We start from the raw sequence: 72,089 nt of genomic DNA on the forward strand, positions 1-72,089 counted from the left end.
GGCCTCTGTTTCACCACCACGCTGCAATTGTATCCTGAGATCCTGACAGTGACAATTCACCGTATATCGCTGGTTCGAAAGTTAAATCCGTCATTATCTATTTATCGACCCCGAAAAGTAAAACATATTGTTCAGGGGTCATTAATTAATTAAGTCACACGTTTAGGGAGTGGGAGGGGTCAAGAAAATGTGACTTGTTGTGAAAAGGGGAGGGGGAGTCACAAATTTTGTGACGTCACTTTAACTTCACTTGTAACCCAACATTTTTCTGTTGTTTTTTTATTCGCTGTACAGTTAAATAATAGTTTTTTGCCTTATTGCAATGATAAACCGGTTAAATTCATGAAATTTTTATTCCTAACCGGTTTCGTGTCAAAATATTTCTAATATTTCTTTTATTGAAAATATTTTTTTTATAAAGACAAGGACATTCAGACTCAGACAGGATTTAGACAAGGATACTCGTAAGAAACACAAAAACACTTGGTACTTGGTAGTACCAAGTGTTTTTGTGTTTCTTACGAGTATCCTTGTCTAACTCGATACCTAATTTCAGGCGATAGAAGGAAGAGGGGAACTATTCTTAAAAGCGATCAAATTAAACTCTAAATACGACAAGACCTCATTAACTACTCGCTGGTGGGCCATCAGTTTACTGCTTTTCGATCCGACCACTCACTGGTTGAGCGCCACTTGAAGGGATGAATAACTTTATTTAAATGCAATCATGAATGGTACGAGTATTAGAATATACTCCTATTTGACCTACTTAATTAATTACTTTCTTCAGGCAAAGGTTGGTCAATGTGGGACCACCTAGTTAGAACTGATCCTAATCATATCGCAAATAGCAGCACTGGAGATATTGCGGCTAACTCTTACCATAACTACAGAAGAGATGTTCAGATGCTGAAGGAATTAGGTTCCAAATATTACAGGTAAGAAAACTTGCTTGAATACTTCAACATGCCACTTAAGTGGTCAGCACTTGAAGTATTCAGTGGGCCACTTAAGTAAGGCCACTTTTGCGAATAACTGACATGCCGATATCATCCGGCGAACTTGTAATCAGTGGACTCCTAGAGGTTTTCGAGAGTTCTCTAAATTCAGTCTTGACTTATGAATAATGTTTTAATAGACTCTAATAATAAGAGCTTTTGGTCCATCAAGGAGCACATGAAGGGAAACCTTTCTATATCGCTAAAGAGAAAACTCGTGGACGTGTGTATTCTCCCTAGCCTTATGTATCTAAACTCAGGGTTTGTCAGTGGGCCATGGAACGTAGTATTTTGAGCGTGATATTAACCGATCGCATTAAAATACAATACAGCGCTCTTAAACGCGAATCACTGATGTAGTTGAAACTTACTTACCAAGCTTAAATTAAACAAGACACGTCTGCCTTATGCTGGATGCTCTGTGGGCCAAAACAGCCACCTCTTGGGTTCCACAAATTGTAAGGCGTCACGGTAGACCTCTTCGGAGATGGCGGGATGAGCCTGACGCCTTGGACAAAGACTGGTGGGAGACTCCAGGGGATAGGAATACGTGGAAGAATAGGAGGGAGGCCTTTTGCCCAGCAGTGGGACAAATAGGCTAAAAAAAACAATAATGTTTATCTTTATAGATTATCAATATCGTGGCCACGAATCCTGCCCTATGGTCGAGGGGACTACGTGGAACCGAGAGGAATCGCTTATTATAATGACTTGATCAACGAGCTCCTTACAAATGGGATCACTCCCTTCGTGACCATGTACCACTGGGATCTCCCTCAACACCTGAACGAGCAAGGAGGATGGTTAAATGAGGAAATTATTGATTGGTTTGGTGATTACGCCAGAGTCCTTTATCAGAATTTCGGAGATCGTGTCAAGCATTGGCTGACTATAAACGAACCTTACATCCATTGCCTCTTTGGCTATGGCACCGGCATCCATGCTCCTCGCCTCAAGTCCCCTGGAATCTTCTTCTACGAGTGCGGAAGGAATATTCTTCTGGCGCATGCCAGGGCATATCAGATCTACAACGAAGAATTTAGGAGCACACAGAATGGACAAGTTGCAATAGTGATAAGCTCAGATTGGGCGTACCCAGCTTCCGATTTGCTAGATGATCTTGAAGCTACTGAGGACTACTTTGCATTTCATGTAAAAATAATATATTTATTCACTAATTAACAAAGACTATAAACATGTATCGTATCGTACACACGGGACATGGAATAAATTTACCTTTTTGTCAATTATCTTTTGAAATCATCAAAAGCGGATGTGCGTTTTTGGGCAAAAGTGATATTTTTATGCTTCTAGTCAAATTTAATCATAATGTTCTACGAGTAAACTACCTACTATGTCTACATAGCCGAATTTCAATTGTAGGTAGTGTATGTTTTGTATGTATACTATGGTGTTTTCACTTAACGTCGTAAATCGTCACTAAAGTGACAGATGTGACTTACACATAACTTTTTTAAGTCGAGCTTTAAATTGGTTAAAGTTAAAATAAAAATCCCCACAGACGATTTGTTTCCCTTTTTCTGACAACTTATTTCTTTCAGCTTCGCCAATTCTCTGATCCCATTTTCTCCAAAACTGGTAACTATCCGCAAAGACTGATAGACCGTGTCCAAGCAGCCAGCACTGCAGAAGGTCTGTCAACTTCTCGTCTTCGCCCCTTCACCCAAGAACAGATCGATCTGATCCGAGGAAGCTCTGATTTTATGGCACTTAATAGCTACACTAGTAGATATGTGTATCGGAACAGTTCATTGGAAGGCGCTTATGAAATACCTTCGAATGATAATGATGCGTTCTTGGGCACTCATATGGATGAGTCGTGGCCCCCTAGTGCCAGTCCTTGGACGAGGGTAAGTCAATTTAACTACACAATAAATAATAGTAGGGACTTTCTCGTCTAATGTTGACGTTGATACTCAAAGTTGGTCATTAAAAGTGACAGATAATAAACGAATACGTATTTGTGCTACACTGAATAATGAGAAGATCGACTTTGATAAATAACTGGTCAAAAAGCGGCCAAGTGCGAGTCGGACTCGCGCATGAAGGGTTCCGTACAATTTAAGACGTATTAAAAAAAAATCTTCTAGATCTTGTTCAACATTTTACCACTTTGGACACACATTTTACCACTTCGGAAGTGTCTCTCGCGCAAACTATTCAGTTTAGAAAAAAATGATAGTAGGAACCTAAATATCATTTTTGAAGACCTATCCCCACACGTATATGTTTGATGAAAAAATTTTTTTTTAAATTTTATGAAGTATTAAAAAAAAAACTACTCACTAGATCTCGTTCAAACCAATTTTCAGTGGAAGTTTGCATGGTAATGTATATCATATATTTTTTTTAGATTTTTCATTCTGTTATTTTAGAAGTTACAGGGGGGGGGGGGACACACTTTTTTTCACTTTGGAAGGTTCTCTCGCGCAAACTATTCAGTTTAGAAAAAAATGATATTTGAAACCTTAATATCATTTTTGAAGACCTATCCATAGATACCCCACACGTATGGGTATGATGAAAAAAAAATTTTTTTTTAATTTCATGACGTATTAAAAAAAAACTACTTACTAGATCTCGTTCAAACCAATTTTCGCTGGAAGTTTACATGGCAATGTATATCATATATTTTTTTTAGATTTTTCATTCTGTTATTTTAGAAGTTACGGGGGGGGGGGGGGGACACATTTTACCACTTTGGAAGTGTCTCTCGCGCAAACTATTCATTTTAGAAAAAAATGATATTAGAAACCTCAATATCATTTTTGAAGACCTATCCATAGATACCCCACACGTATGGGTTTGATGAAAAAAGATTTTTTGAGTTTCAGTTCTAAGTATGGGGAACCCCCAAAATTTATTGTTTTTTTTCTATTTTTGTGTGAAAATCTTAATGCGGTTCATAGAATACATCCACTTACTAAGTTTGAACAGTACAGCTCTTATAGTTTCGGAAAAAAGTGGCTGTGACAGAATCGGACAGACAGACGGACATGACGAATCTATAAGGGTTCCGTTTTTTGCCATTTGGCTACGGAACCCTAAAAAGTAGTCTCCTTTGCACTACACGTTCTAAAATTATTTGAATTTGTAGTCGGAAATCTGCCGCTGGACACCTGTATATGTAGCTAAGACCTACAGCTCAATTTATAGGTACCTTTAGCTAAGCTTCATATATAAGGGTCAATTCATAACTTTAAGAATGACTGAGGACACCGGGGTGCGGGCCGTGGCGGCCGACAAAGTCTGACTATAGAAAAAGAAGTGTCGGACTTCTCTGTCCGAACCTGGACCGTTCTAGCACGATTCAGCCTTTACTGTCGCGATTAGAACGGCCACTCATTTTATTACTGCTGTCATTAATCAAAATTGGTCATGTTTCAGGAACACGCACCGGGTCTATATAACCTATTAGTCTACATTAAAAACATCTACAACAATTCTCCTATATATATAACGGAAACCGGTTTTTCGACAGTAGGCTCGGATCTTAATGATGATGGCAGAGTTCAATACCACAGGAACTACTTGAATTCTGTATTGGATGCGTTAGATGAAGGTATGCCATCTTTCTGAGCTTCTAGCGTCTTTCCGATATTTTGTCACGGTTCACCAATACCCAGTACCTCTAACCTTAATGATGATCTTCTTCTTTCCATCCTGTTACCCCCTGCTGGGGTGTAGGGCTCGAACCATATTCTTCCACTGACTCCGGTCCAGGGCAGCTTGGGTAACCTTCTCCTAAGCCATCTCCAATACAATCAACTCTTGCTCCACGGAACGGCGCCAAGTAAATTTAGGATGACCATGTTTACCTTCTCCGGGCAACTTCCAGGTCAGGGCCAGTTTGGAATTATGGCAGGGTCCAATACCACAGGAACTAGATAATTGAATTCTGTTTTGGATGCGTTAGATGAAGGTATGTTTCCTAGCGTTGTTCCGGCATTCTGTCACGGTTCGCCAAAGACAGGGTCCGTACCCCTAGTGTAACTTTGATCGAAATCATAACGTGACGAACGCGTTTGCGTTAAGTCTCATTTTGTATAGGATTTTGAGGTTCCAAAACGTCCCGCTTGGCGCGCTCTTTCGAAATCCAATACAAAATGAGACTAAATGCAAACGCGTACGTCACGTTTGGAAATCGAATTTATTTACACTAGGGGTACTGTTCGGCAACCTAATGCTTAGAATTTGCGTAGACATTCGTTTTGACAGGAATGAAAAGACCCCGAATTTCTGTCTGTCATTTCGATACATATTTTATAAATATACCTGTTTCATATTTCGACAATCAATTTTTCAAGATGGTTCTTAATTCGACGATATTTTGGTTTTTTTCTCGCGCTCTTTATGTACCTATAGTTCCCCGATTACTCAGAGATGGTACGAGTTTATAAACGGGATTAATGTGAATAAATATACCTATACGTATTTATGAACTCGACTGTATTTTTTTTCAGGTGTTGATGTCCGTGGATACTTTGCTTGGAGTTTGCTTGACAACTTCGAGTGGACGATGGGTTATACGTAAGTAATAGACTCACGTCTCACGTGCAATAAAGCGGATCACTTACATAGTTTGTGTAATATGATACGATTTCAATGGTTCAAACGCTTTTTTCACCTCTTTAAAAAAATCCAATTCTATAACTATTTAAGGGTCTCCATCAAGCTCGGCTTTCCATATAAACGAAGTTACGCTCATATTTTAAAAAGACTAGCTAGATTGCTCGGAAACTTGGTACTTACAATAGGATAAGGTATAACTATTAGTTTAAACTAATTACAGGACTACGAGTAGATATACCTCATTATATGTGCAAAGTTTCATTAAGTACAATCCAACACGTAGTTTTAAAATGAGATCGAAACTGCGTTTGTATGGGAAGGTGAAATTCGGCCGAGCTTGCCGGGGACTCTTACGATGCATTGTAACACGCTAACAGTAGCAAGTCACATTTGAAAATCGGATTTAACTTGGATTTTATCAAGCGAGAATACGTAAACAATAGACAATTTTTGAGTTTCACTAACGATTGTTAGAGTAGTCGGGTCAAGCTTTCTCTGCACAGGAATTGCAGAGATTTCCCATGAAAATATGACGTTTATAATAGCATGGGCTCTATATTATTTACTTTTTTTTCATTTAGACTAAAATTTGGTCTTTACCAAGTCGACATGGAAGACGTAAAGCGGACCAGAACGCCACGGAAATCAGCGCTCGTGTACAAGGAGATCATCAATAGTCGTGTGATAGACTATGAGTACAACCCGGACCCGTATGCTGACGGCGCTGTTGCCACAAGTGTATCCATTCTTTTAATATCTGTGGCAATTTTTAATATTACGCTTTAATAATACGAATAATCTTATTAGAATTTTTTATAGATAAATTATAATTTTAGAAGTATTTGAATTTGAACTTTTATCCTCAGCTCCATATTTCGTCCATTCTTTGATCCAGTCTCTTGGTATATTTTAGACTCTGCGCGCGCGTCCCATAACATGCCTCCGTTCAGAGTACCCCTTAGATTAATTATATTGTCAAAAGCCTCCCAAATGTCCGAGACACCATTGTTCGGTGTACGGGAATAACATACAACCAAGTTGACATGGAAGACCCGGAATGGACTAGAACTCCATGGAAATCAACGCTCATGCACAAGGAGATCATCAACATTCGTGAGATGTCTATCTCATATGAGTATTTTGTAATTGTATTTATTTATTTGCTGAATATGGGTTTACAAAGGTGTGCAATATTATATTTTAGTTCAACCATACCCTGATTTCTTCTCTAAAGCAAGTAAAATTTGAAGTATAGTCGCAATATAACATAAAATAAGATATAAATATTAAAAATAACATGTCTCTACTGTGTGCTGACAGCGCTGTTACTACTACTGTATCTCTTCTTATTGTGATATAATTATGTGGCAGTATTTTAATATTTGGCTTTAATAATAAAAATAGATTATTTAATAAATATTTATCGACTGCCTTCACCCAATCGTCTGGAACATTTTAGTTTCCATCAACTTTCAAATAGTCCTTACACTAGAGTGTAAGCCGCTAGAGCGGGTACTGCCTCTGCGTGTGGTCCGTGATGATTGGTATACTCCTTACATTTACCCAAGTGACAGTAAGTAGTGGATTGGCACAAAACAAAAGCTTCAACGCGCTCGCGCCCTATAGTATAAGTACTTACTTGAAGCGCACTCCCTCGACATTACGTATTATTGCGTTTTAAATAGTTGTAGGTAAATTGTTCAAGGGCCTCTACAACTTGGCTATGGCTCCGTGCTCGCTTCCAAGTGTCTGGGACACCATTGTTCCATCTATAGTAACGACGTCGACAATGGAAGACCCAGGGTGGTAAAGAACCTCACGTAAACCGCTTTTGGAAAAATAATCCCAAACTGCAATGCGGGTCACAAAAATGAGGGGACTATTACTATAAGTCAACTTTTAAATTAAGTTTGCTAAATTAAGTAAGCTCGATCCCGAGTCTTTCCTTACAGGTAAAACCTAGCTGGTTCTAACCTGATACAAACAAAAGTTTTGAAAAGTAACATAGACAAATATAACCTGTATCTACGTAAAAACTAGCCAAGTCAAATCCTGAACTTTATTTATATGCCAAGTTAACTAGACCTTGGCACCCGTATAAGTCTCAATTCTTTTGCCAGCGAAGTCAACGACAACGACGACGCATATTTTTAATTTTGAACTTGGCTCTTTTTCACTCTTTCACTCTTGCTGCGACAGTGTAAGTGTGAATGAGAAATTTGACTACCCCGGTTGTCAGTGTGCTTTGCAGATATTATAAGTTATGATTCGGGTCCAGGTTTCAATTTGTGTCCCGAACCGGATCTAGATACAGTTCAGATATGGTCCAGATAGAGGTTTGGGTCCAGGAGGCCTACCGCGAAAACCAAAATTCGCCAATTGCGGGGATTTTTCTCTTTTACTCTCTCTAAGACGTCATTAGAGTTACAGAGAAAAATGCACGCAATTGACGAACTTCGATTTTCGCGGTAGGCCCCCAGATCTGACATCGTCTCCCGCTCTTAACAAAGTCGAATTTAACTTTCTGTTGATTTTATTTTGATATCAATAACTCGTTAGATATGTAGGTATCCACTCACATGATTCAGGTGGCTAGAGGTTCCAACATTGCGCACCTCTAAAATGATCATGGCAGCTCCGGGTACCAAACGGAGTGTATGCGGTTTTTGATTTTTTATCTGTGAATGGCTGCACAGATACGGTATAAACTATTTTCAAAACACAGACTACCAACGTGACAATATTTAAAAAATGTTTCAACCACAAGGACATAACTAAAGTATTTTTTATCTACATTACTTTGCAAGGTGTTTGAGAAGTGCGGATGTGAAAAGTAGTTGTGTGTTTTTAAATACCGTAAGTGGTCAAATTAACATATTTCTATTAGTATTATATATTAAAATACTCATTGTGTAATAATAATAATAAAATTCTTTATTGCACACTACATGAAAAACAGATACAGAAATTGATAAAATATACACATTGGTAGGTAACAACAGGCCTGTAAGGCTGTGTATTCGTTTATTAGATTAAAACTATATTTTATTCCTACTTAATATTGTTAAAAAAAATCTCCCTTCAACACAATAGCTCAGTAGTTTTTGGACGTGTTTCGTAATTTAAATCCCCACATTTCTAAGATTACCAAATATTTTTTAGCTAATGAATAATAATTTAATAGTTTTTTAGTATTAAAATACATTAATAAACCATAAAATGTACTAAATCATAATTTATTACACAGGATTAGCGATCAAAACATGTGACGGTGAGCTGTAAGTACAACCTGGTGCCTGTGGCAACCAAGATCATTTCAGATAGTTTAAGTTGAAAACGTACAATAACAGTATTAATATGCATTTTAATTAAAGATAATAATAATAAGTGTATCAGATTATGATATGACTATATTTTAGTACTCAAGTGTCGAAATTCGCCAAAAAAAATCATGAACATAACGTATTGTTTCACGGCAAGTTGAGTAATTCAAAAGTTTATTTTCGGAAATTGAATTACTTATACTCAGCATTTTGAAAGGAAAACTATTAGTGTTTAATATCGTTTGAAAGCTAATTAAGTCTCCTTTAAATTGAGTACAAAAAAAGATATGTAGTAGATTTAGATTTTTTATAAAAAATAACTTTCTACTAAAAACTGTAATTATTTAATTGGGTCAACTTTATGTATTTTTAATTATTATTTTTATTAAAACAGCACATAAGTATGGAATAAAATAAATTTCTTAGTTTTTTTATCTTTATAACATAGAAAGAATCGTTGCAAATGCTTTAGCAGAAACAAAGTTATCGATTTTTGAAAATAACATGTCACGGTGCCGTCTTATCTGCAAAATGTCAGAGCAATTCAGGGCACCTTTTGTTAAAATCGGAATCATGTTAGTGGGTATTGTATTGTACATGGGCGTAAAAATAAATGTGACAGTCCATATCAAAAGGGACCTTATGGCGATCGGCCCTTACGTCGCGTAGCGCGCGCCAATACTAATGCGGCACCGTTAATTACTGCGCAAGCGCCGACCGTCATAACGTCCCTTTTGATGTGGACTGTCTCAAATAAGTCCAATAAAAATGCACTAAACTTTAATAAATAACTAATACAACTTCCGCCTTAATACTAAAACTTAACATTATACAACAAAATAACAAAATGTGACAGTCCACATAGAAAGCCATTATTAGGCGACGTAAGCGCCGACCGCCATAAGGTCCCTTTTTATATAGACTATCACAAATATTCCAATAGGTTGAGTTTTTATTTACCTATCTATCATTTCCTAATAGGATAAACAGATGCGAATAGTATTTATAGTTCTTGTTTCTAATAGGCACGGCAACTTATCCATAATATGTTGGCATATGATTAACTTATCCAAATGATTTATTATGCAAATAATCCGAACTCATTTGCTTATTTTTAGGTAGTAAATTAAAATAAAGCCCATTATAAATTATAATTTATTTTACGGGTTTTTCCTACATGGGCTGATTTTTAATTAATTGTTGAATTTTTTATTTCGTTAGCTTTGGATTGGATAAAATTTCTTATTTGAGGAGCTACTATTGACATATATATATCTATAAGGGCGGGCCTTACGGGCACTATATTCTGTTTTTTTATTCCGTAGACTAAAATGACATTTCATGTGGTACTAAGAAATGCCATGGCTTACATATGAAACGTCATTTTAGTCTACGGAATAAAAAAACAGACCTTAGTTAAGTCACTCACGAGCGAACCGTGCAGTCTAACGCAAGTCCCGTAAGGCCCGTCCCAGATATATGTCAACAATGGGAGCTACTCATTCTGGGCAAGATAAATAAATTGTCCCAAAACAAATGTACCTATGTAATGTTTCACAATCAATACTACATATTATTAATTTAACTAAATCATTTATATACCAACAGCAATAATTATGCGCTGCTATATGGATCAAGGGTCACAGTCGTACTAGTCGTAGTCAAAACTGACAATTATAGAAATAAGCCAGGCGCTTGCTGCGTACGCGCTGCTAGCGTACGGATTTGGGGGCCTACCGCGAAAACCGAAATTCGCAAATTGCGGGGATCTTTCTCTTTTACGCTTATTAAGACGTAATTAGAGTGAGAGAGAAAAATGCCCGCAATTGACGAACTTCGATTTTCCCGGTAGGGGCCTGAGTCGTAGTTGTAGTGTAGTCGATCGATGCGACTTGGAGTGATTAAATATGTGGATTCCTAAAAATGTCATACTCAACATTCTTTTTGACGTCTTTATAGTTGAATTAAAACATTAACAATAGCAAAAACAATTGAAAGTAGCCAGGCGCTTGATGCATAAGCATTGCTCGCGTAAGGATCGGGATCGTAGTCGTAATCAATCGTACGGCTTCGTACGATCTCTTTGTACACTAGCGCCGATTTTCGGGGGGTTCTGGTCCGCTCTGGGTCCCCAAAGTCCACCTCGTACAGGCCGAAGCGTTGTCTGAAAAAAATACGTTAATATTAATTTAAAACTAAGTCACATAAAGGGTTTCAAAACGGAATGGGACATAACAAGCATGAAACTCGTATGTACCTTCGTTCCAAAAGTATGTTCCGAATTAGACCCCTTATTTAAGATTAAACTGACTGCTTATCGGTAAGTAGAAGAAATAGTTTGTTTGTTATAATTTTAATTCCAAAACAAGACTCGTACTATTAACATAATCTTGTATGTACTGTCAGTACTTACGTGTAACCAAGAGCCCATTCGAAATTGTCCATCAAACTCCAAGCAAAGTAACCCTGAACGTCACATCCTGAAATGGTTAAAATATTTAATTTTATCAGTTATTGTGGGATGCTATGCTACCTGCGTAGACACACTGGCACCGTCCCACCTACAACGGAAATAAAAGCGGGCGCAGCGGCGGAAAGCGCCGAAATTTTGAATTGTAATAAATATAAGAGCCTCGGTAGAGAGTACCATTTTGTACCATTTGGCGTTGAAACTCTAGGTCCTAGGGTCCCAGCGCGCACAAGTTTTTTTGGAGAAATCGCGAAACGTCTGGCTGACGTAACTGGTGACCGAAGAGCTGGCGGCTTCCACGCACAACGTATCAGTATTGCGATACAACGAGGAAATGCCGCCAGCATCCTTGGTACAATGCCTCAAGGGCCTATTTTAGATATAAGCTAGTTTTTTTTTTTTTTTTTTTTAATAGGACATTATTACACAAATTGACTAAGTCCCACAGTAAGCTCAATTAGGCTTGTGTTGAGGGTACTTAGACAACGATAAATATAATATATAAATATTTATAAATACTTAAATACATAGAAAACACCCATGACTCAGGAACAAATATCCATGGTCATCACACGAATAAATGCCCTTACCAGGATTTGAACCCGGGACCATTTGCTTCGTAGGCGGGGTCACTACCCACTAGGCCAAACTGGTCGTCAATTTTAGTTATAGTAATCATCTGTATATATCCATTATGTATATTGTTATTGTAAATAAATATACATGTCATTTTATCAGTAAACGAGAGAGATCTTAACTGATTAGGCATTTTTCGTTTTGAATTTATTTATTTAGTGCCTTGATTAGTTACCTAAGTTACATTTTAATATTTTGTTTCTATTCTTTTTTATTCCACATTGTTGGTGTAATGTTGTTAGTTCTGCTTAGTTTTGGTTCGTGTCTTATTTCCTGCACGTGTGCGCATCGAATCGAAGAGTATGTGTGTTACGAGTATATTGTTTATACCACATATACCTAATTGTGAGTTCCTGCAATTGGCTCTGTATCTCTATTTAAGATTCTATTTTTATCTAAGCTGTTGGATCTAAATATTTGTGGGAGTATGATAATATCCAGAATATAATATCAGTTGAATTTTTTACAATTATGAGAATGATTTAATATATAAATCACGTTTAAGAAGTACCTTCAGCTATGGCGTCGAGTACTGCGTTCAGGTAGCTCCTGTAGTAAGACACCCTGTTGTAGTCGTTGAGACCAGCTGTGGTGGACACTCCGTTTTCTGTTATGTAGACAAGAGGGTTGTTGTATGTATCCTTGATGTGAACTAGGAGATGGTATAATCCAGGGCCGTATTCCTGAAAAATAAAATCATATTCGAGTTTATAGACCTTGTACGCCTTAAATATTTTTATGAAGAAATCACCAGGGTGCTCAAGGATCACATTAATACATAAAATATGTAAATATACAGTCATGAGTGTAAAGACTAACCAAACCGTTTAATCATACCTATAGCTATCTCACTAGTTTAACACATTCACTGTCAAATGGTACAGACACCTGGGTGGGTGTTAGCTTATTGGGCTCAAAGTGAATTCAACTTACCCTGATCCAAGGTGCCTGTGATGCTGGCCAAAACTCGTTCTGAAACGAAGCCGCATAAGTATCATCTTCATGTGACGGTATCTCAAACATTCCAATAACAGAGCTGTTCCTGTATATAATTCTTGTGGAATAATGGTTAAGTCCTAAGAAATCCGCAGTGCCTTTGATATACTCTATTTGTTCTTCAGAGAAACCACGAAGTCTTGAAGAGTTATAGCCTTGAGAAAGACTGGCTGCTGCCACGCGATCTATCATTACTTGAGGGTAGTTTCCAGTCTCCGAGAAAATTGGATTCATGTATTGGCCTAACTGCAAGAAAAACATTAATACGTACATATTAGATACACACAGATCAGAGATAATTAATCTTATATTACAAGTGGTTTACTTAAAATTACCAGTAAGTAAAAGTAGATCAAAGAACGAAGTACTGTCTGTGATTGTAACGTATAAATATTATTATAGGACTTTATAGGACTTTATTACACAAATTGACTAAGTCCCACAGTAAGCTCAATAAGGCTTGTGTTGAGGGTACTTAGACAACGATATATATAATATATTAATATTTATAAATACTTAAATACATAGAAAACACCCATGACTCAGGAACAAATATCCATGCTTATCACATGAATAAATGCCCTTACCAGGATTTGAACCCGGGACCATCAGCTTCGTAGGCAGGGTCACTACCCACTAAGGCCAAACCGGTCGTCAAAAAGGCCAAACGTATAAGTATTACCCTGTATTTTTACACTTACATGGAATTCGAAGTAATCCCTAGTAGCCTCAATATCTTCTTCCGAATCTGATGCAGGAAACACATACTCAGAGCTAATGACAATACCCAGCTTGCCTCCTTGCACGCTTCTGAACTCATTGTCGTAAATATGGTACGCTCTCGCGTTTGCAAGTAAAATATGTCTTCCACATTCATAGTAACCAATACCAGGGGAATGAATTCGAGGAGCATGCATGCTATAACCGTATGCTAAATTGCAATGGACATAAGGTTCGTTTATAGTCAGCCAATGCTTAACGCGATCTCCAAAATTCTGATACAAAATTCGAGCGTAGTCCCCGAACCAATCCACTATCTCCTCATTCAGCCAACCACCAAGCTCTTGCAGATTTTGAGGTAAGTCCCAGTGATACATGGTTGCGAAAGGGGTGATACCATTTGCTATTAGCTCATCGATGAATTCGTTGTAATGGTTGACGCCGCGTTGGTTTACGTAGTTTGCGCGACCGTAGGGAAGAATCCTCGGCCATGATATGGAAAATCTGTAATGACAAAATATGTATTATAAAAGTGTCTAGAGTTCAGAACCTCATATTTATTCAAATTCCAATTTTGATACGAGCTCTTATCGTTGACTGTATTTATATCGCTGACCTACTCGTATATTTAACTACCTACTCGTTACGATTCGGACGAACCCTGTAAAAATATGCTCAAATTAATAAATAGGTAGATGCACCTGTAGTGCGTAACTCCTAATTCTTTCAGCATTTCGATATCCCTTCTATACATATAATATGAATTGGCAGCAATATCTCCATTACTGCTATCAGCTACATGATCTGGATCGGTGCGGGCCAAGTAATCCCATATTGACCAGCCTTTACCTGTAAAAATACCATTCCACATTTTCATGTTCTTGAAAATGGACACCTGGTAAATTAAAATGAAACAGCGTATATTTGTCGATGTGCGAGATATAGGCAAGATGTTTTTCTTTACCAAAAACCATGATCTAGTTCGTAGTAAATATTGTATTATTTTTGGTACTTATAAGTCTTAAAACTATAGCAATATAATTGGTAACTGGTATAAATTTCGAAAGACTAATAAATAAATTAAAAAATATGTCATAGTCATTAACTAAGGTTATTTTTATAGTATTTTATGCAACAGTTTTATAAGAAGGGTCAAAAAAGGCGAGTGGCGTGAGTTACAATGTGAGCCGGAGCCGAAGGCGTAGGCGAACATTGTAAAGGAATACGCCACGAGAATTTTTTGACCTACTTATACAACGTTGCATACAATATTTTTCCTACGAGTCAACAAAAATAAATCTTAATTTAGGTAAACAAATTACAGCAAAAGTATATAGCCAAGACGGGCGAGCATACCTTGTTACGCGCCCGGCCCGCCCCGGGCCGCGGCCGGCCGGTCGGCGACACCTCCTCGTAACTCATGAGGCCCTGGTACTTGCTACTTGCTAAATTAATTTTTTGGACAGTTTTTTCTCAATTTTGGCCACCGTAGCCTACGGAGACTAACAAGCAACGCTAAGCGGTCTTCGTAGTCTATGGGTGTTGCTATATTACGGGTGTCACATGCGTGTTTCTGACTTATGAAGTAATTATTTTTACTATGCAACCAAATGAATATTTTGTAAGTTGGCAGCAATGCACTTAGTTTAAAACTGTATTCGTTTTGGTTTTGTTAGGTTGGTAGCCATTAATCGCAGTAACATTATAGCTTATAAAAGCACAAGAGCTTTTATGAGGAATAGACAATATAGACTTTTCTTGAAATCTTTTATGTATGTTCTTATATTCGTGTTAATGAATGCATAAATGACAGATAACAGTAGAGGAGTAGGAAAAATCTATTATACTTACCGTCGACGTCCCATGCTCCTTCTATCTGATAGGACGCGGTGGCAGCGCCAAAGAAGAACTCTGAAGAAAACGATCTTCCTGTTGTGTTTCTGGCGGCAGCACTAACTGCGGCGAGGCAACTGGAAGCAAAATTAAAACCTATTTATACAAACAGGCTGCTATATTTTTTAATCGTAGGTAGTTTTCATAAATGCATGATAATGGAATAATACGTTGTACGCAAAGAAGTTTTAGTCGCCTACAAAATCTAGTGCTTATCTAATATGACCAAAAATTCTGGGCACCATTTGGATCTGGATGGCCGAGTACTTATCACATGTTTAACTAAACAACATAACAACCCTGCCATCTTGATAAAAAGAGCGTCCCTTCGTAACAGGAGTTAGTTGAATTTCCCCAAATCAACCCGAATCAGATCTCTGTCACTGCACAATTATGAATTTCGAATTTTTAAACTGCATGGTTACTAGTTTAAACAATTTTGACAGCTATATTGGAGAGCTTAAGTAAACGTAAAGGTATAAACCTACCTATTATGCTCCAAAAAGATTAGTTTATAAAACAATTCAAAGAACAAAGTCCAGCAAATTACTTAATTAATATGATGAATGTTACAAATGCAAAAAAGTATATGATTGGTCATTGCTTTCATCAACGCTCACGTCCGCAGCTTCAGCTTTTTAGTCAGTTCAGTTTTTTTAATTATATGGCTTCAGTCCAGGAAAATTTAGCTAGCTGTAGGGAAACTGCATTAATACCTTAAGTTAGCTCATTTTACTAAAAGGAATTTTCTTTTATTTTTAAAAAGAAACAATATTGCATCCAAATATTCAGATATTTCTTCCTGAGTTATGGATGTTTTCTATGTACTTAAAAAATTATCTAGTATCCATCGTCACCGAGACCTACTCACAACACAAGCCTTATTGAGCTTACTGTGGGAATATGTTGATTTGTGTAAGATTTTCCTATGATATTGATAAAAAATATATATGCGGCGAATATTGAACTGAATGGTTGTTTATATGTATTATTGCATTTATATGTGGGAGTTTGAATTACATACCATGCTAAAAATACGATTAGTGGCCTCATTTTTTTTTAAATATTTATTTGATCCACTTTATAATCTAAGTACACCAGGAAACAATTGCACAATAGCACGCTTCGCGACTGATTACTTATTTATAAAATATGTATATATTGAGTAAAGGTGAAACATTATATCATTTATCTTAAGATAATGTTTTATGGATTATATTGCATTTATTCATTTTAATTCCTTATTGATTGATTGTCATAAATGATCATAACTGCTTTATCAGTCCAATCTCTTTGATGTACCTAATCAGATAAAGACCTCCTGCCAAGTTCAGTATACAGCGTGTATTTTTGATATAACCACAAACTTAAACTAGACGTAAATTTTTGTGTTATAAAACAATTCTAAAAGTTTTTATATTTAGTCTTGTTTAGTATTTAGTGTTGTTTTTGAATTGATTTCGAGCAGAAATGTATTTCGTACATTATGGTCACTTATGATAGTTTTGTTCACATGTGAGTTCGCATCTAGGGCTTGCAATCCGGATATCCGGATAACCATTTTTCCGGATATCCGTGCAATTTATTATCCGGATTTAGACTAAGTTGGCATCCGGATAAAACGAATATTTCGAATACCATTTATGACAAGAAATTCATTACATTTTTTATGAAAACTATTTTAAAAACGTTGAAAGTTATAATGTAAACGACATTGTCGGTTGATTTCTTTATTTGGATACATTTGGAAAATGAGTTGTTATGGGTCCGAAGGAGAACCCCGGTTGATATTGAACTACCGAACGTAATGCAGTAGTTTATTTAGCAGATATATAAGAAGGTTTTAGCATTCTGCATTTGAATAAACCTGTAATAAAAACAAGAACAACAGAAAGAGACTGTCTCAACGGTTAGAAGACATATTCGATTCTCTAAATATCAACAAAACCACGGTCGGTACCATATGTCAATAAGACGCCAAGTTCTTAATTGATGAATACCTAAGACTAGAATTATATTTCATGGTTGTAAAATTTACAAGAAATAACGCCAAATATCTTGTGATCATCTGGAAACACTTAAGAAATGAATGTCACAGCGCAGGCTGCTAATATTAAACAGCCCTCTGTTGTATTTCCATAACCTATAAATGGTTACAAATATAGTTTGTGTCACCCGTTCGAAAAACCTAGATGGTTCAGCAAGCAATTAAAGGTTGTGTATAGAATCAGTGCCGAAAATTATCTTAAATTTTTGTGAGTAGGTATAATAAATAATAATAAAAGATATTTATTTACCAACAACAATAATTTCAAGGACATTAAAAAAATCAGGTAGAATTTACAAATATTTGTGCAGTGAAATGGATGTGACTCAACGAGACCGCTGATTTTCAGTCCCCAACCAAAAGACTTAAAGCTCATTCTTAATTAAGTTATCAAAAAATACCTAACCTAACTATCCTACTTACTAAACCAGACGAATAGTTCGCTCCCAAGGCGATTTTATTGGAATGTTTACTATTTCAAATGGTCTAAGTAATACGACAGGTTACTAGTAATACGATATAGGTAGGCACTAATTAACGAGTTTGATTTTAATAATGAAATAAAGGTATTCAAAAATAAAATTGATGGCATTATAAGTTGACAACTATCAGAGTTATGTGGTGACTCAGCACAATAATTCGTTTTGTACTAACTTAACCTCACGGTTACCAACTGTATGTGCAAACATCAATAGAAATACAGTTAAAAGAACATTTTACAACGACGTATTCGAAACGTGCGGCGTCGTGCCTTTCTTTTGACAGTGTCAAATGACTAGACATTATTATGTTAATAATTAATTGTCCAATTAAGATTTAGTGAGTAAAATTTATTCCAAATGTTTGCCATAAGAATAATCTCTTCTTCTTCTTCTTCCTCGCGTTGTCCCGGCATTTTGCCACGGCTCATGGGAGCCTGGGGTCCGCTTGACAACTAATTCCAAGATTTGGCGTAGGCACTAATTTTTAATAATTTTTTAATTTTTTTGCTATAAGAATAATCTAAGTAGAAAAAATAATTGTGACAAATAAAACATTCTCATTAATCAGATTTACCGAAGGTTCAGCAAAGAGAGTAAAGCATCGGCGATGTTTTTTCTAAGTGAAATTGGGACTAAAAAAATTCACTGAAAATGTAAAACGTCTAAAAAATACCCTAAAACTTGCTGTTACGCAGCCTTTTATACGTTAAATTTGACTATATTACAATTTTTATATAGTTCATGTGAGTTTTATTCAACATAAATTAGGTATTCGAATTATTCGTTCATGGATTACTTGTAATTTGTGTTATTACTAAAATTTTGTTTGTTTCTCGTTTAAGTGATTTATAATCTTAGAGAAATAAAAATATTTGAACTGAACTGAAATATCAGGATATCCGGATGGTAAAATAATAAATATTCGAAATATCCGGACACGAAAACTGGGCGGATATTGCAAGCCCTAGTCCCGTCATTAAATGCGATATTTTGAGTTAAAACAAAGTAACACAAGCCTTCCTGAGCTTACTGTGGGGTTCAGTCAATTTGTGTAAGGAAGTCCAATAACATTTATTTCAGTACCCATCACGGAACAATGGTGTATCGGACATTTGGAAAGCGTGCGCGGAGCCCAAGTTAGTGATATGTGCGGAGTACACTGAGCGGATTCTGCCCTTACCCGTGTCATGGGAAGCACGCAGAGGAAACTCCCGCTAGGGTGTAAGGACTATTGAGAATTGATGGAATCTAAAATAGCATTTATTCCTTTTTAAATTTATTAATAATGTGTCCACGCAATTTTGCAGCGCGCTATTCATATTTTTATTGTAAATTACCTGTCCTACCTTGCGTTTGAGTTTTACAGCCTAATTAGTAATTTAATGTAAGTCTTACCTAGGCAATAAAAATAATAAAACGTTATTATCATATCATTGAATATCAAAATAACAAACAATATTCTATCCCTCGTAGCAAGTGTTAACGATAAGATTACAAAAGTATTTATTTTGCATGGTTATTTATTTAACTTCAGCCGGCCTTATCCCATCTTATTTGGGCTCGGCTCTTCTAATCTTCTTTCTCCCAAGGTATCTTCTCTGGGTCGTCTTTGGGTCTATGTTACTATTCGCTAGGTCTTTTTTGATCTTAGCTATCTACTTTCTTGTATCCAGATTAGCATTAAGCACTTTTCTTGTCATGTCTTCCTTCGGTCGCCTCATGAAATATCCGTACCTACCATCGCAGTCTAGTTTTTACTAATTTGTCCTCTATGGGCCTTACTTTGAATATTCATCTTATATAATGGGTCGGCACTTTGTCAAACAGGGTGACCTCAGCAGATCACCTAAGCATTTTCATTTCGGCTACGTGTAATTTATTCGATTGTTGCTACTTGAGCGGCCAACATTCGGCAACATACATATATCAGAGCTGGCCGGATAGCTTTTTATTATTTATTATTAACTACGGGCTGGGGTCAAAATAAAGCTTAAATAACTTTACAAATGATGTATTCTTAACTACTTTAAGGGCCTGTTTCACAATGTCTAAGTAAATTATTAAATAGCTAATTAATAAATAAATTAACTGCCAGATAAAATTTTCTACAAAACTTAACACTTTATCTACCAGTTAAGCTTATTTGAAGATTGTGAAACGCCAACGATAACTTTATTCGTCAGGTAAGTGGCAAGTAGCTTATTCAGGACTTTACTTGGACTTTGTGAATCAGGCCCTAAGTATAAATAAAGATTACTTTTAGTAAGTACCGAATCGGACTCGCTCATGAAGGGTTCCGTACCATTTATGACATATTAAAAAACTACTTACTAGATCTCGTTCAAACCAATTTTCGGTGGAAGTTTGCATGGTAATGTACATCATATAAGTCACAGCCTCCTGAGGACATTGTCCGAACGTGCCGATTGCCGCCTCACAAAGTACTGGGTTGAGGTGGTGATAGGCAGGGCCAAATAAACCATCTTGCCCCGTGGTCCTCTCTACACGCAGGGATGTATTGTAGTAATAAATAGTTATAAGTGTTGGTGTATATGTGTTTTTATGTAAGTACTAATATAGGATGTAAGTTGTTTTGATTTACTAACAAAATATGGATCTGATGGTCTGAAATAAACAAATTTTATTTTATTTTATTTTTATTATATATATTTTTTAGTTTTATCATTCTCTTATTTTAGAAGTTACAAGGAGACACACACACACACACACACATTTTACCACTTTGGAACTGTCTCTCGCGCAAACTATTCAATTTAGAAAAAAAAAATATTAGAAACCTCAATATCATTTTTGAAGACCTATCCATAGATACCCTACAGGCATGGGTTTGATGAAAATTTTTTTTTAAAAAAAGTTCTAAATATGGGGAACCCCCAAAATGTATTGCTTTTTTTTCTATTTTTGTGTGAAAATCTTTATGCGGTTTATGCGGTTAACTACTGTGATACAGTAGTTCCCAATAGTAAAATGTGGGAAAAAAATTCCAGTAGTTACCACTGGTAACAACTTGGTGGAAACTAATGGGTATAACCCAGATCGTTTTACGATGTTAAAAATATTGTCTAGAGCTTCGTCTATACAACGTGTTCACAAGGAACCCGAAAGATTTTAGAAACCACGCATTTCAAAAAAAAGTAAAAAAATGTTATGTGGGTTTAGGTTAATTTCAGCAAAAAAAAATTTTTTTATTTTTTAGAATTTGTGAATGTACTTGTGCATAAAAAGTCAAAATGTCATTGGTAAAACTATCATTTAAAATGAATTGGTACTTTTTTTCCGTAAAACCTAGTTTTTGCAAAAGTGTTAGGTACTTGTCACTTTTTGATATCTGTTAATAAGGATATTTAGACTAGTGGCAAAATCACCATCAAAAAGTTGTTTCGCACTAAGTATTTTTTTTATTGTTATTAACTCAGAAACTACGCGAATTACACAAAAGTTCAAAGAACATTTTAGTCTTTAAATGTGATCAGGAATACGAGTAGGTACACTATCAAAATCTTTCGGGTTTCCTGTGAGCTGTTGTATATATTCCGACGCTGCAGTAGGTACCTCACTATATAAAGCGACAAATAAAGTTCTGTTCCAACTTGTTTTACCAGAAACATTTATCAAAATAAATAGTTTAAATAATTTAAAAGGAAGAAGGAACTGCATAGGTAACTATTTGTGCAAGGCTTTGACGGAGGCTGAGACAGCTGAAAATGCCACAATTCAGGCTTCTAACTGGGGCCACGCCCTACTAAACAGGCACTTGTTAACCTTACGTGGTACAGATATCCCCTTTAAGGGTATGAATGGAGGCAGAAGAGACAGCCGCGCACGTCATTCTCGAATTCCCAGGGGTGGAGAGAATACCGGGGCACAACAACTAGGTTCACCGAGGTCTCTCCCAGAAGTCGTTGGCAACGTCAAGGGTCTGTTAGGCTTCTTGGTCGAGTTGGGTTGGCAATAATAGTGCCGACAACCAATTACGCTAAAATAGAAAAACGCCGAGTATCGGAAATCAAGCCCACGAAAACCTATAACCTATCCTTTGACCGCCAAAAGACGGCCACAGACGCGCAATGGTTACAGTTTAATATGTCCTTCGTGCATTCCAATAATGTATACGATGGCGTGTTGTATATTAAAAGGCATTTATAGGGTTTTATGGTTCCAGACACCATAATGTAGTTTAGTTTTACCTATTTATTATTTTTTGATAAATTTCATTCCTATACCTATATCGTAAAATGGAACGCATTTAGGATAGTTTTTTCGAATATTTTTGCGTTTATAAAAGCCAGATTCGCTTTCGTTGGCATTAGATTGTTAAATTTCTCGTTGTCTAAAACAATTTCCCTACTCGAGGGCGATTGTACAGCGTTAAAGAGATGTCTAGTTTTCAACGGTATCAGTTGTGTAAAAATCGTTAAAGTTTATACACACATTACATTTCCTATCTCTCGCGTCAATGCCACTGTCTGAGTGGGACAACAATATAATCATGCATGTCAATGTACAAAATTCTCCGTGCTTAGTGTCCTTATTTTATCATAAATTCACTGATATAATTTAGTTTCATATTAAACACTTGTTTTTTTGTCAGGTAAACCCTACGCATTTATGGTTGTTAAGACCATGGTGGTGCACTTGGTGCGGAAGTACCGGATCTCAGGAGACCACAGCAAGGTGAAGCTCAAGTTCGACGTTCTTCTCAAATATGTGGAAGGGCAACACTTATCGTTACAACTGAGGGAATAAGGCTATTTCTACTACATTTAGTAGGTATCATAATAGGTCTATCGTTTAACTGAGACGCTCGGAAAAATGTCTGTACCCATCACGGAACAATGGCGTTCCGGACATTTGCGAGGCGTATGTCAACAAGTAGAGACTCTTTGGACACTTTAATGATATATAAGGGGTACACCGAGTGGGTGTTGCCCTTGCCCATGTCTTGGGAAGATGCACGCAGAGGCAGCACCCGCCTGGGTGTAACCACTTGAGAGTTGATGGAACCTAAAATGAACTAGGCTATTGAGTGAAAGCGATGGACTAAATACTGGGCTATGGGATATAAAACCGGACGCCTTAGGAAGAGAAGTATGGGCATTGTGAATGTCATCTCGCTTTGTGTGGTAGGGCACAGCACAGCGGATGTCATTCCAGATCTAGAGCAGAGCCCAACTGGAGAAGTACCTCCACCTTACAGAAAATCGCAGCCAAATAACACTAGACCCTACTCATAGTGTTGTGTTCCTGCCGGTGAGTAAGGTTGCCAGAGCTCAACAAGGGGTGGGAGGGGGTTAGGGTCGGCAACGCGCATGTAACTCCTCTGGAGTTGCAAGCGTACATAGGCTACGGATACTGCTTACCATCAGGCGGGCCGTATGCTTGTTTGCCACCGACGTAGTATAAAAAAAAAAACGCCTGCCTAATAAAATGGTAAACAATTTTATTTCCGGCAGATGGTGATGCGCTAAGGGCGCTAGGATGACTAAGAGCTGAGGGTAGAGGTGTCACTGGACTTTAAAAATATAGACAACTCGCCACTTATGTTTCTAGATCTACCCTCGAGAACGCAGATCTCGCGCTCTGGACGTCCGGCTAAGGAAAGACAGAGAGAATTCTGTTATTTATTATTAGCTACTGGTTAAAGACTTGGCCGAATGAAGTGGATTTGTTAAGTAAGTAAAAAAATTATAAATGAACTAGTTTTCAGCTACTTCTAATAGAAAATCAGCCTGCCGACTGCCTTAGATAACTGGTAGATCTATATGTGACTAGAGAAAGCGTCCAAAAGATAACATCAAATTCAAAAACCGCGTTTCGCTTACACAGGTTACCTACCTCTGCTTTTTCGCATAAACGACTTAGGGTTAAAATAAAACTCAAATAACTTAATAAATGGTGTATTCTTAACTACTTTAAGTATAAATAAATATTATTTCGAGTAATTCACAAAACCTACCCGTTTATTGAGACTTTGACCACGTTTCTTTGACATTTAACCCTTTACAAACAGTTTGATGCAACCTTTATTGGCTGTTTTGTTTTCTTATTCTCTATTTTATTGTTCTTGCCATTCAAAAATGGACTTGATATAAATGCCCCCAAGATTGAATACAGCCCAGACGATTCGGAATTAGCTTTAGTTAGCTTTATTGAAGTACTCCTTGCTTTCCTTTGGGCTCGGCTTGATTGTGTCAGAGTTCGTGTCCGGGTTCCAATTGGCTGGGCACACTGGAAGAAGAATTAAGAATAAAAAATGCAAAATAATAAACAATAAGAAAGGCTAGCGCCTAGCATTCTGGGGTCTATGCCAGAAGCAGGGGATTCCGGGGGAGTTTTTTTTTTATATATTTAGTTTGACCACTTAGGTTTTAAGGTTTAGTTTTATAACAATATAATAATTCACTGCTGGGCAATGACCTCTCATGCGCCAGAGGGCTTGGGCTATAGTCCCCACGCAAGCCCAATGCGGATTGGGCCTTGGGAACTTCACAAACACCTTTGAATTTCTTCGCAAACGTACCTATGCAGGTTTCCTCACGATGTTTTCCTTCACCGAAGAGCTAGTGGTAGATATCAAAATATATTTTGTACATGAGTTCCGAAAAACTCATTGGTACGAGCCAGGATTTGAACCCGCGACTTCCGGATTGAAAGTCGGACGTCATACTATCCATTCGCCCACCACCGCTTAGGTTTAGTTTTAAGTTATTTTTTTTTTTTTTTTATTCTAAAATGGCATTTCATGAAAGGACCAATATCTATGATCTGGCCACGACATATATAAAAAATGTACATCGACAAATCGACATTATTAGTTGAGTATTTGAGGAGTTAGTATACAATCTATCTAGATTAGTCTTATGTTTGGGAAAACGCGTGTTTTCGAGTTTTCATGCGTTTTTCTTTCGACGCAGAATATGGTCGCTAATTTCGTGTTGCCGGCCACTGTCCGTCTGGTCCAGCGGGTTAAGACGCGGACTGCTAAACGAGTGTTACGGGTTCGAATCTCGCCCGGTGACTAACTTTTGTTATTTTTTATCTGTTCAAGTTTATATATAATTTTTTAATTTTTATTGTTTTACACAAGTTTAATTTAGTAAAAAAAATGACCTATGTAATAAGAGAAATTGACAATAGATGGCGTTACTCTGTGACAAGTGCTGTAAGGTTAAAATCGATTGTAAATAATAATAATTGTCAGTTCACATTTTACTTTTTAAGTTTATGTAGATTATCACCACCATATTACAATAAATAGTTATAACCGAGCAAAGCTCGGTCGCCCAGGTACTATAGTATTAAACGGATAATTTGAATTTTGGATATTGACATTATGGAAAATAATTTTTCACAATTTGATGTAAGTATAGCTATGCCCCTTCAATCTTCTCTTTTCATTATGTTAGGACCGAAAAAACAAATTCCAAACCAGTTTATGGATTATTGCAAACTCCTAACTCTTAATGACTGTTATCCACTGTCCAACTTTAAGCAGCAATGTCCAGATATGGCGAATGCAGTTGCGCATCATTCGCTAATCGCTCGCTTAATGTACGACTGAACGTGCCCTGTCCAACTACGAGTACTGCAAGTGTCGTACAGACATAATAGTAGCAGACAAAACAACGCACCGGAAGTATCTGCTACCCTGCCACTTTTCCAAGTAGATATCTCTTTATCCTACCTGTCTGGCCTGGTGGGTAGTGACCCGACGAGCCGATGGTCCCGGGTTCAAATCCGGATAAGAGCATTTATTTGTGTGATGAGCACAGATATTTGTTTCTTAATCATGGGTGTAAAACACCCATGACTCAGAAACAAATATCCTACTAATAATATTATAATAGTTATTTACGAAACAAGTGCGAAAAATAGGTAATTCGTAACGAGTGGCGATAAATTAAAACACGACCGAAGAGTGTATTAATTCGACACGAGTTGCGAATTGCCTATTCGCACATGTATCGTACAACGTTTTACAGTACATATGGCCCTTTAAAAGTTCGACACAGTAACGTAATATGCTAATTTTCGCACTAGTGCGGTAAAGTAGCACCATATGTACTGTAAATCTTTATATATTACGTATAACGAAGTACCCTGCAACACAAGCCTTATTGAGCTTACTGTGGGACTTAGACAATTTGTGTGATTGATAATGTCTGTATGTATAATATTTATTTAAAAAATATCTATTACAGTTTAATCTTTCTACATAGAGAGATATATCTCTTTTTGATAAGCTATTTGAGAGTTGTAGATATTTTTCACGCGTAATTTGAATAGTTTGATCCACTACTTTTGATGCTGACCGTACCATACCTTCTCCAAGTTTATCAGAGAACAGGAGCGCCTTCACCAGTCGCAGTTTCCTCGAGCGACGGACTAGCAAATCATTCATGGACATATGACGGAGAATACCGTTCCCGATCACGATCAGTACTCGTGCTATATCTTACCTCTCCGTGTTTATCGGAGAATTGGAAGGTCTTCACTAGTAGCATAGTTTTCTCGACGTAGCGACCGACTAAGTCATTGATGGACATATGAAGGAAAATATCAACAGTGCTCATGCATAATCGTACCTTCTCCATGTTTATCGGAGAACTGGAAGGCCTTCACTAGTCGTAGTGTTTCGTCGACGGAGCGACCGACTGGCAAGTCATTGATGGACATGTGGCGGAGAATACCGTTCCTGTCGATCACGAAGAGGCCTGGAAATGTCGAAGGAGTTTTCTTAGTTTCCAATATTAAATTTCACGTGGATTGTTTTTTTTAATTAGCCAAAAATAACGTCCTAAGCTTACCAGGCCGCATTAAACTAAGTCCACCAAAAAATCCAAATATAAAGGCTGTCCCAGAAGTAAGGAGACAACTTTTCAAAGTCATACTGGCTGAAACTTTTATTAAAAAGTTTTAGAGTCATTGCGTCTATGATTTCGTTATCTGTTCTTTAAAGCGGAAACAAACTGGTATAATAAATATAATAGTAAGACATTATGAAGAAACGGGGGAGATTGTTTTAAGATTCCGGTAGGGTTCCTGCTCGAGAATTCTCGAGGCGAGAAATCTATAGAAATTTGTCCTTTGTCGAGGCGGAAAAAAAAATCAATGCCTCGAGAACTCGAGAAATAAATCTCTTGTAATAAGTAAAAAGAAAACAAGTGTATTTCATTTGGCAGTAGAATAAATGTAAAAAAATATTTTTTTGCGGTCGGTAAATCGTACTTAGCCTGGAAAAGGATCAAATTCTGTTTTATATCTCACATGACAAAATTATAGTTTGTTTGCCCAAATGTTTAAGAATAAATTAGATAAGAACAATGCACATTCTACTCAACACTGAACACGATATTAATGAGTGATGACTCTGGATACAGGCATTATCAGTTTTTTCAACTGCCTTTACAAATAATCATTAAAAAAAATAGCAAATTAATCTAGTGTAATTAGGTGAACAAGAGCGGCTTACCACGCAGCGCGAATCCGTCGTCCAAGAGAACATCATAGTCGTGAGACATCTTCTTTTTGTAGTCTGCCAGAAGAGGAATGTCTAGTTTTCCCAAACCACCATCCTGAAATACAAATGTTAGGGTCACTTAGTGGGAGTTCTTAGTCTTGAAAAACTTGAGTTTAAGTTGTAGCAAGCCTTTAATTCTGTAAGTCCAACTGACCGGTCTGGCCTAGTGGGTAGGTTTCCTTGCCTATGATGCCGACGGTCCCGGGTTCGAATCCCGGTAAGGGCATTTATTTGTGTGGTGAACACAGATATTTGTTCCTGAGTTAAGGGTGTTTTCTATGTATATAAGTATGTTTTTATCTATATACTTATGTATATCGTCGCCTGGTACCCATAGTACAAGCTTTGCTTAGTTTGGCGCTAGGGCAATCTATGTAAGATCGTCCCCTAATAATTATTTATTTAAGTAACAAAAACTTATTTCCTTGAGGTTCTTGCTAGAGTATACTTTAACTAAGCTCGACTGAGCTGAGCTACACTCTAGGTACATTTGGAGACGCATTTCATGTGTTACAGCAAAATTTATGTATTAGTTACAAAGGTTTCATTTCAGTTTACTTTATCCATTCAAAACAAAATCACACATTGAAATTGCGAAAACAAAATGAGGATTAAGAACCTTTTGTTTTTCAGATTATTATGATCTTTCAATTTTAAGATTTATTGGTTATAATTTTTTTAAGAATAAGATTCATGATTATTAAATTTTAAAACACTAAACATGAGAAAACATTACCTTCCTGGGTGTATTGATCCAGGCAAGATGGCTGAACTCCGAGTCTGTGGACACACCGAGAACCTGGCAGTCAATGTTGGCAAAGTCTTTTGATCGGTCACTGAACGCGATTAGTTCCGTGGGGCAGACAAATGTGCTGGAATATCAATACAAAATGTTAACTATATAAAAGTAATATCATATTGAAATACAGATCAAAGTTTGTATTTAAAAACAAAAAACTAGTATTGCTTGTTGCTTGATACAAAATAGTTTTTGTTTGAACTTCACAGTCCGTAAGCTAAGAGAATTTGAAATAGAGGTGGATGGTCAAAGAAAACTTTGTAGCCACAGTAAATTTACTGCCATCTTTCAACATATGATTAAATCTTTTAGAATTCCATTCGACTTTGACCCTTATTTTTTCACTGATATGTGTTAAATTTGTGAAATATCAAAAAGTAGCACCATCTAATAGATCAAAGGCCAAAGGTATATACAACCTTTAGCCGATGCCCGGTAAGATTAACAATTGTTATCTACGAAATATAATACTCACAAGTCCAACGGGTAGAAGAGTAAGACAACATATTTCCCGCTAAAATCTGCCAGTTTGAGGTTATTGAATTCTCCATTGACTACAGCTGTGGCTGCAAAGTCTGGGGCAGGCTTCTGGACCTTCGGAACAAAGGCAACGCTAGCTGAAATAGGATTACATTGTGAATTTAGTTACAAAATGTAACAGAGCCACTATTGACAAGGGCGTTGTCAAATGGGGGCAGGGGGGATGAGCAACCGTCAACAAATGTCATATTTTATCAGGAGTCGTGTGTATGGTAGTACTTCTGAATTTTGTCACTAAATTAGTTCTGAGTTATATGGTTATCACACTGATGCAAATTGACATGTTGCTCAGGTGTATGAGTGTCACATCACTATGTACATGCTGCATGCCGCTCTGGTGTGATGACCAGCTTAGCTTAGACACACTCCAGTAGCCCAGCAGGTCAGGCATACTTGGCATTTTTTGCATGGTATTAGGTATGACTGAATTAATTAAGATTTAAATTAGGAATTGACCAAGTTTAGTGCTCCAAACGTTTAGTTTAGGGTTTATAAAGCGTAAAGGTGGCCCTTTGGGTTACCAAAGAGCCTTTGCACCTCTGGGGTGCTTTAGGATAACAACATCAACAAAGGTAACCCATGGACACTTTGCACATCTAGCGGGTTGGTTTCTTACAAAATAAATGTGATAGTGTTTAGTGAAGATGAAGTGCTCGAGGTATTTAATGTTTGTTTGTATAACGTCGTCAAAGTAGGTTATGGCAGTGTCGGCAGCAGTCTTGGAATGTTCTCAATTACTTACAATTTAAAGAGGTTATGCAACCTAACAACAAATATGTCCTTGTTCACATATTAGTACAATTTCAAGTACTTACTTGTGGATAGTTTGACTTTCTTTACTGTAGAAAATGCTGGCAAAAGCACCTAAAATCAGAGAAACAGGGGTGATTGTCATATTACGCCGCTCAGAAATGTATGTATATGATATGCAGCAATTTGATAAGCTAAATCATCTTACCCTTTTGCCGAACTGTTTGACTAAGAACGACATGATTTAATTCCTTTCTTATGAATAATATTACACTTTCTACACTGATTTCCGGCTTTATTCTTGGAAAATTGCCAGTCAGTTTCACTTTAATGTGGTTTTGAATGACAGTGACAGTAGCGACAAGAAATGTTTTAATGACAATGACATTGACAGTTTTGGGTTGCAAGCTAGATGATTATAAAAATCGCCGATGGTTGTTTCGCATGAATCTAGTATTTTAACTGGATCAGGGAGCCTACCGCGAAAATATAAATTCGCTAATTGCGGGGATCGTTCTCTTTTACTCTCACTAAGACGTAATTAGAGTGACGGAGAAAAATGCCCGCAATTGACGAACTTCGATAAAGAAAAGGTTGTCTGGAAGAGATCGCTGTTGTTAACCTGGTTCTAGTATGCTTTAAAATTTATTTGTAGTTTTACATGTATGTAAAATGTATAATTGTTGGTGCAATAAGGAATATTTACTTACTTACTTTGATTTTCGTGGTTATAGCTCGGACATGACCGCGGTGGGGGGTGGGCGGGGAATGACCGGACGGGATCGTGTTATGTATCTTTCAGTAGAAGTAGCAGATAAAGTGCTATATTGTGTGTCTTGTCTTTGTCATAGTCTTACAAGTCCTTCCTGCCTACTACTAAAAGTCCTAAGTGACGTAGACGTTTTTTGTTGCCCACCGTTTTTCAAATAATTTAATTTTTTTGTAGGTGCCTACGAAGTTACGAACATACCTGCGTGCATACATACAGTAAGCTGCAGTGTTAAGTGAGCCCCCTGCAAATAAATTTACATACTGTGGGGTCACTTAACTATGCAGGTCCACATTCCACATCTTAGGTTTGATGTTTTCATAGAGAATTATCATCTTCCTAGCGTTGTCCCGGCTTTTTTTTGTTAAGGCTCATGGGAGCCCAGGGGCGGCTTGGCAACTAATTCCAAGAATTGGCGTGCTAGTGCCTACGCCACTACACCACACTTCCTACTCTCTCTTTACTCTACACAATGGGCCATTATACGGGCCCACTAAGATAGGCTAGTGTGTAGAGATGGTAGTGGTGTTGGACGGCGGGATAGCCACGGTGTAGGTTTTTCGTCCGCACATCACAGGTAGTGGGGCCAGCGATGGCGGATACGCATCTACACGTGGCTCATTCCATAGTGAATGCTCTCAACCATCGCATGGCCATCTCGCTGATCCAGCGCTGGTTCATCGTGTAGAGGAGCCATTAGGGAAGCGAATGCCATCTGACCTTCCAACCCAGAGGGAAAACTAGGCCTTATTCATCACGATGTTTTCCTTCACCGAAGAGCAATCAGTTAATGTCAACTGATATATTGTACATAATTTCCGAAAAACCTATTGGTAAGAGCCTTAGTTTTAACGTACGTATAGAAAGTCGCACACTCTGCTGTTAGGCTACTATCGCTCGATGATTACAATAAGTACATGAAGGCTAGTTCGGACTACGTTAGTAGTTTAGTCGGGTGGCGAGTATTTTTGTTACTAGACAAACGTGTCTGAACGCCAAAAATTTAGTCAAGTGGATCCAATTTATTCAATATTTTCTGGCGAGTAAGCCCCCCCACACCCCATTCTCTGACTAATCTACTCGACTAAATTTCTAACGTAGTCCGAACTAGCTTTAAAGGATAATTTAAAAATAATATATATCTCTATAAAAGAGGGATTATAATTTAGTATGGCTACACCAAAACTTAAGACTGTTTCAGATAGGGTTTTAAATGAGTGAAATTAACTGTAAACCTCACACCGGTTATAAAAAGGAAGTGATAAAAAAACATATAAAATATAAATCATAACACTGTTCGCTTCATTATTTTAGGCAAAATCTTACACAGCTCGAACTAGCCCCAAACTAAGCAAAGTTTGTACTATTGGGTACCAAGTCTCGGAAACCGATTAAATTTTTAAACCTTTATCATGTACTTGGCGCAAAATCTTTTAATTTCGGTTTCATTATTTATTCATTAGTTATTTTAATAATATTGCCATAAAGTTCTTGTCAGATTAACCGGTTTATTTAGGTTACAATAATGTTTTTAAAACGTTCGTGTTCTTATGAAAATTCAGAGTAAAATCAAAATAAACCAGTATTAACCGCTATTTTTAAAAACCGATACCGAGCCTCGATGGGTACTGGGCGGCGGTAGACATACGTATAAAAATATATAAGTACTTATACATAGAAAACATCCATGACTCAGGATCAAAAATAGTCCTTACCGGGATAAGAACTCGGGACCATCGGCTTTATAGATAGGGCCACTCACTAGGCCAGAAGGGCTACCGCGAAAACCGAAATTCGCAAATTGCGGGGATCTTTCTCTTTTACTCTCACTAAGACGTAATTAGAATGACAGAGCAAAATGCCCGCAATTATCGAACTGCTCGCTTGTCAACAATCTTTACAATATCAACGATCAACATTTATTATCTATGTTTGTTACAATATCAATTGTACCATAATGGTAGAATTGATAAACGATAAGTACAATCGCCTGCGCTCGCGGTGTTCTGTTCCAGTAAAAAAAAAATCCCCTAATATTTTGCAAGGCGTTCAAGCGAGTATCGTCCTAACGGCCCGGTCATGACATCGCGCGGCAGCGGCAGTGGCGAGCGGCGGCGGAAGGAAAGGTCGGATCGCTGTGTTTCGCTCCAACCTATGGTCGCCGCTTGCCGCTGCCGCCGCCGCGCGATGTCGTGGCCGGGCCATAAGGGTGGAACACCGTGAGCGCAGGACATACTTAAAACTTTTAATTATACTGCAACTCGTATTCATATACCCTTATTATTCATAAAACTTAGCAACCTTTTACAAACCACTATTTTTTGTCTCTTTCTAACAAACAGAAAACATTGACGGTTTGTTAAATTTTAAAAACGTTAATTAACGTATAACGCTAATGATAATTCAAAGTGAAGTACATTATCTAAAGTTATCTTCTTGAACTTCTTCCTCTCTTCTTCCTTTCTTGCTTTCTTCCTTTGTCTCTTTCCTCAGTTGTAACGTTATGTGTTGTCCTTCTCCGTATTTGAGTAGCACGTCATACTCCAGTTTCACTTTGCTGTAGTCGGCCGAGATCCGATATTTACGTACCAAATGTACCACTATGGTCTTTATAGCCATAAGTGCATAGGGTTTCCCTTGAAATAAGAAGCTTCAGTTATGTACAGTAAATTAGAAGTAAAATAAATTTCTTCAGCAACTTTGATTTTAGACTTGCATCGGTAGAGTAAGTTACTGTGTCCTAAGGCCTAAATCGTTTTGTCCTAATAGCCAAGTCCTAGCCTCCTAAGGCCCACCATATAAAAAAGTAAAGTAAAAAAGTTTTTAGGTAAGTATTTAAAAAATACAGGTTACAGATTATGTCATGGTCTCCGCACTAGGTTTCGCCTATATGGCGGGGAAGTAGGTACACATTAGTTAACAGAACTAGGTACAGTCAGCGTCAAATACTTCGTAGCAGTCAAAGTGGCCAAATAGTTCGGTACACCATACTAAATATATGGTGTACCGAACTATTTGGCTACATACATACATATATATATATTATATATATGTATGGGTACATACATATATTTGGGTACATACTCGTATAAAACAATTCCATCTGACATCTGATTTGAAATCAATAGTAGTGAATGAAATATGGTTAAATTTCTTTAATTTGAAAATGGAACGAAATAAAAGAAATGCAACTCTGTTCCAATTGAAAATGGTATAAATTACATTGAAGTAATTTTTACTATAGGTATTACCTACTATCGTGAGCAGAGAATCCAGACGGCTACCCCAAAACTTTAAATTCGAAGGAAATCTCTATTACTCTGGTCTGGTATTATTAGAGTAATAGGGACACAACAAGTAAGTAGTTATTTACTTCACGGTACATAAACAATAATGCAGCTGCAGTTGCCATCCGAATGTCACTTTATAGTTGCGTGTTATTTTAGACTAGCACTGACCACGTGTGCGAACGCGACTAGCGCGAACAGAAGACTCAACCAGTCTAACATTTCAAATGTCGCTATTGGCGCTAGAAATTATATTAAATTCACAGTTTAAAAGCGAAATTAAAAGTGTACCAATGCAGTTCCTCCTCCCAAGGCTGAAGCCACAGAAGGCTCCAGGATTCCGAGGCAGGGTCGAGGGGTCCAGCCACCGCTCTGGCCTAAACTGCAAACGGTCTGGGCCCCAGATCGGCAGCCGGTGGATACCCCAGAACAACACCGCGCAACCGCTGCCTGCTGGGAGCGTGTAGTTCTCTGAAATTTTGCATTATAAAACGATACGTTGAGAATAAGATGCAATGTTTAAATCTGAGATACTTATGTCGTTAACGTGGAAGCTACTGAAATAAGGTCGTACTCCAATAAAAAATAAGTGAGGGAACGAAGCGAGATCACCACGCGTTTCCTTTTATCTATGCAGCGATGTTCTATGTTGTGTTTGCTCTACTTATTATGGATAGCTTTATCCACGTGATAAAATAACCGTCACTTTTTAACACCTCGAGATAAAAAGTGACGGACATAATTTTATCACGCTGTCACTTAGACAAGAGATACCATCGTATCCTTATATTTTGAGTAGCAGGGCTATAACTGCGAACCACTTCGTCCGTTTTTTCGTCTATAAAGCTCCATATAAAAGTGTATTATAGAGGGGAAACTGATGTTCGCGGCAAGCCCTCAGGAAATGAACTGCTTACTGAGTTTGATGTCCTTGTCGACTTCCCGTGCCACGATAGGAACCACTAGGCTGAGGCGAAGCACCTCCTTGATTACTGCTTCCGTGTACACAAGCCTTGCTATGTCTTCCTTGTTCAAGTACGAACTTGGGCCTAGGACGGTTATCACCCTGTAAAAATGCCATAAAACGTATGTGTTACCTCAATCGTCTTTGTGACCTATTTGAGGAACAGGTAGGTATGGTCTTTTATTTATTTAACATACAATATTTACATTCGATAGTGATACAAATTGATGAAAATAGGCTTAAAATAAACTGAAAATAAGTCTCATCAATAGAAAACGTCGTGCTCAGAAGGTTAGCCGCATTGCCACATGGCAATGCTTATACGCTGAGCCAAAGAATGGCCAGCTTATTTATATATGTTATTGGTTCAAAGACATCTCTGAAAGCAAAATTGGCTAGTTTTACGGTCCTAGTTAAAGTAAAACTGTTCCAGCGCTTACTCCTTGTATAATTTCTCTTGCACATCCTGATGTGTCCCCAGTAACACCATTATTGACACGAGCACGCGAGACGAGGTGTCATGGCCGGCCGCTATGAAAATGTTCAGCTCGTTCAGGATCTGGTCGTCAGAGAACGAGCCGTCGTCTGACAGGTCTAACAACAGGTCCAGGAATGCTATGAAGCGGCGGGCTGACAAAATGAAAAAGATAATATAGTAAGATCGAGTAATGCTGATAAATAAACATTTTTATTTATTATTATTTATTTATTTATTTATTTAATGTCCGCACCTAGGAAAAGAAGAAAGGAAAGTAAATCGCCTAGGAATTTGACATTTCTTTAAATACATTAGGAAGAGGGAGCTATTTAGAGGTTGCAGTGTCTAATATAATTGGCGAGATCAAAGCCACACGAATGTGTATGTGACTCCGCTTCGCGTCGGCCTAAAATCATACACGAATTGCCTTTTCCCGGCCTCTGCAATAATATACTATTTATCACGTAGTCCAAAAATGAAATAGTTTGCCCATAGTTTGTCTTTAAAGACAACTTACATACGAGGAGAACATAAGAGCATTGAAAGTTAAAAGTTAAGTACCTAAGTTAGCAAAAGGCGGACTGAACATTGCAAGTTAAATTAAAAACTTACATGATGTATTGGCTGTCTTCGCTTCCTTTCTTTCTGCTCTTCTCGTGTTTAAAACCTTAAAGTTAAATCGATTTTATTTATAAGTAAATATAAATATCCTTTATTGCTGGTCAAATTCAACAGAAAAAAAATTCAAAAATAGATTTAAAATTTAAATAAAGGTAAGGTAGTAACAGGCGGCCTTATCGCTCAAGTAAGGTAAAGGTTACCTTACCTGGTAAGTACGGCTACCACTAGTTTGACACTGAGATATTCGTCTGCGCTTCCATACGTCTGCATATAGTCTGCGTAACCTTATCTTCTATACATCTCACTCGTACTAATATGCCAGTACTAGCGAGATACATAACAAAGTATTTTACGCACACGCTAGCGAATCTGTCAGTGTCAGGTCAGGGTGTTAAGCTGTGTCAAATGCGACTCAAACTTACACATTTCCATTTATGTTTATTAAAACGAGGCTCTCCACTGTTTGCACCCAACGTGTACTTGGTTTCTTCGGCCATCTAAGCAGGACAGGTTCAGATAGTCTGGAAAAGCTCATAATCACTGGCCGCATGCCAAGGAAGCGTAGGGATGGACGTATGGCCATGCGTTGGGCGGACAGAATAACTTCCGAGACAAAAAACACATTTCAGGCTAGCATGCACCGGGCCCTAGATAGAGAAGCTTGGAGAGCACTGGTGAAGAGTGTCCACAGTCGTCACGTCCCTCAGCCATGGGAATACGACAAGGAAGAAGTAGAAGAAGATTTATGTTTATATAGTTCACGATCCATCTTCATCAGATTAGAATACCAAACAAAGTTTTCACTTACATTTCTAGACATTTTGTGAACAACAGCCACCGCTTCGTCCATAGTTTTCCGAAGCGCAGAGAACTGGTAGAGGAAGTCAGAATGGAGCCAGAATCTGCCCAGCCGCTGAGCAGACCCGTCTAGGGCGACTGCAAGGGCTTTCTTGTATTCGCTGTCGATGACTGATCGGTCGTCCAGAGAGATGCCAAAAGCGGTTTCTGCAGTGTTCACAAAGATTAAAGGAAAACTGAAGATAAAGACGTAAGTGATGAACTGATGAACACTCATTTTGCGTCGGTTGGTGCGGAGTTATTTCCTTGAAAGTAGCTACAGCTGCTAACAAGGGAATATCAAGCTAACGCTTCAATCGAATCCGCTTGCAGAAATTTAATGTTTTCTCGTTAAAAATTATCTTTTAAACGTTTGCTACAGCAATGCAGTCGGCTGCATTACTGCAGCAGAATTACAGCGCGACATTACTGCCGACTGCACTGCTGCCGCAAATGTCAAAATCGATGTTGATGCCTGGAACATTTGCGGCAGTAATGCAGTAATGTCGTGCTGCAGAACTCCAGCAGTAATCCTGGTGTAGTATGAATCCTGACTGGATGAATGACTGGTACCTTTAAATAATGTATGGCGACCGTGCACGCTCAGACCCTGAGTTTCGTAGCCAAGGCGTTACGTTGCATCACTGAATAAACTTCAACTAATACTTACGACAGACAGTCTCGAGGGTAACTTCACGAAAGTAATCAGTAGGATCGAACAAGCCTGTTCCAGCCGACTGTTCCATCTCCAGAGCCAGCAGCGTGGCCTGCCGGTTGAAGATGGGCAGGAACCCATCCAGCACATGCTGGCTGAACGTCGGGTTCAGCAGCTTGCGATTATGCTTCCATGTGGCCACTACGAACAAGCAGAATTAAAAAAAAAAACTGACGGCGGTAAAGTGAACGTAGATAATCTGGTAAGAGGCGCTTGTCAGTGGAGTATAGGCAGAGAGAATTATACTAATATAAGAGAATATTATATTATAACACTAAAAAAAGGGTATAGTTTTTTATTCTACTGTTATTGACAAAATTTGTTTACCACATACTTGATAATCATAACCCCTCTTCGGCAGTTCGGTAAAAATTGGAAATTAAAAGCCATCGCAAAGCGTCTGATTGACGTAACTGATGACCGAAGAGCTGGCGGCTTCTTCGCACAACGTATCAGCATTGCGATACAACTAGGTAATGCCGCCAGCATCTATTATGTAAATATACTAGTTTTTTTTCATTTGCTTGATAGAAAACTTCTGGCTTTGGCGATATTAATATTGGATGTTTCACTGTCGGAATTTTTCTCTACCTAATGGCCTGTTTACACATTGATTAGAGTTTAGTGCGAAATTATACATATGCTACTTGCGCTTAGAGGCAAAACACTAATCAATATGTAAACAGGCCTTAACTGGTGTGAATACAAGAAAGGATAACAGACCAATTCGAGTTTTAGTTAAGTATTCAATCTGTTTCCGATATGATACTGATATGTTAGTGTCAAAATAAACACTTCTTCAAACAAAAACATAATTTTTTACACTGACAGATCAGTATCATATCGGAAACATCGAATAACTAAAACTAAGTAACATGACAAATTGGCGAGGAATAAAAGCCATTTAGGGAAAAAAGCTAAGTAAGTGTAAGTATTTGGTTACCATCGGAAGTAAGCAGTCCATGGCCGAACCAGCCGAAAGCTATTTTGTAAAAATAACTTTTATCTAAACACGAGTTGAGCACGGTGAAAGCATCATCGGGGTCATTGATACCTAAAAATGTATAAAATATTAGTCATAATACTTATACATAAATATTGTGCCTAATCTAGTAAAAGAATATTATCACTTCCGTATTAATGCACTTTAACCCCCGATGCAAAACAATGTTATAATGTTTGACGCCAATGTCTGTCTTTCTGTTGTATCGTAGCTCTCACACGGATGGAATAAAAACAATACATACCTACACAAATAGCAAATAATATAAACTATGATAAATAAATAAATATGTTATTATATTTCCTTTTCTATTTATGAACATTATATAACTCAAGTGGCTCCCTATCCGTCATCGTCATAACTCCCGTAACTCCCACATACTTTCTTTTCTTTATTCTATACTTTTAAATCCTGCAAGTCCAGCAACTCCCCGCTATGTCAAAGAGCGTTTCTCTTATCTGAATTCTGTTAGATCCTCTCAAAATTTGCTCCTATCCGTGCCATCTTCCTCTTCCAAATTTTATAATTGCACATTTATTTTCCAAGCTGTTCGACTATGGAACTGTCTCCCTGTTGAGTTAAAACATTCTCAATCTATGACCTCCTTCAAATCAAACCTTAAGGAATACTAGGTATCTTTCCCTTCCTTAGTTTATTTATTTATTAATGACACTGCTGTTTCTTTATTTAATAAATATTTGTTATGTATGTATGTCTATGTATGTTTATGGTTAGACGTATTTAAGTATGTTTATTCATATTAATGTTTTGTGTTGTTTGGTTATATTCTATTCAACTTTTAATTATTATTATTATTTTGTTGTTTTTCTTTGTGCCACCTATACCGTATATTCTAATTTTATTGTCTCCGATACCCAAAGATTGTCTGGAAGAATCGCTTTTAAGCGATAAGGCCGCCTGTTGTTATTTCTGTATTGTATATTTATGTATTAATTTTGTTTGATTCTGTACATTTATTGTCAACTATGTGAGGTTTGCAATAAAGAGTATTTATTGTATTGTATTGTATAGTAATATATAAATCGCAACAAAGCGGCTAAAGGTAATAAAGGACAGCAAGAACAAGACAGAGAGTTTATAAAAAACCTTCTTATGGCAAAAATGCTTTAACATCAACTTGGGAAAGAGCTGATAGTCTTCAAACTGCTAAGTAGATCGATTTTTATCAAACATAGTTGTATTGTATTTATTGTATGTTAAAAACGACCGCAAGGAAATTCGCTTTCACGTAAAACAAACCGCATCGAAATCAGTCTAGCCGTTGGAAGGTTACGTTACAATGCCACAGATAGACAGTAAGTCACAGACCCCTCTTTTTGCGTTGGGGGTTAAAAATTAGTTACTTACAGAATATGGCCTTAGGTCCCGCCCATATAGTAATGATTCCTCCAGCTTTTTCAGCGGCATCACTAACTTCTTTGGAATATTCCCACAATCCTGAAATTGAACCATTCGGGTAGACCGGGGTCAGTTGAACCACTTCAATCCCTTATAAAATCGTCTTGGGGTCGGTGGAAATTTCAATGGCGAGACTAACGTGGTTATCATACTGATGCTAATTCGCACGTCGCTCCAGTGTATGAGAGTGACAGCGCGATGTGTGTATATATTTAGCGATGTGACGCTCGCACACTGGAGCAATGTGCGAATTCGCATACCGCCTTCTTGTGATAACTCCGAAATACTGTATGTCGTTCGCAGTGCCTCACGGCCCTATTCGCGCTTTGAGATATGTCCAAAATTTACTAAAGATACGATACGATATGGATCAGATACGTGAGTGTCAAAAGTGACGTTTATTAAAAAAAAAGTCACTTTTGACACTGACGTAACTTTTTTTGAAATATCTAAGTTCGAATCGGGCCGTTAGTACACTGTGATGATGCGTAACTAATTTGATTAATAGAATTTAAATAAAATGAAATAATTAAACAACTAACGTTCACTTCCCCCGCTTAGCTTGTATAGATGTCCAATGATGGGCAGTCTATCTTTTTGTGTGGGCACTTTAGATGCTAAATCCAAATATCTTCGTCTTTTTTTCTGCAACAAATAACAAACTTAAGGTCAAATGAAGAAAGAAAGAAAATATATTTATTTAACGCCACAACTTATACATAAAGAAAAGTAAGAAGACATCTTCTTCATCCTCGGTCTCTCATTGCTGAGGATCGCGACCATGTATGCTCCGTCTCCATAGTGTGCGTTCATAAGCCATATGGGACACGCACTGCATGTTGCTGCCAACCACCCTCATCACCACACCCCGTTATCAGTGTTGCAGATTCATTGAAAACGCTAGGGTTGGCACTTTACATTTAAATTTTATTACATGTGCCTGGGCCCAGGTATACCTACGTACCTATAATAATTCGACATGGTGTTTGAAGTTGTTAACAAAATAAACCTCTTTTCATCCGGTAATTAAAAAAGGATATATTGCTTTTCAGTCTATAATATGTCGTAACGTCATTTATGTGTCAAAACTTTAATTTATGTCGTATATGATTCGTTCTCAATATTCAGTTAAAGTCATGAATTTCCTAAATGATCACTTAGAATTTTCCCGGTTTAATACAGAGTTGATGGCGAAATTAGAAGTAACCCGAATGCGACGCGGAAATGGTTCGTGAATTTAATACCTTGTACAAATAACAGTGTAGGTATAAATTAGCTAAAATAATGTACATACATACAGTATTAATTTTCGAATAAATACTTAATTATTTCTTTTAAATCAAATTTACGGGTTTGTTCTGTTACAGATAAAAATATGATACATTTGTGCCAATGCACCATAAATTTTAAAGTAAGGTGCCTTCGGTTCTTATTAAAACATGTTGACATATACAACTATGACGATTGTTGGGATGAAGTAGTTAAAGTGTTCAGAAAATATACAACAGAATGTGAAACTGGATGGACAAAAGGGGAATTCAACTGCACGTGCAATAGGGAGACATCGAAATTAAGAAAAATGCTTATGAAAATATCACCTCAACAAATGGAACCTTTTTGGATTGAAGTAGTGAATTTGATTGAAAAGTATTTAAATTAGTTTACTATATATATCCTTAATTAAATTGCGGTTGTAAATCCACAACATCCTTTTATTTCTCGCATAAGGGCTCTCGAGATAAACCTTATCCATCAAAGCAATTACTGGCCAGTTGTTCTTACTCACAATGTCAATCTATTTACAACATTGTCTTTTGTTGACTTGAGTGCTTAGATGGACGTCATACTTAAATCGAAATAACTATATTCTTAAAAAATATAGCGTATTTCTGTACACTAAGCATGGATAATTATCTGAAGGATAACGTAGAGTTTGAAACCCATGGGCAGACTATATTTTGTAAGGTATGTGATATAGAACTTAAACCGAAAAAGTTTATTTTGGAATCACATCTTAAAACTCGAGGTCACAATGACAAAGCCGGCAATTCTCCATCTTGCTTTGACCTGGATTTTGAAGCTGAAAATTTAGAAATTCAAGATTCCAGAGTTTTTTGTAAATCTTGTAATGTATCTTTATTTTTCTCCAAGTACAGTGTACAAAAGCATTGTGATACATTAAAACACAGAAATATAAAGAATATGCAACCGGAATTCAATAAAGATTTGACTGAATTTTTGGTTAATTGTAATATACCCTGGAGCCAATTGGATAACCCCAAATTTAGAGAATTTATTCAAAACTGCTTGACGCATAAATATGGAAATGACATCAGCCTTCCGTGTGAGTCTACATTAAGATTAAATTATTTGCCAGTCATATATGAAGAAAAAAAAAGAAAAGATAAGAATAGATTTAAAGGACTCCTACATATATTTGAGCATTGATGAGACTGAAAATCATGGAAAAAGCATCGCCAATGTCATTATAGGGAAGATGGATAACTGTGTCTCAACACCTCGAATATATGCAAGTAAAATTTTAGAAACCACAAATCATAGCACTGTGTCAGATTTAGTAGTCGAGACTCTAAAAGACCTGTGGGGTGGCAATTACGAAAATAATCTTTATAAGCTACTAATTTTAACAACGGATGCTGCCCAGTACATGATAAAGGCTGCAAAAACTCTTAAAGAGATTTTTCCAAATATGTCTCATGTGACTTGTATAGCCCACGCATTGAACAGAGTAGCTGACACGATAAGAGGTATATATCCAAATGTCAACAAATTGGTTGACAGCGTCAAAAAAGTATTTAGTAAATCGCCAAAACGACTTCAGAAACTGAAATACATGTTTCCTTCAATTCCAAAACCTCCCCGTCCGGTCATCACAAGATGGGGTACATGGCTAGAGGCAGTTACCTATTATCAAAAATACTTTACTGAAATCAAAGACGTAATAAATGAATTCAACAGTCGAGATGCTGTTGCCATAGCAGCGGCGAAGCGAGTTTTTTGCAGTCCAAATTTAAAGCACGACATTGATTTCATAGTTGATAAATTTTGTTTCCTAACAATTGCAATAGATCAATTACAAAATTCCAAATTAACGTTAGAAGAATCTATGTGCATTGTTATTGGTGTCCAAAAAAAGTTGTCTATGTCAAACCTTCACCCCAAAGGAAAAATTGTATATACGAAGTTGAACACAGTCTTAAAAAAAAATCCCGATTTCAGTACAGTAAGAGTTATTTTAAATTTACTTAATAATGGGGAAGCTGAAATTACAAAATGCATTAACAAAAACACAGTGGAACATTATAATTACCTAAAATATTTACCAATAACATCTGTAGCTGTGGAGCGATCTTTTTCATATTTAAAATGGATATACAGTAACAGACGACAAAATTTAACGCCAGCTAATCTAGAAAAACTTTTAATAATTTATTCAGACAAGTAATGAATCACTACATAGTACATATATAAGAAAGTCACTGTAGCTGTCTGTCCGCCCCTATGTACCTATGCTTAAATCTTCAAAATGACCCAACCAATTGATGCGGCTTTTTTTTAGTAGATGGAGTGATTCGAGAAGAAGGTTTTTAAGTATAATGAATGCATAATACAGTAGAGGAACCCGTGATTTTCCCGTGCGAAACCGGGGTGGGTCGCTAGTATAATATATTAGAAGAAATAGTTTAGTTTTCTGTGTTTTTGAAAAAATAAATGTAGGTATTTTTAATGACTAATAAAATAAATTTACATTTTACCACTAATGAAAGTATACAAATGTTTTGCGTATGATATTTATTCAAGAAACAATATAATGTGATAGTAAAAAAAAATGTTTTATTTTACCTGTAAAAACATTCTTCAAGCAATAGTACACATGTTGCATTGACAATAATAATTGCATTGATAATACCTACCTATTAGGTATTTATTATTAAATAATAAATTAACAAAAGGTAAGATGATTATGTTAAAATATTTTTCTGTCAAAAATTTAAACAATATGTCACATTTACTCGACATAAATATTATGTAACAACCCTAGTACCAGATTTCAATGAATCTGCAACACTGATAACGGGGTGTGCTCATCACAGTATCAGACATGCATGATGATGATGGTATCCTGTTATCCCTCATCAGGGAAATAGGGCTCTCGGAAGGGATTTTCATTTTTCATGGTCCAGCGCGGCCTCCTCTAGCTCCGCCCAGCCGAGGCCATTATGCAGCCTCCATTTCCACTGTAGTACGTGGGCAACCTTTTCCCTTTTTTCCGGGAATTTTCCAAGTCAGCCCTTGCTTGAATAGGTGGTTGTTTGGCCTTCGTAAAACATGTCCTATCCAGTGGCATTTCCGCAGACGTATCTCCTTAGCTAAAGGGTATTGTCAGGTCAATTCCCATAATTTATAGATGGTCCGTGGCCAGTAGACATCATCAGACATGCTACATGAAGAAAAGCATCGTACGCTAAAGTAGGACTCAGCATAATGCCGCGGCAATTCGTGGCGCTGGTTTTCAGTGGGGATCTTGCAAAAAGACAGGCCTATAAAATTTCTTTGGGTGGGAAGATCGTCATATAGGCACGTCATAGGACAAGTCGTATTTGTATACGTACGTCGCTCAGACACAGTCCGAAAGGAAGAGCTTCTCTCCTTGTGCTCTAACGAGCGTCTGTAAGTGGAGCAAAATCAAACGAGAATGTAGACGGTCTTACCTGATAGACGGACCTTATTCATTAAAATAAATTTAATGTACTGTACGCTAGAACAGCCCGAGTCCGGGCTAATGCGTCCGAGACTTTTTTCTATGAAAGGTGATCGGTGGTTACGAGATGCGTTCTATAGAAAACGATGTGTCAGACATCTCGGCCCGGACCCGGACCGTTCTAGAATGAGTCATCCGTAAAACTGGTTTTCGATTTTAAAGGTTGACATATCTGAATGTACTTGAAAGTGATTTATGGGTTTAAAAAAATATACGTGTTTACATTTTATAAATTTCCTAAAGTTACTGCATTTTATATTAGGTAACATTTAAAGCATCGGTGTGTGGGCTGCGTAAACTGTTGCGAATTTGCGAAACGTATGTCTCAAATCATGGTCTTAAATATAACGCAACCAAGAGTCAGCTCATGGTGTTTGAGTGCGGTCGCAAGAAGACAATGGATATTCCTGCTATTTGCCTCAATGGTACCCCCATAGATAGAGTGGACCATTTTAAGTACCTAGGCCATCTTCTCGCGACCGACCTCAAGGACGACCTGGATATGGAGAGGGAACGAAGGGCCCTGTCGGTCCGGGCGAATATGATCGCCCGCAGATTTGCAAGGTGCTCAAAAGAGGTTAAAGTCACACTATTTAGGGCATTTTGCACTTCCCTCTACACTTGCAATTTGTGGGCACAGTATACGCAACGGGCATACGGGGCCCTTAGGGTCCAGTACAACAATGCGTTCCGGGTGCTGATGGGGCTGCCCCGTTTCTGTAGCGCATCAGGGATGTTCGTGACGGCGCGCGTGGACTGTTTTTATACTACCATGCGTTCACGCGCAGCATCCCTGGTGCGCCGGGTGCGTGGCAGTCCCAACAGCATCCTACGAATGATAGCGGATAGGGTCGACTGTCCCTACTTGTCGCACTGTGAGGGATTGCATTCCCCCATCAGTGTTGTTTTATTTTAAATTAGTGTTTGTTGTACCTACTAACCCCTTAGTTTGTAAGTTCTACTAATGAAAATATGTGTCCATGTGTTACATGTAATAAAAATATTCATTCATTCATTCATTGTAAAAATACAAAATATTATTCATAGTTAAAAACTTGGCAACAGGTATAAAATATTTTAATGCATAAATAATTACTCCTTCATTATTTTGTAATTGTCGAAACTTGTCAATAAATAGGGAGATATATTATAAAAGTTATTAGTTTTACAAAGGGGCTAAGTTTTTGAACCTTGAGCGTTGCGAGGGTTTCAAGGCACGAGGGTTAAACAAAATTTTGTCACCGAGTGAAACACAAAATTTTTCACCACACTCGTAAAATATCAAACAATATCAAACCAAATCAATTAAAAATGAATGTAACATATTTAACATTCGGAATCATCATTCAAAAGTTGTTTCCACCAGGCAACATAACGAAACAACTCAAAATTTGCGTTTGATTAACTTTGCCACACATGTGGATAAAATGCAACTTTCTCATCCGTTTTTCAGCAATCAAGAGGGCCTTTACCAGTCGGTGTAGTGAAAATGTATTTAAAACCACTTTAATTTCAGCCGATTAAAACAATGTGAAGAGCGTATGTGGGTGGAAAACGTCCGTCTGGGCGTCCCAGATACCGCTGGAGCAACAAAGTCCTAAAAGACCTGTTTGCCCTCGGAATACCCAACTGGCGTGAACAGGGATCGGAACCGGTTTTTTGCAAAAACATCGAAATAACCATATATTTCGGTTTATTTTATACTCTAAATATAGGACTCAGTTGTGTTTACAGATAACGACTTCGTATTATTAGATTGCCTAATTAGAAATGAAGTAATTAACAAAGAACGAAAAAAATACCGTTTTCGTTCCCATACAAAAAATACCGGTTTCCGATCCCTGGCGTGAAGTGGCGCAGGATAGGGCAGAGTGGCGCTCTCTTGTGTCAGAGGCCAAGATCCTGTTTGGGTCACTGAGCCAGTGAAGAGAGAGAGAAAACAATGTAACTTACATAGTATAACGCTAAAACGCAACACATTAAAATAATCACAACTACTGATATAGGTATCATTGTTATAATCATACTGAATTTGTGCAGAGTTTGGACCAACGAGGAAAGAAAAACGATGATGTCATGGTATATGTAAATAAAAACCGGCCAAGAGCATGTCGGGCCACGCTCAGTGTAGGGTCCCGTAGTTACTCTTCCGTCACAATAAGCTAAACTGGAGCTTAATGTATAGTATATTGTTAACCAAGGGATGAAACGGTACCTTTCACCCGACTTAAACAAATAGGCAAATTTGCATAATCAGTACCTAATTAAAGTAAGTCTTTTTACTATGAAGGGAAAACTTTTTGCGATAACTCAAAAACAGCTAAACTGATCATGTCCGCTATAGTTTTCATTTAATGTCTTTCTTAAGCTCTACTTCCACGATCTTTTTCATATTTTTTGGACCTATGGTTTAAAAGTTAGAGGGGGGGGGACACATTTTTTTTTCTTCCGGAGCGATTATCTCCGAATATATTCACTTTATCAAAAAATGTTTCTTGAAAACCCCTATTAGTTTTGAAAGACCTTTCCAACGATACCCCACACTCTAGGGTTGAAGCGAAAAAAAAAATTCACCCCCACTTTACGTGTAGGGGAGGTACCCTAAAAAAAATTAAATTTTTAGATTTTATTGTACGACTTTGTCGGCTTTATTGATTTATATATCCATGCCAAATTTCAGCTTTCTAGCACTAACGACCACGGAGCAAAGCCTCGGACAGACAGACAGACAGACAGACAGACGGACATGGCGAAACTATAAGGGTTCCGTTTTATGCCATTTGGCTACGGAACCCTAAAAAAAACCGAACAAGTCCGAGTCGGAGACGCATGCCGAGGGTTCCGTATCATCATTTAATTTTTTATGCTTGAAACTAACGCGTGACCAGCAGTGGCAGCATCATGGTTCCATTTTTATCGCCTTTCACTATCCCCGTCACTTTCGCACTTACATACTTGTTAGAACGTGACAGGCATGGTGACAAATGATAAAGAGCCGACCATCTTAGCCCCACAGGTTTTTTATTCAGTACAAATAATAATTATAAAAATAAGGGCAATTTACACAAATCGATCAATCAATCACATGTAACCTCAATTACATGGTACAAAACATTTATTTGATTGATTGATTAACCTATTTAGTTCCACAGTAAGCTCAAAAAGCCTTGTGTTGTTAGTACTAGACGAAGATACAATATATCTACATATATAAATAAATAAATAAATAATAAAATAAATAAATATTATAGGGACATTTACACAAAATTTACCAAGTCCCACGGTAAGCCACCAAGACTTGTGTTATGAGTACTCAAACAACGATATATATAATATACATAATATATACTTAAACACATAGAAAACATCCATGACTCAGGAACAAATATCTGTGCTCATATATCTATATTATAATATACACTTACCTACTAGGTATTATACTTTTCTTTATTATCATACCCAGTTAGATGTTTGAATCTTAAACGTACGGGACCCTAAAAAGTATGTATATGCTAATTTGCACTGTATTTTACCATACAAATAAGAACAGTATGTAAATAAATGGTTAGGTGCTATGTGGGTGCTATATCCTTTAATAGTAGCTACATAATGGCTACATACAAGAGGAGATTTATGTTATCAAACTTTTTTTCCTATACTCATTCAAGGTCAAGCCTGGTCCTTTTAGGCATAGGGAAGTCATAAACTTTTTATGCTGGGTTCCTTCCGAGGACCAAGCGGAATGCTTGGTTAGGCCATTCCGTTGAGACTTGAGCCTCGATAATATAAATTACCTATACACTTTAATAAGGCTGCTATAGCTATAGGCATAGGCCTATTATCTCAGGTGGTTGGCAGGTAGATGTTGCGCGGTGATTTACTAGTAGAAGGTAACTGAGTTTGGAAGAAAACTAGAACTCTATCTTTAAGTATTTAAAAAAAGGTAAACAAAATCTACCCTCAAATGGCTCCTTAAGCCAGTTGAGGGTAGATGAAAACATTACATTATCAAATAATGTAGGTTTAATGTCAGGTCGTTCAGTGACAGATCAAGGCGGTTTTGTATTAGGTTGGTTAACCAATAAATATTATAACTACCCGAAAATGTATATTTTGTTTGTTTACTTTTATTTAAATATCTAAAGATTTATAATTTTTATAATTACACTTTTTTATATACTACGTCGGTGGCAAACAAGCATACGGGCCACCTGATGGTAATCAGTCTCCGTAGCCTATGTACGCCTGCAACTCCAGAGGAGTTACATGCGCGTTGCCGGCCCTAACATCCCCCCCTTCCCGTGCAACTTTTACTTACAGTGTATTCATTTTTACGTGTCTTATCATGTAAACAAACGTGAGATTCTAATAATAGGATTTCATAGACAATCTGGATGTCAGATTCCTTACTGCAAATATTGATGAAAATCTTATTAGAAATGATATTTTTCAGTGGTTACTTGGTTGATTTCTATACTTTGTGATTTTCTTTAAGTATACAACAACATTTTCAGTGATGAATGACGATATAGATTATATTTAATTCCATAATTACAAATTTAACTTAACTAAAATATAAATAAATTTATTTGGTAAATATACTAAAAACTAAACTACAAAACCTAAAACCTAGATCTAAAAATAAATAAAACTGGACTTAAAATAAAATAAAACTATCCCCCTGCGGCATGGTGCCGTAGATGCTAGCAGCATTTCCTCGCTGTATCGCAAGACTAATTCTTTGAATGATGATTATTGTGTAATTGCAGAGAAAAGTGTGATAATGTCTTTGAGAAGTGTTTGTTTACATGATAGGAAAAGTAAGGATGAATACACTTTACTTTTATCATCTTATACCTACTTACCATACCATAATAACTTCTTAACAACTCCGTCAGTTAAACAGTAGACCTATAATTTTTGTTAGCGTTTGTCTTCAACCCCTATCGATAAGAAAACCTCTTGTCTAAGTCCCCATTATTACAATTAGGAAGTTTTAGCCCCCATCTTTAGGAAGGTAACTATTCTAATGCTAGGTTAGGTATCCAGCTAGAAATCTGCACTGTAACAGCAAGCCAAGTTGGTGAACCTAATTGTATGCGGCGGAGTTTTGACGGTTATTTCATTTAACTTTTCGCTCAGACCCTTTTACCACTTTCCGTGCAATCGTGTTGGCACTGTTGGTCCAAGCTATAGACTTAATAAAATACGTGGATTTTTATTTCGAATAAGTAAATTATCGTCGACATAGTTGAAATATGTCCACTGCTAGGTTCGTTTACCCACGAATATATATCGAAGTTTTGTCTATGACGTGATATGTATGATGTGAGTGACTGAGAGGCAAACAGACAAAATTTCGATATTTGATGCTTGCGGTAGATAATTTATAATAATCATTAGCCTGTACAATAGCGCTAGAGGGCTTGGAGTATAGTCTATGCGCTGCCATATTGCGGGTTGGGGATTTCACATAGGTACACATGCGGATATACAATACAGGTTTCCTTATGTTTTCTTCATTGAAAATTTAGTGGTAAATGGCAAATGATGTTTCGTAATAAGTCCCGAAAAAGTCATTTATACGAGCCAGGATTTAAACCCACTATATCCAGATTGAAAATCGGACGTCAGATCCACTCGGCCACCACAGCTTACCCAAACCAAACAAGAATTTCCACAGCTTCCGGTCGTGTTCTACTCTCATCCAACGGTTCCTTTAGAACTTGATCAGATCGTCGATCTACCTTACTGGGGGATTTCCTTTGATGTTTTATTTTGCGGTTGCCACTGAAGAAAATCTATTACAGCGTCTATCGTTTTTACTCGTTAATTTTACCATTGAGTTAAATTTTTGTCACTTCTACCACAAGCTAAAAGCTAACCCAAAACTATGCCCAGGAAAAGTAAACAGTATAATGAAGTGTGAACCAAACTGTAATAGGCCGCCAACTTATTGAAAAACTTTTGTTACTCGCATCGAAAAAGTTTCCGTGTTCAAAGAAAACATTGTGTTAGGACAGAAATACGAGTATGTAGCTAACTCAACGTTTTGCGGTAAATACAGTCATTAACAGCCACCACTTAATGTGTGATTGACAAAGCACGTGTCAGATTTTTTCATCCTTAAGGAAGATACTATACAATTGCAGGTTATTGTGTACCTAGTGTTTCATTAGCTTATGTAAGTTATATAATAGCAAAAGTAAAGTTATGTCAGCAGTGGTGATCGAGTGGATCTGACGTCCGACTTTCAATCCGGAGGTCGTGGTCGACGTCCGACTTCAAATCCTGCCTTGTACTAATGAGTTTTTCGAAACTTATGATATTCTGTAGAATATCATTTGATATTTACCACTAGCTTTTCGGTGAAAGAAACATCGTGAGGAAACCTGCATACATTCGCGAAGGAATTCAAAGGTGTATGTGAAGTCTTGAACCCGCGTTGGGCCAGTGTGGGGACTATAGCCCAAATCCTCTCGCTCCTCTCTGAGAGGAGCTCATTGTCCAGCAGTGGGACGTATATAGGCTGAATTATTCATAAATAATTATCACAATAAATACGTCTCTATAAAAATATCCCTGTTCCATCCCAAAATCTAAATGAAGAACATACAATGTACAAAGACGTGGCAAAATTTAAATATACACAATAGACACCAAAAATCGTGACGAGGGCATCAAAATCAGGATCTAGAATACCTGGCGATGTAGTGCTGCTCTCCATAAGGCGTTAGTGTCCAAGCTTCTAAGTAGATGCACCAAGATCCGAATCTACAAGACCGTAATACGCCCATTTCTAATCTACCGATGCGAGGCTTGGACACCAACACTTAAGGAAGAAAATATGTTGCAAGTTGCTGAGAGGAAAATCCTCCGTAAAATATTGGGCGCCAAACGAAGACCGGAAGCTAGACACTGGACAGTTCTTAAGAACCGCGAAATTGAAGACCTAGTGTCTGGACCTAGCATCATGGGATTCATGGAAGAGACTAAAGCTCACAGACTCCTTTGGTTAGGTCATCTTGAGAGAATGGATGAAGATCGAAGTGTGAAGAGCGTACCGGGCCGCCTAGCAGGAGGATGTTCTGTTGGACATCCCAGGTATCGCTGGAGCGACATGGTGGAGGCGGATTTGCGCAAACTACGAGTAAACAATTGGGGAGAAGTAGTGAAGGACCGGGAGAAGTGGCACTATCTTGTGTCGCAGGTCAAGTCTCATTTTGAGTCACTGAGCCAACGAAGAAAGTAAACAACTATGGTTTCATAGTTTTACAGTACCTATTTTGCAAACTTAAAATTGGCACCTCTCTCATCAGTATCAGCAGTACTTTCAATGCTACAATTGAACACATTTCTATAAACATATATTCATACATACATAGACTGTTAAAATCCTCATCCCTCAAAATGGCGTGTTTCAATAAGTCCAATTTGCTTAGCGTAAAAAAGTGCGAAAAGTACGTATGTGATTTTTTCTGATTATCAATCTTTCGTCATTTAATCCCTGATTCAACCTACCTACATTTTATATTGAGTTTATTATATACAAATTTTCTATTGTACTTATGTATGTTTAGCGTTCCGTAGACAACGTAGCAAAAACTGAAACCTTATAGTTTCGTCATGTCCGTCTGTCCGTCCGCGTGTCTGTCCCTTGTTTGTAAACTGCTCGTAAGTTTAGGAGTTGAAATTTAAAATAGGTGCCTCCCCCTCTCTAACTTTTGAACCAGGGGTATAGAAATATAAAAACAATAAAGAAAATAAAATACTTTCCACAAAAAATATTGTTGACATACTTAATGGGTTACCCATTAATGAGATTTTTCCAAAAAATTTCTCTTCTACACCGTGTTTTTTTTGATTTGCGTTAATTTCGAGGGTGCATTCCTGAGCTTAAATTAAGTAACTTTCTCAAAGATACCGATATTCTAACTAACTCCATTTCGGAGATAATCAATCATAAATTTTTATATTATAAGGCCCTTACGAGCGTGTACACTTGCTTTAGGACCTGTTTACTTATTAGTTAGTGTTTAGTGCGAGTTCATACATTTGCTACTAAACGTACGTACTATCTCGGACGATCGATGTTAGAAATGACATTGATATGTCACAGTTTTCAATTGTTTGGTTGAGTTAAATGTAATGCCCGTGTTACAACAACGCTATATGCAACATTTAGTTACTTTTTATAAAAATAAAAAAAGTAAAAAAAAAAACAAAAATTTTTTTTTTTTGAAAATTAACTATGCCATTTAGTTTCCTTAAACGTACTTACCGAAACCCCGGAGTTAACGCAATTCAATAAAAACACGGTGTATATTAAAATGATGTGAGTAGTGGATGCCCTTTTGGTCGTATGGCTTTTTATATTGTGTGAAGGTTCGGAACCCTATACCTACACTATGCCACAAAATAAAAAATAAACAAAAGGTCCGTTCTCGCCGTTCTTGAAAATACATACCTAAACTTGCCCAACACACTAGGGTTGCTTCTGTATTAATTTCGAATTTTAAAAAGGAGTAGGTAATATAAGTTTACATACATTGATTCGTTTATACATACATCTTATCATGTTTACATTCCTTAGATACTGCATCCTGACGTACATGACCTACGTAGCGGCGGGGACGTCAAGTGAGCAATGCGCGCACAGCCCGACTAAGCTCTGCCCGAGAGTGCCCGAGAACGCCTCTGTGCGTAAATGTCACGTCTGTGCGCGTGCGGCGAAAATGACTCTTGTAAGTTTGTAGTGTTTGTACTGAGCGAACTCTCTGCTCCGGCGCGCGCCGCCGCTATTTACTTTGTGACTATGTGCACTTGGCTGTTTTTTTTGTAATAAATTTATTCAAGGAGAACAATGAAGAATATTTAAAAGTGTTGTAATTATAATATTTGCGGATTTATTTTCGGTGTTCGCGGTAGACCCCCTGTAAACCACCGGTGGTTAGGATCATGATAGAGCGGTTTAATACTAGTTGCCATTGTCAAAAACATTCAAATTAATTAGGACCCATCTCCAATCAAGCATGCACGTTTTTTCTGTAATTTTCTTCTCACAAATAAATAACAAATGAGGGTATATATTCCTTATAAAGTATTTCCTACTATTATACTTAACAAATACGCAGTGAGTACTTAGTGTGTTGTTGGTTTTGCGAATACCGAGTGCTCGTCATATATATATGTCATCTTTAAACATAATCACTGTCAATAGACGTGACAGCATGGTGTCATTTATTCGACATTATCATGTCGAGCACTAGGACGTTCACCTATCTACTGTCATGTTTAGTCGGGTCCGATATAAAAATATCCGGCAAAAGTTGAACATGAGCTACATTTATTAGTAAGAGAACTTAACAGTCCGCAGCAAGCTCGGCTAAATTTCACCCTCCCATACAAACGGAGTTTCGTTCCTTCTCATTTTAAAACTACGTGTTGGATTGTAATGAAACTGATATAAATACAATGACATGAGGTATACCTATGCCTGTAATTAGTTTATATAGCTCCAGCTTATAAAACAAACCAAAAACAAGTTTTGCATGAGAAACTTAAATTCGCTGTATTTACTATGGTATCTGAAGCTACATAAACGAATTACATGCATAGATATACCATATCCTATTGTACGTACAATGTTTCACACTGAAAAAAATAAATAGCCGAACTGGTTTTGTAACTTTACTAAATAACTAAACTACGGTTATAAGAAAATAAACTTTGCATAAATTTACAAAACTTATTTTGTAGTGTACCTAGGTATACCCAGCCACTGAACACTGATAGCCAAACACGGTTTTGTAACATACAACACATAGTTCGCAAGTCCCAATTTTTGTGCAAACAGTAACCAAAATGCTTGTTACAGTTATGCAAACATTTCTTTCAGTGCAGAGCAATCTATCTTGTCGTTTTAAAATGAGAATGTAACTACGTTTGTATGGAAACCGAGCTTGCTGCGGGCTCTAAGAAATTGCACCGCCCTTGATATAGGTACTTACTTGATTACTTACATCAGTTCACCGTTTTATCGTGTGTGTTTCTGATTTACTCGCTCACGTCTATTTAGAGGCAAGATTGCGAGAGCCTAACCAACTTTGGTAATACCGCGAAACCTATTTCAACTCGGTGCGCGTTTCCATTGAAACTACACTTTTTCCGACTTAGTGCAGAAGAGTTCCGCTCATTTCGCTTTGCTAAAATATTGCGACAAGGAAATTGGCCTGACTACGAGACAAATAAATAAATATTATTTCAAAAAGCATTACATTTACTTCTTGTCCCTCGGTTCACTTTTTTACTGGTCAGAACGCAGATCAATAGGCCGAAATACAGACTGTATCATATTAAATTAACGCTTCTGGTATGTGCGTCTACTGTAATTATGTTCGAGAACATTGAAAAAAACTTATGATTCATAAGTTTACCGTAGACTCCACTAGAGTTGAGGTCACGCAAATAGACACACGTAATGAAGGCGAGATTTAGAAATTAATCTTCTTTTTGTACCGATAGCAAATTGCAAGTTAATCACAGCCCAAAAAGCTTATTTTAAGTTTTAACATTTAAATCCAATTCACTCATTCGTTCATTCACTACCGCTAATGCGATTAGTACTTTATGTAGCTGTCTGATGGCATACCACTACTGCTTCCGATATCGAAAAGGTTAACGTCTTGTCCTACGGAAACGTATCGGTGTAAGTTTCAAGTTTACATTAGCAAATATGCCCGCTCAGCAAATACGTACCACGTTGAGCGTGAGGCAAATTTGCAAACATCCACTTTTCAAACTTTTTCACATGCTGATGTACGAGCTACTATCGGTTAATGCTTTACGGTTTCGGTTTGAAATATCGAGGTGCTTCCAGCAAATTGGTTTTTCTAGTTTTTTTTCAATCTAAACTGTTCCAACTTCTATTTTTTTTTATTGATGAAATTTATTAAAGATCTTGCATATTGGAATGATGAATGGATAACGACGAATGACTGAGATTACACGCGTAAGTAAAAATGTGGAAAACATATGTACATTCCATATCAATACGCGAATTTCTGTATTCATAGCCTCTTCAAACCTTACGTAGGTACAAACGTATATCACGTACATACCATCTGTAGTAGACATGCTAAATCGGCATGTGATGCAGTCAGTTTTTGGCAATTAGATGGTAAGTTATGCCTCTAGTTAGACCTATTAATTTTAAAAAATCTACACGTACTTATATCAGTGAATCTCAGATATTAAGTATATAATATATAGAGAAAAGTTAATTATAAGCCCCCAACTTGGTCAATGCCAATGATTTGGTTAAGTTTACAATGGTTTGTTGGACTAGAAGCCCAATTCATTCTTACATTCAGATATCTAAGAACAAGTACGACGCGCGAAAATCGACAACCGAGTCTAAATGATGTCAATGATGCACCATTGACATCATTTAGACATCAAAATTTAAGTTCGAAATGGACTTTAGAACAGTGCAGAGATTTTAGAGAAAGCAGTGTAAGTTTACCCAGCAGTGGACGTCGGCTAATATGATGATTACGAGAACGGGTAAGGTCAGCCAGGGCAATTGCAACGTACTCTAAATTATATGTACCTAGTGAGTCTAGAGTAGACTCAACGGACTACGGCTCTAGAGCTGTAGTACTGGTTGACACTTGACCGATCGCAGTCTATATCGCTCGCACTGATGGATTTGTGCGATAAGGAGCGAATGAGCGAGGAGAATGCGATCGAGTTAACGCAGTCGCTAACGTAACTGTCAAATACCAATTCGTGGTAGCCGTGTAGAGTGTGTGTGTGTGGTGTGTGTGTGTGTGTGTGTGTGGTGTGTGTGTGTGTGTGTGTGTGTGTGTGTGTGTGTGTGTGTGTGTGTGTGTGTGTGTGTGTATTTATGGCACACTTTCATCAGTCAAGAGAGTTAACCCGTAGTATAAGTGGCTCTAGCTTAACCTGTAGTATAAGTGGCTCTAGCTCTTGACTTCTTGTATTTTTAGTTCGATTTGCCCCTAGTTGCGATTGCCCGTTGACCATAACACAACTCATGTTCTAATCAAACTCCCATCTTAAAATAAAAATAACCCCCCAACTTAAATCAAAAACTCTTATCTTCATAAAATTCAACTTGGAACCATGGCCGCCCGTATTTAACGCGGGGACCATGGGCCCATATAAACTCATAACAACAACGCCGGGTCTTCAACTCGAGCATCACCATTGCTTTTTGACTGATGGTGATGCCGGACCCGGCATCGCATAAATCATAAAAACCTTTCGAAAATGTCACCGCGGGCACACGGTCGCCCGTATCTCTAGCGAGGGCCCTGTGTCTTCACTCGACACTTACAAAACTTAAAAAAAAAAACACAACTCATGTTTGATTTACGCAATAAAACAGAACTGGAAGTAGATTGCCAAGGGATACTTATAGCAGAAGGATATTCTATTCGGAGAGTCAATGTATGTAAATCGTACATCGTAGCCAGTAGGGTTCAGCAGGGAGAGAACTATAGATACAGTTACATTTTAGACGGCTTATTGAAATCATGTTAACGGCCTATGAAGAAGGATGCCCCGTGTTTGAATCCCGGTAAGGGCATTACAAACAAGTTGACCAGAATAGTAAGACCCCTCACAAATAGCTTCTTCTAGGCTCTTGTAGCTCCATAACCCCTTAATCAAGCCTGCTAATAATTTAATCATTAAAATATAATGCCATCCATTAAAATATATATATATATATATATATATATATATATATATATATATGTATGTATATATTTTTTGTATATAGTAATAATGTAGTCTATCTTAACTTTATATGTGTAGTATATGTATTATATTGTATTTTTACTACTTTTTTCTTTATTTTTATTTTTTTGCACCACCCGTTAACTTCGTTCGCCATCTCACTATCTGAAGGTTGTCTGGAAGAGATCGCTGTTTAGCGATAAGTCCGCCTGTTGTTACCTACCAATGTGTATATGTTATCAATTTCTGTATCTGTTTTTTATGTAGTGTGCAATAAATAATTTTATTATTATTATTATTATTATTATAATGCCCTCAACAATACGTTAACCCTATGTCATTTAAATTGGAACAAATTGACTAAAGGGATTGTGTCACAAATCACAAACTATCCCATGATAGCTCACTTAAAAAAACAACGAAATGCCGAGACGTGCCCCTAGCCAGCCGTGTGTTCAATGTGAGAAGTTGAGAACTTCGCTTCGCTTTGCTAGCTCAATCAATTATGATGTCTACTGCTTGCTATCACGGAGGTGATATATTTGTATTTGTCACCTTTGGATTTATTTTAGTACTCGGGCCTACCGTAAGACAAAACTGCCTGTAATAGTGCGTCACTATCGAGGAACGCGTAAGCACGGTTGCTATAAATTACGCGCTTTACACGAGCTAATTAGGCGTTAAATCTAAAGCAAACATTGTATTCTTAAATTGTACGCACAATATGTCAAGAACGCGCACTCAGCTTTTTTGGTCTAGAGACCTAGAAAGGCAGATTATCTTGGGTCACAAGGTTGGCAAGCGTACGCAAGGAAGAGCACCCACGAGATGATCTGATGCTGTGAAGAGGGTGGTTGGCGGCAACATGCAGTGCGTGACCCTTATGGCTTATGATCGCACACGGACCGAGAAAGAACAAGAACGCTCAGTAAAAGAATTGATAGTCATATTGTTACATACCAGTTCTAATAAAATATATTGTAGTATACTAACATACCGTTTCATTTTATTTTTAGGCCATCAAATTGGTGCTAACCGCAACAAATGGTTTCATAGTTATATTCCATTTGTTCGAATAACTTTTCATTTTGATATGTGGATCTCGATTGGACAGAATTAAATTTGTTATTTTTATTACTCTGAATTTTAGGAGAGAAAATGCACTAATAATTAAACGCGGGGCACGGCATTTTATCTAAATAAGGTACTTATTTCGCAATAAGATTTCGTGATGGCGTGTCCAATGCATTTTTTAAACAAATGGATCAGATGCATGGAAACTGTTGGCAAATTTTTTATGTGGCATAATGTTGATAACTTTAACAACCTCGTACATCAAAGCTACAGGCAAATATTTTATAAATAATCGTTTTGATTTAGTGAAATCATTGTAGTGCAATTTTTCTGACCTTATGATAAAAGCGGATAAGTAAGAAAAATGTTCCTGAAAATTGTTTGTGAATGTATTTTTGCTCCATTCTTTGATAAAGCCTCAGACAGAACCCCTTTACCTCAAACATCACTTTGCCCTCCTGAGTATTTTCATGGAAATCGGATTCAAATATTGGTATTGTTTTGCGGGCGGATGCGTTGATTTATCTCTCATGTTCGCTCTTCAATTTACCTTATTGGTTCAAGATGGTACTGAATATATTATTCGAAAATAGTTTTAAAAATAGCTGCGTTGATATTTGTACTGATATTTAGGTACCTATTACTTAGTTTTTGGACAATAGTCCTAACATTCAATGGAACATGCAAAAGATGTAAAAACTTTAACTAGACTAATTCTTTTCTAATTAATTTCTGTTTAAAGTTAGTCTTTGTCATACGCGTCACAAATGTGTATCGATTGTTCAGTTTAATTATATATAATATTTTTCGCAGCTTTCCCATCGATGAAATTGAAAGCATAAATAATGAACCTAGTAATATTAAACCTATTGTTAAAAGCACTGATAGATATAAATGTAAAAAGACTCAGTAGCATATAAAAATATTTAATTGTAACTTTACAGGTCATACTGAAAAAATGTCCGTTTCTTTTATTCCAGCTGATGTGATGCCGCTGATTTCTATGGGACAGTCAATTTTTTTCGCGAGTTCGGTATTGGCCCCATGATAAATGTTGTTCAGTATGACCTATAAAGTCACTACGCAGAGTATGGCTGGTTGTTAAAATTTCATACTGTATTGGACAGCTATTTCATCATCATCATTTCAGCCGAAAGATGTCCACTGCTGGACAAAGGCCTCCCCCTAGGATTTCCACAACAAACGGTCATTCGCTGACCTCAACCAACGGTTTCCCGCGACTTTAACCAGATCGGCGGTCCATCCAGTCTGGGGCCTTCACACGCTGCGTCTTCCGATACGTGGTCGCCACTCGAGAACCTTTTTGTTATCTCTAAAATAAATAAAATAAAAAATAATTAATTAAACTTTCAAAACCTTAATCTCCGCCCAGATCAAACAGGTCATAATAATATCGCGAACTAAGAAGCCCGAAATTTCCTTTATTTGCATCTCAACGGCAATTAACATTATAATAGGCTGACATTATTAAGCGGTATTTTGCCAGACGCTGCACAAATGTACTGAGATGGGTGTTCTGTGGAGCCATTGGCAATGAGGGGTATATCAGCTTGATGTGTTGTTCTTACAGTTAGCCGAGAGTTTGTGTGATGCGATGCGAGAGCCAGGCATCGAATTTTAACCCTCTTATTCATAGCAATTCAAGCAGATACGTCTGAAAGCGATACTACATTTTATATACCTACACATATACGAGCTTCGTAAAGGAAGAAAGAATTCCTAAAGGAGAAATGGAAAATTCATGTTTCCAGCAAGACTCGTTAGCAAACCTCCTCTGTTCAAAATGAAAATAAAGGAAAAACGATTATCAATTACTTGTTTAGACTTGAGAGGCGTTTATAATTATTTTCTCCCTTGTTCATAAAACTTAGTAACTCCAAAATCTCTGTTCACTTTTGTCCCGTGTTATTGACCAATGATTATCAACTGTGTGTTAAATTTGACACACATTTATGAATAACGCCATTTAATTTTAAAGATAACAATATTGCTCTCGTGTTGGTACGACACAGATGCACTATGATTTGTATCATATATATTTACGCTTCAACACTTTACCCAAGCTGAATCTTAAAACGTAGCAAAGATAAGAATTGTACTAGAGTTAGGCGTCATAATTTCATAGAAGTTTCACATTTGTGATAACACTTCCACACTGTTATCAAACACGCTGCAGAGTTAGCTTAGTCTGACTTTAAAAGCGTCTGTAGGTATGGTCAGAGGGAGACCAAGGAGAACTTACATAGATCAAGTAAAGGAAAAACTCAACGTCGTGTTGTATCAGGCTGTCAAGGAGAAGGTAGAGGACCGACAAACATAGAAATCGCTCCACCAAATATATATGATGATAATGATGTCTGGTCTGGTGATCATGTTCAGAAATAAGTATTGGGTACCTAAAAGAGTAGCGTTGGGTTAATGTGATATTTAGATTGCGACTTCATTGCACTGGTGCAGCGTTGCGGCCTATATTTACGGCTTTATTAGACGATATTCATTCTTTTTCTTTCTGTAACCTATTTAAGTGTCCTTCCTCTGGTCTACCATAATTCCCAATTATGTGTGTCTCCGCCTACCTCGGCCACGCTTCTCTACCGGCATCTACTTGTTGCCTATCCGGATGTATGCCAAAGAGTTCGCCGGCCCGTCCTATTTGAGCCCAGTGTTTTTTTCCCAACGTCAGGTATGCGGGTTTTAGAAAAAAAAAATAGTTTCGTAGCCATACAATTTTTGATCCCTTATTTATGATAGTGTGTGATAAATTTTATACTGGTTCTTTTGAGGCAGTGTGCTCTATACCTATGAATAATAACTTCCATAATTTGAATATGCATGACCATGCGGTACCAAAAGTCTCCCTCATATGAGTGATTGATGTTCTGCTAAGAATTCATACGTTCATAATAAAAAGCATCAAGTAAACCTTTTAAACCCTTAATAATCAACTTAATTATCAATATTTTAAGGCTGAATATAAAGTGCGTGTTTTAAAAGACTTAGACCATTTTTTGTTTAAGTGTGTCTTAATATATATTAACGTATACCTGTACGAGAGATTATGCTTGAAGTGAATTAAAACCTACGGCTTTAAGGTTTAAATTCTCTATGGCTGCTTAAATTTCCTGAGATAGATTTACATAATTATGATTATCTTCGCCCAGAGATCGTTATTGGTACGTTCAGCAACAAAAGTACACTAACATCTCTGCCCTCGTGTTCTTCAAAATGAATACAATATACCATAAAACTACCCAATATCGTCCAATATCTCGCATCTGTGGTCCTAAACTATCTCGAACATCTTCGTTTACGTGTAATTTTAAATTAAATGAAACAGTTATGAGGCACAAAATATTTTCATGAGTGATGGGAGAAAAAATCCAGATAAAACCAAAAAGAACATTGGTATTTATAAAGATCATACTTTACTCGTAATTACTTATGTACGTATTGACTTTGTACCATAGTTTACGGCACCTACAAGTTTTTACATTGTTTGCAATGTTTGTTACGTCACTAGCATCTCGCAAACATCCTTTGTATTGATTGAATGTTTTTATTTTTTAATTTTTTTTGTGCCCAATATATTGTAATAAATTGCCTTTTCTATCTAATTAACTATTTTGTTATAAAATTCAGCATGCGGGTCAAAATTGCTTTCGTTGTCATGTTTTTTATCCCAAAAAATGTGACGGAGTGGAGCTTTGTGTACGAGATGAAATTTCGTTGAAAATTTTTCTCATGTTAAATTAATTTACGGCTAAAAAGACATGCAATGGCACTTTTTATTTGTTTGATAAAATGCAGAATACAACGAACCCTGCGTCATCCTTAATGCTCGAATCTCTTGTCTATAGTACGAGTTACCTACTTGTGTTGCTAACTGTATTACATTTGCGCTGATAAGGGCCCGAGATGTTCTAGTAACTCCTACGAAATGTGATCTAATTTGGCAATTATGGCCTTCCGTTATTTTTAACTGGATGAGATGAGATTGGCCGCGGTTTGTTGTTATCGAATTTTCAAGTGTAAGTATATAGAAGTGGCTTACAGCGCGGCTTACGTGGGCGATGACTCGAGAATGCGACGCGGCGCGGCGGCCCAACGGCATTCGGAGATCGTCCACGTAGGACACTTCCATAGGTAGGTATCAAAGGATTGAATTCACCCGCGCCGCGCCGCGCCGCTTCGCGTTCGCGAGTTATTCGCTCAGGTAAGACACTGCCTTATAGATCGATGGTAGACCATGTACTGCCTTAGGATTTGAAGGTAGTAATAATAATTAACTTACGAAAACATTGAGTTCCGATGGAATTGTTTTATAATATGCATAATCTAATCCAAATGACATAGATCCGACTGCATCAATCCAAGATGGCACATGTCGAGCGCTATCGATGAGGGTATGTTTCAAAAAAATACTGTTGTACCGTTGGATCGTTATTTCAGTAGTTAATAGTTGTGATTTCGAATTGACTGGTCGGAACATATGGATGACTCACTCTAGAACGATCCGGGTTCGTGCCGAGGCGTCCGACACTTCGTTTTCTATGACAGGTGATCGTGGATCACGTGATGCTTTCAATGGAAAACGGACGCCTCGGCCAGGGCCCGGACCTCCGGACCGGACTTAAATTCTCGCGGCATTGTTTTGAGCACAATATTTTCCTGAAGGAAAACACTTCACATAATATACGAGATATGTTATGTGAAGCTCCAAACCAGGAGCGTGAAAGTCTGATCCTTATCATTCATTATAAGAGACTGGTGCATTTCAATTATTATTTCTATTTCTTTAGCGACTGCACATAGTAAAATGTTTACAATACTGGTAAATAATAACCCCCAAACAAATAAATGCACCAGGATCGACTTTGGGTTCGACAGTGAGTTGACGCTTTAAGATTTGGTTTGGCACCGACTTCGAATATATCAGGTTGCTAGCGCATATAAAAGGGATAATATTTTATTTTATCGTTTTTGAAGTCTGTTTTTATTCTTTTAATTAATTTATGTTAACATATGGAAAATGTTAAACCATCCCACATTGAATACCGATTGTACTAAAATGCTACAGAAACCTTTAAAACAATTATCTGCTTCACTCCTTTAAAACCATTCAGCAATAATTCGTACCATTAATCAATCCGTGCCCCAATAAAAAAGTAAATTGAGGTAAAAGTACCTGACACCGCACAGAAGGGCCGAAATGACGTAAATTTTCGATCGAAGTCCGCCATTTTGTAAAAGCGAGGCGCCATTGTCAAATCGAATCAAATGGGTGAGGTGCGGGAACGGAGATCGCTTAAAATGTAATTTGTAGTGATGTACAGGCCGGTGTTTTATTTGGGTTTCGACAGAATCTTGATGCTGCGGAGCTAGGAATTGTGTGCATACGCGTAGTCAAGAATGAAAATAACCTGTCAAGTGTGTGTGTGTGTGTGTGTGTGTGTAAAAAAGCTGCAATGTGCGTATCGGACCACACGTAAAAGAATACATACACAATATATATTCATACGAAAAAAAGACACCAACAAAACGGCGTACCCCTACTTACGTCCTTTTAATAATATTTTGTCTACCATAAATGTCACTACTGATGCTGACAAATCATATCCATAAGAAATCCAGATCAAATTTAATAAGATGTTTATACAATCAGAATACTCTCCAGTTCAAAGTAGCTCTCTGAATCCTTGAATATCTACTCGGCGCTTGCATCCTGAGAGCTCAGAATTTTCGGCGAAATAACCCCTCTGCATCCCTAGTAAATTGTCGATTCAGTTTAGGTCTATCAAGTGCTTGAGTTCGTTGGGTCCCTGTTGGTATATTGGAAGATAATGCATTTTTATGCTGTTCGTTTTTAGTGTAATATATATATATATATATGGGTACAATGTTGTTTTGTATTTTAGTATTAACAAATAAGATAGATTTGACAGATGTGACTTCTCGTTACCTATTTATTCAGTCAAATTATGTAATAATGTATGGGGAAGACAAATAAATAATATATGTCATATATGGCCTGCGGCGGAGGCCGGATCCAAATTGGCGTCTTCGCCGAGTTTCTTGCCGGTCTCATATTGGGATACCCTCCTACAATTTAGGAGGGATTTAAATCTTTTCGGGTCAGAGGTGTACGGTTAGAGCCGGCGTAACTTTATTTGATAGTCATAAGCGCATTGTAATATGCCTACTTGAAAAATACACAATCTTTATCTTCAGCTTTCGTGGGTCGCGCCCTAGATCTATATTGTATATGTATAGTAGTCTGGGTACCCGGCCACTTTTTTAGTCTTTATGTCATTCATTTCAGATTAAAATTTGGATATAGTAGCGAGACTATTTAAAAACATAAATAAAAATATTAAATAAAATAGTAGTAAGTTGATTATATCACTATTGTGTATTGTATTGTATTGTTGTTGTTTTTCTACGAGTCATCTAAAATAATACTACTTTTACTTTAAAACCTAAATAATTAATGAAAACTGGTAAGTATCTCAGAAGATAAAAATGTAGTACAAAAGACAAACGCGCGACTCCCGCCCCGCGCCCTCGCCTCGCGCCCGTTAAGTCGGTCGGGAGCGTGGCGGCACGTGATTGGTATTTTTTTTATAGTTGACAATAGCGTATCAAAATGAATCTTATAGTTGAGCTTAGAGCGCATACATTGAAAAGTACGCAATTATAGTTTGGTATACGGAATCTTGATTCAACCATTACAGTCGACGAGTAGAAAAAAAACCGGACAAGTGCGAGTCGGACTCTCCCACCAAGGGTTCCGTAATTTTTAGTATTTGTTGTTATAGCGGCAACAGAAATACATCATCTGTGAAAATTTCAACTGTCTAGCTATCACGGTTCATGAGATACAGCCTGGTGACGGACGGACGGACGGACAGCGGAGTCTTAGTAATAGGGTCCCGTTTTACCCTTTGGGTACGGAACCCTAAAAACCTTATTGAGTGATCTAGTCCTTTAAAGTGGTAAGTAGTCACGTTGCCGGCCCACGTACAAAATGAAATTGTGTGGATGGTGAATGGTGGAGGTAAATCACTAGAATGGACTCTAACCTGTTTTATATTGGCGGCGGGAACCCAATTTTACACGTATTGACAGTTTTCTATTTTAAGACTGAAAAGAAAATTTTCACGTTAAAAAAGTAGTGTGGTTCAAAATGTAAGTCTTGATACAGTAGCACATATTCGGTTTAAAGAAATTTATTTTTCTCATAAGAATATTTACAATTCACTTACATGAGAAATTAACACTTATTTAACTATGATATGGTGAGCGTATGCATGCTTATGTTTAGATTTACAAAAATCGCCTTAAATTATCTACACTATATTATTTTACAGTACTAGAAAATTATCCATTTATAAATAACAGTATACAAAAAAAAAATTGACAAAAGTGGAGGTCGATTCTAATTCTACCATTATTTCTCTCTTAAGGTGCTTATCGGTTTTAGACTACACAACGGACGTGCGTTTCGTCCGTGCAATTTTATTTAAACTTAGTGTTAAGTATGTTCGTCATGTTGTATCTCTTTTTGTATTAGCTTTTCTACTGTGCGTAATTTATTTTGGTTTATTTTAGGTTTCTTTCCCTTTGTCTGTTACCTTCCGTGATTATTTCGCACTCGATAATCTCATCGGAGGATCAGCGCTGGAAGTCGCCAGCAACATGCTGAGATGAGGCCATTTTGTGACACTTTACTCTCAGTATGTTCTCTTTTATGTATGTCTATTACTGTTTGTGTGTTTATGAATAAAACAAATGTATTCTATTCTACAAGCATTACTGCTGCAGTATTGCAGTGTCTACATTACCTTAGGAATACGAAGATCGATATCGTAAAGTATGTGGGAGTAAAGTCTGGACTCGTCCTGAGGGTCGCAAAGTTGGAATCTCGACACAATGTGAATTTTAATTCGTTTGTGATGAACGCTCCAACTGAACGTCTAGCGACGTTCAACAGGGAGGAGTTTTGGCCGAAGGGTGTCAAGTTTCAACAGTTCCGAGGCCGGCTCCCTGACACTGCGAGGTTGCGTAATGCACGGCAACCAAAATTTGATTTGTAGTGTTTAATTTTAATCACTGAACTTGCGTAAGACACAGACATATTAAATATATTAAAACGGGTCAATCAAGTATTTTAAGTCGAAAACGCTTGACATGTTTCACTCCGTACCGAGGAATGTCGTCAGTCAGGTGCTTGCAAGCTCCTGAAGACACGAGTAAAATACGCGAGTGACCTGTTTTAATATATTTAATATGTTTGAAGTGTTAAGTTTTAAAATTAGACGACCGGTTTGGCCTAGTGGGTAGTGACCCTGCCTACGAAGCTGATGGTCCCGGGTTCAAATCCTGGTAAGGGCATTTATTCGTGTGATGAGCATGGATATTTGTTCCTGAGTCATGGGTGTTTTCTATGTATTTAAGTATTTATAAATATTTATATATTATATATATCGTTGTCTAAGTACCCTCAACACAAGCCTTATTGAGCTTACTGTGGGACTTAGTCAATTTGTGTAATAATGTCCTATAATATTTATTTATTTAAAATATACTGTTATAAAATGTATGTTAGTTTTAAGGTCTATGGGCCACTAATTGCCTGAAATAAAGATTTTCATTCATTCATTGGAACGCGACATTACTGCAGACTGCATTGCTGCTGGCAGACATGTCGCGCTGCACTAATGCTGGTGTTTTCTGAATCCAAAGGGTTCCTTTAAATTTAATGTTTTCTCTTCTCTTTTAAAGTCCTCTCCTAGGTTGTTTAACCTATATGTGAACCAGCTTATGGATGAGCTCAACAATGCCTATGTCGGATGCTCCGTGGATGGCAAATCCATAAATAACATCAGTTATGCTGATGATATGGTGTTGTTGAGCCCATCCATGAGCGCACTTCAAGAGTTGCTGGATATTTGTGACAGGTACTCGGTGAGACATGGACTGCAAAGTAATACCCAGTGAGAGCCTAGTTTCCCAGCATAGGTTACTGATTCTAGACTTAAATCTTAAAGTACAACATTTGCAAAAGAACTCGAAGCCCCCACCTAGAACAAAATGGCATAGATTGAGTGATAGGGAGTTAGCTGAAAATTTTAGAAAAAGAATAGTCGATAAAATGGTAGGAATGGGCGACATGGCAGGGATGAGAGCGAATGATTGCTGGAATGAAATGGCGGTATGTTTACGAAGTGTGGCAAGGGATGTTTTTGGGGAAACAAAAGGGAAAGGAAAAGGGATAGGGATACATGGTGGTGGAACGAAGATGTGCGAACGATTCTGAAAGAAAAGAAGAATGCTTTTAAAGAATGGAAAAAGGTGGAAGAGGGGAACGATAGAGAGAAAGAAATCAAGAGGTCAGCTTATTTAACAAGTAAGAAGAAGGCTAAGAAAGCAATAGCAATCGCAAGGGCCAAGGTACAAGATAAATTGTACGATTTCCTGGAGAGCCCCCAAGGCCAAAAAGACCTTTACAGAATAGCAAGAGAACGAGAGAAGAATGCAAGAGATATAAATCATATGAAATGTATGAGAGACGAAGCAGGAAAGATTTTGACGGATGACAAAAGCATAAAAGAACGCTGGAAGAACTACTTCAATAAACTTATGAACGAAGAGAATGATTGGAGTGGAGTGCTAGAAAATGATAGATGTAACATAGGTATGGTGAAAGAGATCTCTGTAGAAGAAGTAAGGTTGGCAGTGCAAGGTATGAAGAATGGGAAAGCGGTTGGGCCAGATGGTATACCTGTGGAAGTATGGAAGTTTCTGAAAGCGGATGGATGGAAGTGGCTGACTTTATTCTTTAATAAGTTGTTGCAAGAAGAGGCGATCCCTGATGAATGGTGCAACAGTTCGCTGGTGCCCATCTTTAAGAATAAGGGTGATGTACAAGATTGCAACAATTATCGGGGAATAAAGCTCATGTCACATAGTATGAAGATATGGGAAAAAGTAGTAGCGAGACGAATGAGAGAAGAAAGTGAGGTAACACAGAACCAATTTGGGTTTATGCCGGGCCGGGGAACTACGGACGCCATATTTGCACTTCGCCAATTGTGCGAAAAATATAGACTTGCGCAAAAGAACTTACACATGGTGTTCGTGGACCTGGAAAAGGCATACGATAGAGTCCCCCGTAAGGTTCTGTGGTGGGCTATGAGAGAAAAAGGAATGCCAGAGAAGTATGTGCGGCTTATTCAGTCCATGTATGATAGAGCCAGTACTCACGTCAGGTCTGAAGCTGGAGTAACCGACAAGTTCAATGTGGCGGTAGGTTTACACCAGGGGTCAGCTTTAAGTCCGTATTTGTTCCTCCTGGTTATGGATGCTCTGACATCGAACATACAGGAGGAAGCACCCTGGTGTATGCTGTTTGCTGACGACATTGTTCTTGTCGGAGAAAATGCACTTGAGGTCCAGAGCAGACTGGGAAAATGGCAAGAAAAGCTGGAAAGTGTGGGACTGAGAATAAGCAGAACCAAAACGGAGCATATGTTCTGCGATTTCGGTGGTCTATCCAGTTTTTCCCATATTGCCTTAGACGGTGTATCCCTACCAGTCTGCTCCGATTTCCGGTACCTTGGGTCATTGATCCAAAGTGACGGCAACATCGACCGTGACGTGAAAAATAGAATAAATGCGGGATGGATGAAATGGCGACAGGTCTCTGGAACAACTTGCGATCCACGAATGCCCCTTAAACTTAAGGGGAAAATCTACAGGACGATCGTGAGACCTGTTGTAATGTATGGATCAGAATGCTGGGCGACAAAAGTGACGGATGAAAGAAGAGTGCACGCAGCGGAAATGAGAATGTTGAGATGGATGTGTGGAGTGACGAGAAAGGATCGAATTAAGAATGAGTATATAAGGGGAAGTTTGAAAGTAGCACCGGTAGCGGAGAAGATAAGGAGTGGTAGGTTAGCGTGGTATGGGCATTTAATGAGGAGGGATGAATGCCATATAGGAAAAAGAATGTTAGGAATGAATGTTGATGGACGGAGAGCGGATGGTAGACCCAAAAAACGATGGATGGATTGTGTGAAAGAGGATATGAGAAAGAAAGGAGTGAGTGCTGAGGTGACGAAAGATAGAGGAGAATGGAAGAGAAGAACGTGTTGTGCCGACCCCACATAACGTGGGATAAGGGCAGGAGGAAGAAGACTCGGTGAGACATGGGCTAAGGTACAATGGGAAAAAGAGTGAGGTACTTGTTTTCAAAGCAGGAAGAAAATCCTACAAAACAGTACCTCCTGTGACCTTGGGCGGGGAACCACTCAGGGTCACTAAAACATTCAAATACCTTGGTCACTGGGTCACCGAGGACCTAAAAGATGACCTCGACATAGAGAGGGAGCGTAGAGCGTTGGCCGTCCGCGGAAATATGCTGGCGCGCAGGTTTGCCAGGTGTAACAAAGACGTGAAAAAGACGCTTTTTAAAGCTTTTTGCCAATCGTTTTACACCTGCAGCCTGTGGGCTAGCTATACTCAGCGAGCGTACAATGCTCTACGAATACAATATAACAACGTTTTCAGGATGCTGATGGGGCTGCCACGGCACTGTAGTGCGTCGGGAATGTTCGCGGAGGCGCACACGGATGACTTTTTTGCAATTATACGCAACAGATCGGCGTCACTTATGCAGAGACTGTGTGGCAGTACCAATAGCATCCTGAAAACGTTGGCAGGTAAGATAGATGCACCACTGCTCATGCACTGGAATGGACTGCATGTGGAAGCCACAGATGCTGAGAAGTGGTGCATCTAGATTGCCTAGTTATATTTATTTTTTATATTTATTTTTGTGTACTTGTAGATATGTTATTATTATTTTATATGTCACTAACCTTAATTAATTTTAAGATTTGTTGTAAATACTAACAATTATGGATCTATTGTTGATTCGAAATAAATAAATAATTGAAATTGAAATTGAATTAAATGTTAACCAATGTTAACCAGCATCATTAAGGCTTCTCACTGTGCAGATCCCTTTTACAATTGGAACGTGATTCTGAGCAGGTAGCACGTCGGTGCACACACAGGTATGGCAAAGCAGTAAGACAACTCAGTATGAACGTTACGCTGTGTTAACGTCGTGTATAGACATAGCGACTCTAAATAATTGTATGTGCTAGTTGCAGCCTAGTCGGTAGAGACTACCTACGAATGAAGTCACTAATAAGTTATTTAGTATAATACATTACTAAAATCCTACTCTAAATACATTTGCATGCTGTATGAAGACAGCTGGAAAAGGTGGAACTATATCTAACATAATATTAAGACATGTAACTAACCCTTTTTCTGCAAATAAATATATCTTATCTTATCTTATCTACGAAGCAGAAGGTCCCGGGTTCAAATCCTATTTGTTCCTGAGTTATGGATGTTATCTAGGTACCGTATCTAACTATGTATTTATCTATATAAGTATGTATACCGGCACCTATTTAGTACCTATATTACAAGCTTGGCTTAGTTTGGGGCTAGACCAATGTGTGTAAGGATGTTCACAAATATTTATGTCCTTTTAAAAAGATTTTGTCTACCATAAACGTCACTTTTGATGCTGACAAATCATTTATTTCTTATATTTTATTTATTTAATACGAGTAATCTAATAGTGGCTAACAAAAGGTTGTCTGGAAGAAATAGTTTTAGGAGATAAGAATTATATTGTATTTGTTTATTTATTTATTAGGATTGCAATAAAGTTTATACTGACGTAACAACCTCGCGATCTGTGTTACATTAAGGCTGCTAATACAGACTTAAAAAATTGAGAAATTGTTTATTTGTTAGGTAGGAGTCCCTCCTATTCGAAACCCTTACAGTTGGTCAATTACTAGGCATCTTTGACCAACTCTAAGAGATTTGTATAGGCGGTGCAAGAATGTACCTACTGCTTGCCCTTAGAGTTGGTAAAATACGCCAATTCTTTCTAAGATTATATAATAATTTTATATAATTATGTGATATTTTTTTGTAATTTTACTCTGTATTCTGACCCTGCACCAATTAGGATCTTTCGATTTGGTTCATGGTTGACTGGTAGAGAATGCCTTTTGGCATTAAGTCCACCATTTGTACTCTTCATGTATTGTGCAATAAAGTTAAATATTTATACTACAGAAATTAGGACGGGCACCGCCGTAACGGGGTAGCCTAGAGGTCCAAGGCGTTAGCCATGTAATTTGAAGACGCCGGTTTGCATCCGCCCTGCGCCACTGAGTAAAGTCAGGCCAATTCGAACGTGACATCAGAATGATACCTAAACGATGCCATTCAGGTTATTGTGCATTTCGCTTGTACTTGTCCGTTAGTGTCCGTACATGTATACATATTGGCGCGTATCGATCTTGCAATACATGGCCTAGCACATGATTGGCGCGGCAGTAGCTCGCGGCGCGATAGACTACCCGTCTTATTCTACGTTAATTAAAGAGAGACGGGTAGTTTATCTCGCCGCGAGAAACTGTCGCGCCAATTATGTGCTAGCCCGGCTGGCCCCCAGTTGAGTTACTGAT

General features: G+C 37.6%; 4 protein-coding genes across 9 annotated transcripts in view; 1 reads left to right on the plus strand and 3 right to left on the minus strand.

Annotated features, from left to right (window-relative positions):
• Positions 1-6,438, plus strand: part of LOC133529461 (myrosinase 1-like) — a 13,424-nt gene extending 6,986 nt beyond the window's left edge. For 3 of the 6 annotated variants that reach the window (XM_061867173.1, XM_061867174.1, XM_061867175.1), the window contains 6 exons: positions 791-938; positions 1,628-2,150; positions 2,561-2,869; positions 4,407-4,581; positions 5,483-5,549; positions 6,173-6,438. In XM_061867173.1, coding sequence (XP_061723157.1) covers positions 791-938; positions 1,628-2,150; positions 2,561-2,869; positions 4,407-4,581; positions 5,483-5,549; positions 6,173-6,377 — 1,427 coding nt within the window. In that variant the 3' untranslated portion in view covers positions 6,378-6,438. The other 3 variants (XR_009801138.1, XM_061867176.1, XM_061867177.1) reach the window with 3 other exon arrangements.
• A 3,255-nt stretch (positions 6,439-9,693) lies between these two features.
• LOC133529471 (myrosinase 1-like) lies at positions 9,694-16,784 on the minus strand. The gene is made up of 8 exons (XM_061867186.1): positions 16,654-16,784; positions 15,588-15,706; positions 14,438-14,585; positions 13,718-14,240; positions 12,954-13,262; positions 12,532-12,703; positions 11,328-11,394; positions 9,694-11,078 (listed from the first exon to the last, which is right to left on the minus strand). Exons 1-8 carry the CDS (start codon positions 16,680-16,682, stop codon positions 10,868-10,870), a joined length of 1,578 nt encoding a protein of 525 aa, XP_061723170.1. The 5' UTR covers positions 16,683-16,784; the 3' UTR covers positions 9,694-10,867.
• A 7,276-nt stretch (positions 16,785-24,060) lies between these two features.
• On the minus strand, positions 24,061-30,153 carry LOC133529473 (peroxiredoxin-2-like). The gene is made up of 7 exons (XM_061867188.1): positions 29,997-30,153; positions 29,854-29,902; positions 28,974-29,115; positions 28,436-28,571; positions 27,652-27,754; positions 26,765-26,893; positions 24,061-24,407 (listed from the first exon to the last, which is right to left on the minus strand). Exons 1-7 carry the CDS (start codon positions 30,027-30,029, stop codon positions 24,316-24,318), a joined length of 684 nt encoding a protein of 227 aa, XP_061723172.1. The 5' UTR covers positions 30,030-30,153; the 3' UTR covers positions 24,061-24,315.
• Positions 30,154-32,816: 2,663 nt separating this feature from the next.
• On the minus strand, positions 32,817-46,861 carry LOC133529472 (cytochrome P450 4c3-like). Its single transcript, XM_061867187.1, has 11 exons — positions 46,618-46,861; positions 40,424-40,526; positions 39,831-39,920; positions 38,403-38,513; positions 37,415-37,600; positions 36,716-36,912; positions 35,899-35,953; positions 35,249-35,438; positions 34,762-34,910; positions 34,136-34,315; positions 32,817-33,193 (listed from the first exon to the last, which is right to left on the minus strand). Exons 1-11 carry the CDS (start codon positions 46,687-46,689, stop codon positions 32,976-32,978), a joined length of 1,551 nt encoding a protein of 516 aa, XP_061723171.1. The 5' UTR covers positions 46,690-46,861; the 3' UTR covers positions 32,817-32,975.
• Between the last annotated feature and the right edge of the window lie 25,228 nt (positions 46,862-72,089).

The sequence above is a fragment of the Cydia pomonella genome, chromosome 21, assembly GCF_033807575.1.
Source record: "Cydia pomonella isolate Wapato2018A chromosome 21, ilCydPomo1, whole genome shotgun sequence".
NCBI lineage: Eukaryota > Metazoa > Arthropoda > Insecta > Lepidoptera > Tortricidae > Cydia > Cydia pomonella.

What these genes read in the sequence shown, in the direction of transcription:
- LOC133529471 (XM_061867186.1), bottom strand. Translation starts at nt 16,682, where the DNA reads ATGAGGCCACTAATCGTATTTTTAGCATG. An exon ending in CTAATCGTATTTTTAGCATG is followed by an intron (nt 15,707 to 16,653) that starts GTATGTAATTCA and finishes TTTTGCTTCCAG; the next exon opens with TTGCCTCGCCGCAGTTAGTG. An exon ending in CACAGGCACCTTGGATCAGG is followed by an intron (nt 12,704 to 12,953) that starts GTAAGTTGAATT and finishes TTTATTTTTCAG; the next exon opens with GAATACGGCCCTGGATTATA.
- LOC133529473 (XM_061867188.1), bottom strand. Translation starts at nt 30,029, where the DNA reads ATGTCGTTCTTAGTCAAACAGTTCGGCAAAAGG. An exon ending in CTCTTCTACCCGTTGGACTT is followed by an intron (nt 28,572 to 28,973) that starts GTGAGTATTATA and finishes TTGATATTCCAG; the next exon opens with CACATTTGTCTGCCCCACGG. An exon ending in CTCCGATAAACATGGAGAAG is followed by an intron (nt 24,408 to 26,764) that starts GTACGATTATGC and finishes TTCTTCTTCCAG; the next exon opens with TGTGCCCAGCCAATTGGAAC.
- LOC133529472 (XM_061867187.1), bottom strand. Translation starts at nt 46,689, where the DNA reads ATGATTATAACAATGATACCTATATCAGTAGTTGTGATTATTTTAATG. An exon ending in TGGACTGCTTACTTCCGATG is followed by an intron (nt 37,601 to 38,402) that starts GTAACCAAATAC and finishes GCTTGTTCGTAG; the next exon opens with TGGCCACATGGAAGCATAAT. An exon ending in GAAGACAGCCAATACATCAT is followed by an intron (nt 35,439 to 35,898) that starts GTAAGTTTTTAA and finishes TCATTTTGTCAG; the next exon opens with CCCGCCGCTTCATAGCATTC.